Source organism: Cucurbita pepo, chromosome 16, assembly GCF_057944985.1.
Source record: "Cucurbita pepo subsp. pepo isolate OVF chromosome 16, ASM5794498v1, whole genome shotgun sequence".
NCBI classification, from domain to species: Eukaryota; Viridiplantae; Streptophyta; class Magnoliopsida; order Cucurbitales; family Cucurbitaceae; genus Cucurbita; species Cucurbita pepo.
This window is the reverse complement of record NC_141813.1, coordinates 4896662-4968750: the sequence shown is the minus strand read 5'-3', so window position 1 is coordinate 4968750 and position 72089 is coordinate 4896662. Positions and strand designations below refer to the sequence as shown.

The window sequence follows — 72089 nt, the reverse complement described above, 5'->3', positions numbered from 1 at the left end:
AAAATCCATGTTTTGAGTTTGTGGAATTTTGAGTTTCAAAATTTGGTTTAACCAAACATGCATGTTTGCCAAATAAACCCCACAAACTTGAGTGGAATTTTGAGTGTCAAAATTTGGTTAACTCAAACTTGCATGCTTGCCACATAATCCCACAAATTTGAGCGGAATTTTTAGTGTCAAAATTTGATAATATCAAATTTGCATGAACATGCAAATATGACTCACCGGATTCCACAATCCCGTTCTAAGGCCGGAGAATAGTACGGAAGACACTAGTGGTGGTTCAAAACCGTTCGTGAGGAAAAAGGTATTTGAACTCCAAAAGGTTAGTATTCAAACTCCAAAAGGGAAGACACTAGCTAATTTACTATAATTGATGTACTTAGAGTGCCTAAGATCCAAATTGCATACGTGTTATAATAAAACCATCAAAATGAACCTAAACTGACAACATAATTTATGAACAAAAGAAACAAAAGATTTTTAAAAAGAAAGAAAACCCAAAAAGTAGCAAGTTCCCTCAAACACTGCAAATGGATAGCCATTCACCACGTGAAAAACACAAAAAAAAAAAAAGGAAGAAAGAGAGTGCCAATGAAGGAGTAGGGAAGCAAATGGAGAAAAAGAAATATAAGGGAGATGGAGGGCTTTGGAGGCATCAAAGGTAGATTATGGTGGGCAAAAATATCTCTAGATGTACTAAATTTTGTCACGTAGCATACATTGGCTAACAAAATAAGCAAGCGTCGGAAATCTATCAATGTCTTTCGATGCTTGTCAATTTAGTTGACCTTGTCCATAAAATTTTGTGCTTTCAGAGAGATATTTCTTCTAACCATGGTAAACCAAATATTGATTCTCATCTTTACTGCATTTCCATTTATCGCCAAACAAATTATCGAAAGATTTAGAGTATGAGTATTGTAGTTTACTAATTCTCGCAAAGTTCCTGACCGACGCGGTGTGTGCTAAATTATGAACAATGAGTATTCCTGACCTTTGGTATATATGATGTTACATGCTGCTAAAGAAATTAGTAGACGGATCGTAATTGATTGAGATTGAGTCTTACGTACGAGTCCTAAAATTTTAAATAACCATATTGAAGTAACCTAAGCGAGAGGTAGTTGAAATACCTTATTAACTTACAAATGATCCAAGTAAAAGAAACTAGGAATTAATGGAGAATAAAACTTAAGAACAACTACGAAGAGAAGTAATAAACTTGTGAATGACAAGTTAGCTATTTATTGAGTAAATTAATTACTTATCAAGATTATTTTAACTTTTTTGGCCAAATTAGAAGTTGCAGGCCAATCGAGGATGAGACCAGCAGGCTCGAGACAACAAGGAATCCTTATCTGAGTCTGTTTAAGTACATGTGCTTTCGTTGTTGAAAACTTACTTTGATTATTTTGTGTTGTAAAATATACTTGATTCACATGTTTTACTTGTCATGTATGAAATTTTTTGTTTTATGACCGATTTTCAAAGCAAAATATGTTAGTGGTAACTAATGTGAATCGAGCTGTCGATGAACAGGTGTTATAGAAGCATTGCTCGAGAACTCTGCGGAAACAGCGAGGATCGTCCCAAGGCATCCAGTCGTGTCTTCGTCAAGGTAAGAAGCGCTGCTCGAGAACTATGAGGTCACAGAAGGTGTCGTCCCAAGGAATCCAGTCGTCTGTTTATTTTAAATTTCTACATTTCTTTTTAGTTGTTTGTTGATGGTCGGTCGAGGTAAAAAGCTGTAACACCCAAAAAAAAATGAAGCAAAGCCACCCATGAAGACCGAAATGATCCAATAAAGAAATTAAGAGGATTAAGCAAGGAAAGTGGTCTTAAGCAAGTCATTTCTATACCCTAATGAGTAACGGTAAGGACTAAGGCATTTGGAGAAGTATTGAGTGAAAGCGTAAGCGAAAAGGACGAAAAGGTCACTTTCCAATTTTTAAGGAAATTTTCGGATATTTAATTCCTTATCTAGAGGGAATTTCAGGATGCTCCTTAAAAATGACCAACAAGAGATGAAAAATTTTTTAGGAAAATTATGAATTTTTCGGAAAAAATAATAATAAAATATTCTGAAAGTGGCAAATTACCAAATTACCCTGATAATATGGATAATTACGAAAGTGTCATTCTGCTGAAAATAAAAACCTCTGCATGTGACCATCTGCACAAAGTCCTTTAAATCTCAAAATCGTGTCGTTGGATTTTTCCCAAATTTGTATACAATCTAGAACGTTCAAAGATCATCAAATCCAACAGTTGGAATTCAAACTCGAAGTTGGTAGCTCGCTGATCGGAGAGGATATTTTCGACGAATTATCTAGAAAAATCCAAATCACGACGATTTTGGAGCTTTCAATGTCGGTGGAAGCCTCCCCAGTCAACCAAGAATTTCATTCTCAAACGATCACTGCACCATACCAATTAAGGCTTTGCATAACCTTAATTTTCCAACATCAACACATTTTGTCAACATGTCTGTTGGATTCTTTGCGCCCTCTATCTTCTCCAAACACATATCGCCTTCTTCCACTAACCTGCGAGTGAAGTGGTATCGTCTTCTAATGTATTTTGTCCTTGAATGATAGACTAGGTTTTTCACCAACTGTATGGCATTCTGACTATCTGTATAAAGGATCTTCTTGCACTGTTTCCTACCTAATTCTTCTAGATAGTCTGTCATCCATATCATCTCCTTTCCAGCTTCAGCTATTGCCACGTACTCTGCTTCAGTAGATGAAAGAGCAATACATTTCTGAAGCTTGGACATCCAACTCACTGTTGTTCCATCTATAGTGTAGATATATCCAGATGTGCTCTTGCTAGAGTCTACATCTCCACTCAGATCAGCATCCACAAAATCTTGCAAAACTACTTTGCCATTGCCATAACAAAGTGAAGTATTGGATGTACCTCTCAGATATCTCAGAAGCCACTTCACAGCTTCCCAATGTTCTTTCCCTGGATTTTCCATGTACTTGCTAACAACTCCCACTGTATGTGTTATGTCAGGTCTAGTGCAGACCATAGCATACATCAAACTCCCAACTGCAGAAGCGTACGGAACTAATGCCATGTGCTCACGTTCCTCAACTGTCTTGGGAGATTGCCCCTTTGACAGTTTAATATGATTTTCCAAGGGGGTAGTCCTGGGTTTAGCATCATTCATCTTGAATTTGTACAACACCTTCTCAATGTACTGCTCTTGGGATAGATTTAATGTGCCAGCAGATCTATCTCGAGAAATCCTCATCCCAAGAATCTGCTTCGCTGCGCCTAAATCTTTCATCTCAAATACTGAAGACAAGCTTGCCTTCAAGTGTTTATCTCCCTCATACTTGATCCAGCAATTAGTATATCATCAACATACAGGAGTAGAAACACATAAGAATCAGTGTATTCTTTGAGGTAGCAACACTGATCCTTTTCACTCCTGTGGAAACCACTCTTTCACATGAAGGAGTCAAACTTCTTGTACCATTGTCTCAGTGCTTGTTTCAGTCCATACAAGCTCTTATTGAGCTTACACACCATGTGCTCCTTGCCTGGAGCTGCAAACCCTTCTAGTTGTTGCATATAGATCTCCTCATCTAGATCTCCATGTAAAAACGCCGTTTTTACATTCATTTGCTCAAGGTGCAAATTCTCCGATGCAACAATACTCGGCAGAATTTGGATAGTAGTTAATTTCACAACTGGAGAAAAGATCTCAGCATAATCAATGCCTTTTCTTTGTGAATATCCTTTAACTACTAACCGAGCTTTAAACCTTCTTCTGCCATCTGGTTCAACCTTGATTTTGAACACTCATTTGTTCAACAGAGCTCTCTTTCCTGTAGGCAACTCAGTCAGCACCCACGTATTATTCCTTTCAAGTGAGCTCATCTCATCATCCATGGCTTGCTCCCACTTGGTTGAACCTTCCACTTGTAGGGCCTCATCAAAGAACTCTGGTTCTCCTTCGTCAGTCAGCAACAGATAATGTAATGAGGTTGAATATCTATCTGGTGCTCTGATAGTTCTGGATGATCTCCTCAACACCTGCTCAGGTGCAACTTGCTCCACGTCTGGTTCTTCAGCAATAGGATCAGGAGTTTCTTGAGCTTCTGTTGTACCATCACTGCATGAATTTTCCTGTCACTCAAGTTCAACTCCCACTTGCTTCGTAGTCTCAGAGTTTATCTTCTCTTTGTCCTTGTACATGACATTTTCATTAAAGGTCACATCACAGTGTCTTAGGATTTTCATATTTTTCTCATCCCAAAACCTGTACCCGAACATGTCAGAGCCATAGCCTATGAAGTAGCATTTCACAGCCTTAGCATCAAGCTTATCTCTCTTCTCTGGATCAACATGAACATACGCAGTACAACTAAAGGCTCTCAAGTGAGAGTACTTGAGTTCTTTTCCTGTCCATACTTCTTCGGGCAATTTGAACTTCAAGGGTACTGACGGCCCTCTATTAATCAAATATGCTGCTGTGTTCACAGCATCAGCCCAGAATGTCTTTGGCAGTCCAGAATGAATCCTCATGCTTCTTGCTCGCTCATTCAATGTTCTGTTCATCCTTTCTGCAATACCATTTTGTCTTGCCTTACCGGGAATTGTTCTTATTAATCTAATTCCCTCAGCTACACAAAATGTTATAAACTCTGATTTGTTGTACTCTCCTCCATTGTCAGACCTCAGGCATTTGATCTTCAAGCCGGTCTGATTTTCAACTTCAGTTTTCCACTTCTTGAAGGTGGTAAACACATCGGACTTGTGTTTCAGAAAGTAAACTCATACCTTCTTGCTGAAGTCATCGATGAAGGTGACATAGTACCTTGATCCACCAAGTGATGAAACTGGAGATGGTCCCCAGACGTCTGTATGGATCATTTCCAACCGCACTTTCTTCGGTTCTCTAGCAGCCTTTGTGAAACTAACTCGTTTCTATTTGCCCATAACGCAGCTCTCACAAAGACCCATATCAACAGATTTTAAGCCTTCTAAAGCTTCTTTCGCAGTCAGCATCTTCATTCCTTTGACGCTCATATGTCCAAGTCTATTGTGCCATAGACTTGAATTGGAAGCACTCTCAGCAGCAACAGTCATGTTTATACACTCTACAGTGGTGTATAAGGTTCCGAATTTTTTGCCACGTGCAACAACCATGGCGCCCTTCACAATCTTCCACGAACTCTTTCCAAACTCTGCTGCATAGCCTGTGCTATCCAACTGACCAATAGAGATCAGGTTCTTCTTGAGACCAGGAGTGTATCTGACATCTTGTAATGTCCACTGATTTCCTACTGGAGTTTGTATGGAGACATCTCCCTTTCCTTCAATCTCCAAGGTTTTGTTGTCGGCAAGATACACCTTCCCGAAATTTCCTGATTTGAAATTTTAAAACAATTCCTTACTTGGAGACGAATGGAACGATGCACCTGAATCCAAAATCCAGGATTCAGCTGGGCTGTCCACACTAAGGATTAAAACGTCCTCAGCATCTTCTGTTGTATATATAGAATCATCATCATCTTCAGATTTATGATTCTGCTTCTTCTTCAGTTTTGTACAATCTGTCCGAAAGTGTCCTTTTCCCCCACAGCTCCAACACGTTACGTTGGGTTTGTTTGGAGATTTTCCCCGGTTCTTTGATTTTGAACGCCCATGTTTGTTTGAGCTCTTTGATTTGCTTCTTCCCCTTCGATCAACACTGAGAGCATTGCCTAATGAATCTCCAGTTTCCCGTTTGCGAATACTTTCGCTGAGAACTACATCTCGAATTTCACCAAACTTTAGTTTATCAGATCCTCGGGAACTGCTGATTGCGACAACAACAGTATCCCATGACTCGGGTAAGAATGACATCAAAATCAACGCTTTAATTTCATCTTCGTCTTCCACCGAACTTAGTTGACTTATGATCATATTGAATTCATTTATATGATCAGCAACACGTCCACCTTCAGACATCTGTAGATTGAACAATCTACGCATCAAATACACCTTGTTCATAGCCGACGATTTTTCGTACATATTCGATAGCGCCTTCATCAGATCTAACGTTGTCTTCTCCTTGATGATGTTAAACGCCACGTTTCTGGATAGCGTCAACCGGATCATCCCTTAGGCTTGTCGATCCCTGAGCTTCCACTGTTCCGTGGTCATGGTATCCGGCTTCACCCCCAACAGAGGTTCGTGAAGATCTTTCTGGTACAGATAATCTTCAATCTGCATCTTCCAGAAACCGAAATCGGATCCATCGAACTTCTCAATTCCAATCTTTGAACTTTCCATCTTCACAGATCATGGTGAATTTCGCCTAGCTCTGATACCAGTTGTTAGGATCTCACAACAACGCACACACTCGATCTAGATGAACACAAAGAATGGGATAGTGAAAATTGCAAGGAGAACTTTGGCTAAAAGGATTTTTTTTTTTTTTTATTGATGACTTCAGGTATGTACAACAAGAGAGAGTTTAGAGAATAGAAAGTACATTTTCAAAGCTCTACCGAACGAGATATATATATGGTTTAGTTTACTATATATAGCTTTACAAGATTTAGCCATCTACGATATATAGCTATTTACCATATATATCTTTGCCGGATATAGCTTTACCATATATAGCTTTACTATATATAACTTTACCAAATATAGTTTTACCGGATATAACCGTTGACCAAGCTATAAATAAGGAGCAGGCTCCATAACCTAACATGGGCTCACTAGCTAGTTCGCACACCGCTGGGCCACTTTTCTTGTCCGGTGAGCATACTCTGGGAGCTCCTTAGGCCGGACACCCGTTAGAACTAGTAACCGTCATGACAGCGCTATGCAAGGCATAACGATTGTTGTCCTGCCATTGAATGTACGCGACTGTACCCTCGTGATGGTATAAGGGTATCCCCCCAAATGCATGAGCACACATAATGCATGAGGTCCCAATTATTTCTACCTTTGTCATTAACAAATATAACCCCACTGTCCTATTTCATGCTTAACATGTCATTTTCTCATTTTAAGTCTATGTAACATACATAATCCTATCGGAGTTATATTTCGAGTAATTTACCGTATTTCATGTCATACATTACATGCTGTTTACATTCAAATATTTCATACAATCATGCCCTAATCATTCAAGAACATCATAAACGTCATAAGCACTATATATCACATCAGATTAAACAGCATACATTCACGTTCACAAGATTACGTACTTAAGCACATCAGTCTAGCATACAATTTAATGACACGTGTGAATCCACGGGCACGTGCCAACATATAACAAATAACGCGTAACCTACGACGGGTGAGCCACTTACCAGGTAGGCCTTAGCCGAACTACTCCATAAAATATAAAAATAAGCTCCTAGCTCCTCGTAAACATCCTACGCTTCTGTTGGTGGTTGGTTCCTATTGGATCATTCGACACCTTCGTTAGTATTTCACAAACATAATTAATTTCCAACTTGATGTTGTGAAATACAACCTTAAAATGATCTATTTTACCTCAAACGGGGTCGAAACTAAGTCTCCAAGAGGGTCAGAACGGTGAGAAACGGGTCGAAAATATGTTTCCCGAGCTAAATAAGCCATTGGAGCTGAGAAGCCACTGCCGAGCCGATTAAGTCACCGGAGCCGAGGGGTGTCGTGTTCTAGACGTGCCACTTGGCACGACTAGAGGGCAACGCGTGTACAGTAATCTCAGGACGATGCGCGGGTTTTTGGGTTTATCGCGAGTGGTGGGCTGGCCTAGGCTGAAGGAAAACGTGTAGGTGGGCTGGGGTGTGAGCGTCGGGTGTCGGACTGGGCTTGCGGGTCTCCGATCGATTGGGCTTTTGCTCTCGAGTCGTGGCTGGTGAGTTAGGCCATAACTGGGCTTTCTGGTTTGGACTGAGGCGACTGGGCCGCGAAAGTGTCGCTGGCTGCAGTTTAGACAGAAGTGGATTGGGCTCGATTCGAGTCGCGGGAGTCCAGCCTTCGGGTCAGACTTCGTCTCCTTCGCCGGGTTACTCACCGATTTTCTGGCGACCTCTCTCTCATCTCGATAACGTCGTTTTGACGTCATTTTTCCCTCATTTTTTCTCCATTTTCGAATCTCCTTCTCCCCTTAATTCTGTTTTTGGTATGTGTTTGGTTCGTAAAGGCCTAATACTCCAAGATCTGAGAGGATTTGGAAATCCGACGCTCTGTCTCCCTTGCCTAACGGTGTACAACGTGTTGGATTCGTCTAAATCTACCTCTAGTTTGTGTAAAAGTCTGTGGGATTATTGTGAGGCTCAGTACTTCAATTGAGATAATGAGAAATCATTTCGCCTTTTTAGTTGGAACTTTATACGGTTCGCGAAAAAAGATAGCGAAAAAAATTATTCCTAGAGTCGAGACTAAAAGGAATGTATAAACCATAAGCCCATGGATCCATACATCTCAATCGGAAAAGAATCAATAGAAAAAGAAAGAATCGGAATTGATCGATATATTTCTCGAAACAAACGAAAAGGAAACGATCTTAAAGTAAATTTCTTGGAACTTTAGGTGGTGTACAACGTGTAGGATTGGTCTAAATCTACCCCTGGTGTGTGTGTAAAAGTCTCTAGGATTATTTTCGTTGCGTAAAATGGAGGTTTTGACGTTTTTCTAGTTGTTCACTTTTTTTCTTCTCTGCAGGTATCTTTGGGGTTGCTGAAGGTCGGGTTTTGTTTCCGTGGTGACGCAGACATCGGCCGCCCTTTGTGGGTCGTGTGCGAATGAAAACTTCGGGGAACTTCCGTTTTTTTTTTTTTATCTGATCCGTTACATAAATGGTGTAGAATTGCTCCCGAATTTGGAAGAAATTCTAGAGTACGAGACCCAAAATCTAAATGCTTATTGCCTACTATTGGGAGCTCGATTCTGGTTCCAAACTATTGCCTAAACTTTCAACTTTAAAGGGGAAGCTTAAACCGAAATTGAGAGCTTGAGAATCACTATGATTTATAGATTGAACTTTCTAGATAATCCGTAAAAACTATCTACACCGGTCAGAGGACACAGATTTTTATCCCTTTTTATTCATGGTTCTTATAACCAACTACTCTATTTTTCTATTAAACAATATCGTCACAGCATACATGACATTACTACTATGCATGAAAAAATTCATTTACAACATTTCATAAACGGTGCTATGGACTTAAATGTTCATAATGAACTCAATAAAACAATATTGTTATGAACAACATAGTGGAAAATAGATAACATTAGTTTAAATAAAAATAAAAGAATGCCCTCATCTAATCTAAGGATCAATAAAAATAACATGAATGCAACTACCCTAACTTTGGTTCCTTGGCCTTCAATGCAATGTTGTCATCCGTAAATGGGTATCTTACATTTACTTTAAAATAAGAATAGCATGTGGTTTGAGTACTTTAATAAATACTCAGTAAGTAATCCCACTGTTAGCATCGGAATATGAATCACATGTAATATAGTGGGACCTATCCTTTCATAAATACATTGTGGCGTGGGCTTGGGCTTTGCTTTTCAATCCGAGGAGAGTTAAATATGTTGTACTTCCTTACACACGACCCATGAATGTGTACATTAACCACCAGGTGGATTGGTATAAGAGTATTCTATAGGTCTACCTCGTCGAGCTTGTGCACACTCACACTACCAAATACCATGAAGGCAAAAGACCCGCATAATATCATAAAGAACATAAATATTGTAAGGTATGTGTTTGTACTGATCATAATGGGGAAGTATCTCGATGCACCTCCCATATAAAATGCATGAGATCCCTAACATTAAAACACGACATAACGTTCCTATGAAACATACATACTTGATTCTTGTCATATTGTTCATGATTGACAATACATAGGCATAGGGTGTACTAAACATAATATAGAAGTATCTCGATGCACGTGGTATACAAAATGCATGAGGTCCCATAACATGAAAGCATGACATATATTCATTGCGCGAGTCATACCTCCAATCTATTCCTAGCATAGTATTTCTGTGAGAGATAAATACTTGATTCATTTCATATTTTTAATAATTAACAATACATAAAATTGTAATGTCTCATAGTCATAGAGTGTACGTATTAACATAGTTTACGTGAAATGATACATGAAGGATCATGCACCAAATAACATCAAACCATAACATTGTTCTGACATAACATAATCCTACAATAGTGTATATGATATCATAGCGTAACTTGCATGCAACATATCGTATATCATAGCATATACATAACATAGTATATGTCATACAATCATAAAACACGACATGTGCAGGGGCCACACGTAGCTATGTTCATTCCCTGTCATCATCCCCACCGTCTATTTCATTCTCCATTTCCACGAAATCCTCTATTTATTTGTGTGGGGATTAGGGTAAGGGATTCATCGCAAAGAAGTGGCCGGGATCGGATTCCCCATGGAGAATTTTAGTGGGTTTTGAATCCAAGAGTTAGTCTTAGAGGAAAAGGCCCAGAGTGTTGAAGATGAAAGGCGAAGAATCTTTAAAGGAACAATGACTTTTTATGGGCCATGAAACAGTGGCATCCTGATGTCTATATTTAGTTTCAGAAACCTTAGAAATACATTTCTTATTTCTATTGTAAAATGGTAAAAGGTAGAGAAAAAAAAAAAATATTGAAGCAATAGAAAAGTATTTTCAAATAGATAGAGTGTTCTTTGTCTCCTTCTATCATTAGTGTGTGTGAAATTTATTTCACAAATTTGTGAGTTTTCTTTAACAAATTAGTATCAAGCTAATGGCGAATGTCACGGGTCAAATGCTGCTACCGCGACAATCGAAAACAAAATACGAGAATTGGAGCATTCATATGAAAGCTCTTCTCGGTTCTCAAGATGCATGGGAGGTGGTCGAAGAAGGGTTAGAAGAACCAAAAGAGGTGTGATCAAAGGATAAGGGGGCACTGTACATGTTGTTCTGAGTCGTTGACGAGTCGGGCTTTGAGAAGTTTGCCAGTGCAACTACTTCAAAAGAAGCGTGGGACACTTCTGGAAAAATGTTCAAAGGAATCGACCGAGTCAAGCAAGTGCGTCTCCAAACTCTTCGTGGGAAGTTGGAGAACATGAAGTTAAAGGAGTCAGAAAATGTATCTGACTACATCATGCATGTACAGACTGTGGTAAACCAACTCAACCGAAATGGAGAAATGTTAGCCGAGCCGCGGGTTTTGGAGAAGATTTTAAGGTCATTAACCAACAACTTTGAGAATGTTGTATGCGCGATAGAAGAGTCAAATGACCTAGCGACGTTCATAGTCGACGAGCTAGCCGGTTCTCTCGAGGCACACGAGCAACGTAAGAAGAAGAAGTAGGAAACACTCGATCAAGCACTTCAAACCAAGGCGTCAATCAAAGATGAAAAGATACTCTACTCTCAAAATTTTGAAGGTAGAGGTTGTGGCCGTGAAAGTAGTAAAAATGGTCATGGTGATCAAGGCAACAGTCATGAAGGATACTATAAGAAGAAGGGATAGTCGAGCCAAGCAAATTGGCATGGAAGAGGACGCAGTCGAGGAAGAGGTGGCCGATCAATTTACTCCAACATTCAGTGCTACAAATGTCACAAATATGGTCACTTTGCAAACAATTGTAATTCCGACAAATGTTACAATTGTGGCAGAGGGGCATTTTGCAAAAGATTCTCGAGTCGATAAAAAGGTGGAAGAAACAATCAACCTAGCCTTGGATGACGCAACAAACGAAGGTCTTCTCTTGATGGCTCAAAATGAAGATTGGAAAGCGAAAGAACACGATGCAGAAAAATACGATGACGGTAGTTATGAGGTGGTGGAATCCATTGGAAATGAGGGGATATGCAGCGGATTTGGCAAAATCACGATATCGGAGACGAGAAAATCGAAGAAGGAATCTGGATTGAACACGCGATCGGCGAACGAGCCAAAGAAACTTCTAGATCATCAGAAGGAGAACAGAGATTTAGAGCAACAACCAAAATTTGTCGTGGATAAATCTGTGGAGAAGTCTCAGTTGCAGACGTTTAAATCGTCGAACGAGAAGCCTTTTGAAGGAGAAAGTAGACATTGAAAAAGAAAAGAAAGCTTTTAGAAATGGAGATTGAAAGGTTAGAGAATGGGAAGGTAATTTCTGCTGATGAATTGTGGGTACAAAACTGGAGGTGAAGCGTGGCACCATGCGGATCGGGTCGAACAGCCTTTGAGTCAAACTGGATTAGACGTGGGCGTGGGTCGGAAGAGCTATCGCGTGTCGCGCATATCGAGTGGAGCCGCGTCACTTTACAATGCGCTTGACGCGTTATTCCACCCAATCGTCAACACGTGTCCCTCAGGCTGTCTGACGCTGTTGAACCTATAACCTTCACGTTATTAGCATGACAATCTAACCAACTGAGCTAATTGTACATTATAGATCGTTGTCGTTATCTTTTAAAGTTCGTAGTGTTTTAACTCGTATCATGAAAAGATATTATTAAAGATTAATGAAATTGGCCCATGCAGATGTCAAACTTGCGACCTTCGCGTTATTAGCACGACGCTCTAACCAACTGAGCTAATAGGCCATAGGTTTTATGCACATTGTAAATCAATAGCTCCTAATTTAGTCAATCGAGTTTAGGTTACATAATTTTATAAATAATAAAATTAAAACTTCAAGTCATTATCTTTAAAGTTCGTAGTGTTGTAACCCCGTATCATGAAAAGATATTATTAAGAATTAATAAAATTTGGCCTATGTAATTGTCGAACCTACAACCTTCACGTTATTAGCACAACAACCTAACGAACTGAGCTGATAGGTCATAGGTTTTATGTACATTATAGATCATTAGCTCCTAATCCAGTCAATCGAGTTTCGTTTGCATAACTTTATGCTTAATAAACTTAAAAAAGTCATTATCTTTTAAAGTTCGTAGTGTTTTAGCTCGTATCATGAAAATATATTATTAAAAATTAATAAAATTGGCCCATTCAAACCTGCGACCTTCGTGTTATTAGCGCGATGCTCTAACTAACTGAGCTTTATGCACATTGTAGATCAATAGCTCCTAATTTAGTCAATCGGGTTTAGGTTACATAATTTAATGCATAATAAAATTAAAACTTCAAGTCATTATCTTTAAAGTTCGTAGTGTTGTAACCCCATATCATGAAAAGATATTATTAAGAATTAATAAAATTTGGCCTATATAATTATCGAACCTACAACCTTTACATTATTAGCACAACAACCTAACCAACTAAGCTAATAGGCACATTGTAGATCAGTAGCTCCTCATCCAATCAATCGAGTTTCTCTTACATAATTTTATGCATAATAAACTTAAAACTATCAGTGATTATCTTTTAAATCTAGTATCATTAAATATATCATTATTGAATATTAATGAAATTGACCATACAAGTGTCAAACTAGCTCCTAATCTAGCCAATCGAGTTTAGGTTACATAATTTAATGCATAATAAAACTTAAAACTCTCTAAATTTAAGTTATTATGAAATTAGCCCATCCAACTTTCGTGTTATTAACATGACGTTCTAACCAACTAAGCTAATAGGCCACAAGTTTTATGCTCATTGAAGAGTAGTAACCCCTAAACTAGTCAATCGAGTTTAAGTTACATAATTTTATGCATAATAAATTTAAAACTTTAGGTCATTATCTTTTAAAGTTTGTAGTGCTTTAACCCCGTATCATTATAGATATCATTGAGAATTAATGAAATTGACCCGTCCAAGTGGCAAACCTGCACCCTTCGCACTTAATTAGTGCGACGTTCTAACAAACTTAGCTAATGGGCCAAAGGTTTTATGCAAATTGCAAATCCATAGCTCCTAATCAAGCCAATTGAGTTTATGTTACATAATTTTATGCATAATAAAAGTTCAAAACTTTCCAATTTTAAGACATTATCTTTAAAGTTCGTAGTGTTGTAACCCTGTATCATGAAAATATATTATTAAGAGAATTAATGGTATTGTCCCACTGTAAAAGGGAGGTCCATCACTTCATTTTACAAGCCCACTTGAATTGTTTAAAGTCAGTCGAAGAATACATTTTTTGACGGCTCTAGGTCAATATTTTGGCTGATCCGGCTTGGGTTTGATACGCTCGACCCTTTCTTCTTTCAATTTTTCAAAAGCTTAAATTAGTATGGCTACGTTTTGGATAGTTAATTTTTTAGAATCGAGGTTATATTATTAATGCACAGGTAGGTTTAGTTAGTTTATATACTTCTGAGTAAGTTTAAATTATTTTATGCAAAAGTAGTTGAGTTAATTTCCATAGTAGAATTTTAATTTATGATTGTTGGACTTCTTAGGAAAAATTAAAATTTAGAGGCCAGCATTAAGCTAACGTCAAATGGTCGTAGTAGCTTCGGCTTAGGCTAACCAAGTAAGTGGTCTTACCATCATTTGGTTATAATTGTGTGTTGTATGGTGACATGTGCTTGTGGCTTTGCACATTGTAATAGCCCAAGTCCATCGCTAGCAGATATTGTCTTCTTTGGGTTTTCGGGATAGCCTTACGCTTTTAAAACACATAGAGAAATTTTTACACCCTTATAATATAAAGAATGTTCCCCTCTCCCGCTATTGTGGGAGCTCACAATCCACCCTCTTTATATAGAGGTATCAAGTTGGCTTAAGGGCTCATCTTGTTATCTTTTTTTTGTCTCTGATTAGCCTCCTATAATCGATATGATCACTATTATAAAACAAGTCTTGAAACCTTGTTAAATATCTGATTCATAAAAATTAATTAAGCTATGGGAAATTAGTGAGCCCAACAACATCACTCTAACTCACACAACTATATCGGACTCTAAGAAAACCTTTTAACCTTGCCTTCTTGGTTCATATGCTTGAGGGAACCCTTGTTTCTACATGTATGTATAACTATCTGGATCAGCTCTTAATGTTCAATATATCGTCGTGTGGGCCCATTCTTTCCTCTTAATGACTAGAGCTATTGCTCTCTAAAAAAAATGTTAAGGAGTGTGAAGTCCTGACTTAGTAGCTCATGTGTCTATGGCTCGGTTTACCTTAACCAAGTTGTCCTGGCCATAATCTAAAAAAATTCAAGTAGATTCAAGGCTCAGATCTCGTGTTGGAATTAATGTTGGAATAACTTAGATATAACATTCAACCTTCATTCAAACCTTCCTAATTTCTTCCCAGTGATTTAGTTTCTTCCTTTAAGTAGATCATGACTTGATTGGTCTATATGTATTACTTTATCTTTTAAGTCATAAACTCTAAATCTTGCTAAAGTATCCAATCATTGACCACTTTGCTCATACAACCTCAAAGCTTCCTCTTACTATTTGTGCATAAACATCTCAAAAAAAAAAAAAAAATGTTATTTCCTCGCATAATAAATGTTCTTATATGTAATAAAACTTGAGATACTTGAGAATAGTTTCGTATACACATCTTGTCATTTGGTATTCATAACAAACCTTGATTCTTATAAAAGGTTTTTAGGGGTTGTTTCGTCATTTTTCTTAGAGTTCATACCTCAAACACGTTCGAATTTCCTCATGTTATCTTGCATACTTACCCTTAAGGTCATAAATTGGTCTCTTAAAAAGTTTATTTAACAATTGAGATCTTTTGAAATCTTTAAAACATTTTAGAATTCTTATAGGGGTATGTTGGTCATTTACCACCCCAAATCTTGGTTAAATCTGGACATATTCCAATGGCCTTGTAACTTTGTATGAAATCTTTGAATCATGACATATTGAAATAGCCTTCTAAGTATGTTATAGAAGAGACACAACTCATCCAATCCAACGAACAAATTTAAAATGGAGATCAGTTGCCCACTAATCAGAGAGAATATGTCTGGCATAAATTTTATAAAATTCAATCTCAAATTCACGACAATCTGGAAGTTTTTAACATCGATTTAAGCTCTCTCTATAAAGCCTGAAGTAGGAGCTTTCGTTTAGAGAAAGAATCAAGCTAAGTCGAGCCTTCAACTGTGAGTTGTTATAGCCTCTGAGATTTTGGGTTTCTTACTCTCGGATTTCTTCCAAATTTAAGAGCCATAGTCAACCATTTTCCTTCAAACGTGCTTTTGCACCTTCTAAATGAGACTATCCACAAGTTTGGTGATGAAATAAAGTGTTGAAGGTGCCTCAAACACAACTTCTCAATTTGGTCCGTCTTTAAAGGAAGATAGTTGATGCTCGAAAATTAAATACGAGCCTACATGCAAAATTGTCAAGAAACCTATCATGTTCGATTTTCGAACCTCCAAGGAATATTTCTGTAGAAGACCACGAAGGTTAACAAGACTCAGAGCAAGTCCATTTGAAGAAAAAAAAATTCGTTTAAAATTTGGGAGTAAGGATCGAAGTCTTACTTACAGCCCATTTTCTTCAAAATTGAGCCTTTCTTTAGCTTTAAAAGATTAAGTTGAGCGCTTTTAATGAAGAAATCGGGAGTTAATACGTCTTAGATAAGGTTGCCTAAGGAAACAAAATTCTGCTTTCTTGAATAAGTTGCAGACGACGGAGGATCAAATTCCAAAATTAAGACCATTTAAAACTTGTTACAGGTGTGGAAAACCAGACCATTTCAAACGAGATTGTGAGGTGAAAGTGGTGTGTCATCGTTGCGGAAAGCCAGCCATATTAAACCAAATTGCCGAGTCAAGATGCAGAAATCAAAAGCAAATGTGGTACATGGAAATAAAAGTTCTCCAGATCCAATTTGGGAATATTGCTTAACCACTGAGGTTCTTGACCAGCCAACAAACGTTACTTCAGCCGTATATCAAGATGATGTCTCTACAGGTGATCAAAATTCTAATTCCACTACTTACGCTTCTGAGTTTGATTCTCTCCAAATTTCGCATCTGGACTCTCTCTTTTTCTCCGATATCAATTCTATTGCCCCTGATGACCCTTCTGTTTACTCCACGGCCTTGGATTTGAGATTTGACGAAAATGAAGTTGTCGAGCTAACGTTTGACGATCCTGACGGTCTTTACCTCCCCTCTGAGGCTGACGATTTCCTCATCTTGGAGAATTTGGATCAAACTACCAATTCGCAGGATTCGGCTACTGATGCTCCGCCCCAGCCTGACCCAGAAATAGCTGCACTGCTTGATGATGATGATTTATCACAATTTGGCTTTGATGTCGAGGACTTGAAGGAGGATTTCGTAGTTCAGGCAAATTTATGTGAAGAAGGGGAGGATGGTTCAATGGATAATAAGTTTGGTGTGGCTAAGGATTCTGAGAATGCGACAGGAAGTCAGAATATTGTTAATAACAAATCTTTTGGCGACGACATTTTTGAGGATGCAGATGTTGACCATGTGGAAGATAATGTTGATAAGCCACGAACTCGGCAGCTTTTGGTTGATCGATTTGACACCCTATTAAGTCAGGACTATGCATCTAGTGACAATGGTGATCGTGCTTATGATGAGCATGATGGTTGGGTAGCAGAAGAAGATGAATCCCTTGCTCAGAAGCTCAAGCATGCCCTTGGTGATCATAGTAAGGATGCCTTGGACCTTGACCAAGGATATAAAGCTCCTGCAAATATATTGAGTGGTAAAAAAGGATCAGAAGATCAAGAGCTTTTGCAGTCTGCCAGTGATGTAATTCACCGGTGTATGGAGTATGCTGAGTCTGCACAAGTTGAGATGAATTATTACTCTTTGTCATTAGAATTGGAGCAATCAAAAGCTCAGATTCAATCATTGGAGGGTCATATCGACTTGAAACCTAGTCATGTAGATGCTCTGTATATTTTGGGTGGACTTTACGTGGACTCAAATGGTGAAGGAGCTTTTATAGTTGTTGAAGCCTCAAAGTTTAAGACCATTGGAGAGAAGACTGTTTTGAGACTAGAACTGTCAAATGCTCTCAAAATTAGATCTTTTCAGAAGATTACCCGATTGAATCGCTGTGATGTGGAACTTATTAAGAAGGAAATCATTGAACATGATGTGTCAATGTCTTATTCAGGTGGTGGCGTGCCTAAGAAGTCCATACGCAAGCCTAGCTGGAAGAAATTCTTCGTACATTATTTTGTTCGAGAGAAAGTGTTAACGCAGGATGTTGAATTGCAGGAAATACATACTAATGAGCAAGTTGGAGACATTTACTAAGACACTTGCCAAAGTGAAGTTTGAAGTTTTTCGTAAAGGCTCTCGAAGTTATTGAGAAATAAGCTTGCACTAAGTGAGGCTGTCACAATTTAGTGCAACTTATTTTAGTTTGAATTAGTTATGGAATATATAATATTCGTAATCTTGAAGAATATATTAGTTAGGAAATATATCTTAGATATTCGTAATCCGTTGAATTTGAATAGTAGTATATTTTATTTTATTATCAGGATTTAGTTAGTTTATATTTTCTTTGTAGATATTATTTAGTATCTTGTATCCTATTTAAAGGTTGTGAATATCAATGAAGATTGAACATTTCGATCCCAATTCTTTTTCTAATTCTTAAATCGGTATTCTTTCGTTGAGTAATAATATTTTCATATCTATGCACACTTTTGAGTGGTAGATATTGCGTCAAAACAAACACCATAAACGGGATTTGGGGGAAGAGGAGACTCAAAAACGGAAGAAAAAGAAGGAAAAAGAACGTCGAAATGACGTGATTTAGGAGAGAGAGAGAGTCACCGAAAAATTCTCTGGTAATCAGGGTGAGGGAGACGAAGTCCGACCCGAGATCCGACTCACGACCCAAAACCCACAGGCAACCCTAACCGAGGTGAGGGGTGGAGAAGATGAAGTCCACCGGTCGGACCCAAACTCAAATACTCACAACCTGATAGCCAAGCAACCCCATTCCTAGTTTGCTCCAGTAACCTAAAATACAAAGCTTCGGCCCAACAATGCAATAAGATACCCACTAGCAACCAGTCCAGTAGTCTAGTTCCTCTGTGCTTGGCCCAAAAATCCATGATTCACTACACAAACCTGTGTGCCCACATGAACATTCAAGACCCGTGCCTCGACCCACTTCGCGACCTGCTCATGTGTCAATGTCCCTTAACGATAGGGTCACTACTGCATACACCCGCCTCTTCGGCTCAGCTTCTCGGAATTCTAGGCTAAAAAATGACATATTTGGCTTGATTTGACATTTTTGACACCAACCTTTACGTTTTTTACCTTTCTGCAGCTGATTTTTTTTAATATAGGTAATTATCAGTCAGTTAATAGAGGGCCTAGTGGACAGTTTCTCTAAATCCGAAGATGATGGACGGTTATGTCAAGGACGCTAGTGTATTCCAGTAATGGAGGAATTAAGAGCCTATGTATTCCAGCAGTGGGGGAATTAAGGAACGAGATATTGACAGAGGTTCACAATGTATTCCAGATGTGGGGGAATTAACGAACGAGATATTGACAGAGGCTCACAACTCATCATTTGCAATGCACTCAGGTAGTACAGAAAATCAGAGTGTCCTTGAACAATACTAACTTTTGTAGAAACTTGGAAAATCAGGTCGTGGCCATTTTAAATCTCTAGTGAGTTCAATTGATTTCAATAATGATAAGATTGTATTTTTATTTTACCTTTATTTGAGTTGTCAGAAGTGGGATTTGAACGCACATCCTCTAATTCCGCATTGATTAGAGAGGGGAATGAAGTATAACTTATAAGAGTCTTTAAACATCTCTCCCGTAGGCGTGATCTAAAATGATTCTGACGGCAATATATAACGGGAAAAAATGGACAATATTTTTTAGCGGTTGCAAAAGGGAATGAAACATTCCTTATAAGGATGTGGAAACCTAACCTCTCCCTAGTAGACTCGTTTTAAAATTGTTCGGTTGATGGTGATACGTAATGGACAAAATCGGACAATATTTGTTAGTGGATGGATTGTGAGATTGAACATAGGTTGGAGAGGGGAAGAAACATCCCTCATAAGGATGTGGAAACCACTCCCTAATAGATGCGTTTTAAAACCGTGAAGTTGATAATAATACATAACGAGCCAAGGCTGAATATATTTACTGATGGTGGGCTTGACCTATTACAAATGATTAGCTGGAATAGCTCAGTTGGGTAGAGCGTGTGGGCTTTCACAACAAAGTCGAAGGTTCTGCTAATATGAATGAATTCATTCCTTAAGGTTGTGGAAAACATCGTTTGAATAGAAATTTTGAATCAATTTAATAAAAGAATAGCACTTTATAAAAGAAAACCTTCAATTTAATAAAAGAATAGCACTTTATAAAAGAAAACCTTCAATTTAATAAAAGAATAGCACTTCATAAAAGACAACCTTTCTAAGTAAGTTGTCTAAAGTGGGATTTCAACCCACGCATTCTCACAAGGACCAAAACTTGACTCCTAACTCCTTCGACCACTCAACCATCCTAATTCTTTATTGTGAAACTTAACATTGGTTGAAGAGAGGAATGAAGCATTCCTTATAAGGGTGTGGAAACCTCTCCCTAAAAGACGCGTTTTAAAACTTTTAAACTTACGACGATACGTAACAACTGGAGAGGGGAATCAAACATTTCCTATAAGGTTGTGAATATCTCTTCCTAGTAGATATATTTTAAAATCGTGAGGCTGATGGTGATACTTAATTAGCCAAAGTAGACAATATCGGAAAGAGGTGGGCTTGGTTTGTAACAAATTGTATTAGAGTTTGCTGGGAACACAAGGGGGTTCCCACCTCGGTTGGGGAGGGGATGAAACATTTCTTATAAACAGGTGAAAATCTCTTACTATTAGACGTGTTTTAAAATCGTGAGGTTGACGACGATATGGAATGAGTCATAGTAGACAATATCTAGGCTAATATTCATAATTTGTTGGAATAGTTTAGCTGGTTAAAGCGTATGATTGTTAACGTTAAGGTTGTAGGTTCATCTCTCTTTTTAGCAATGGGAATGAATCATTCCATTTTAGTATATGGAAAAATTTAACGACAAATTTAACCCTCCAACCAAAGTTGACAATATCATATAATTATGTAGGTTCGTGATTCCTAACATTGTTACATAGTCTTAATCTTGCATTCTTAATAATAATATTGTGTCTTTTTAGGGGTAGCTTCAATACAAAAACATAATGTAAAAAATATTTTCGCATAAAGCAGTTACATCATGCATATTCTAGTGACTCTATGTCCCTAGAAAACTAGGGTCGTTACATATAATCTACACCTAAACTTTCTATAACCTAGAGAAAAACCCGTGGCAACTCGCTCGATCAAGGATTCGATTACCGCCTACAAGTAGGTTACTTATTTAGTTGCACTAGATATTACTTTTCCTTTTTGGGTGATCACTAATTGTTAGTTAAGGTCATAGAGGAGGGTTGTCCCGAGCCGTCAGTTCTAGGTGTACAAGTTGTTGTCCTTAGTGTTCGAATCTTGTTCCAATTTTTATCAAATTTTTTCTTTGTCACGTCAGTTCTATGTGTTACGAGTTGTTGTCCTTAGTTTTCGAATCTCGTTCCAATTCTTATGAAATTTTGTCTTTTTCAGGACGTGTCATGAATAATGATTTGAAGTCTTGAAAATTGAGTTATTATAGTTGTGCTTTGAAGTCTTTAAAATTGAGTTATTACAATTGTGCCCTATTTAGCTTATCCAAGCTATTCCCGACCATTGGTGCCTTGCAGTTTAACTCTTCTAAGCATACCAGAAATTAGGTAATTTAGTTATGCTCTTACCATTTCCCCTACTATGGATTCAAGTTGCAATAGGTGAGTTGGCGAATATGTAATATATGACTATATAGCTCCTTGAAGATCAGATGACTTGCAACTTGAGATGATGGAGGGTTATGTCAAGGACGCCTATATATTCTAACAATTGAGGAATTAAGCAACGAGATATTGATGGAGGCTCACACCTCACCATTTGTCCTTGAGATTCAGGCGGAAGGGTAAACTTGAAGAACTCCAACTATCTTAGATGCTTGGAAAATTATGTTGTGACAATTTTAAATCTCCAGTGAGTTCAATTGATTTCAATAATGATATGCTATAGTATTTTTATTTTATCTTTATTTGAGTTGTCAAAAGTGGGATTTGAACCCATGCGCTCTAATCCCGCATTGGTTTGAGAGGAGAATGAAGAATATCTTGTGTCTGTAAACATCTCTCTAGTAGCGTGTTTTAAAACTGTGATTCTGACGACGATTTGTTACCGGAAAAAATGGACAATATTTTTTAGCGGCTGGAAATGGGAACAAAGCATTCCTTAATAGAGTGTGGAAACCTCTCTCTAGTAGACTCGTTTTAGAATTGTGAGGCTGATGACGATACGTAATGGACAAAAGCAAACAATATTTGCTAGCGGTGGGTTTTGGCTATTACAAAAGCTATTAGAGTTAGTCGCCAAGCGGTGTGCCAAAGAGGACGTTGGTCCTCCAAGGAGGGTGGATTGTGAGATCCAATATTTGTTGGAGATGGGATGAAACATTCCTTATAAGGGTGTGGTGGGCTTAAGCTATTACAAATAATTAGCTGGTATAGCTCAGTTGGTATAGCTAGTGACGGTTGCAAGTGTCCTACCTTTTGATTGTGTTCTATTTGCTTTATTATGTTATGACTTGTTGTCATGATGAGATATATAATGTTATGGAATATCATATTGACACGTTATGCCATTGAGGAACGTGACATGATATGAATGTATGGTACTACATTGTACACTACCTTATTCATAGTTATATGCCATTATTTTAAACTATTGGGATCTCATTCATATTATATGTTCACGTGTATCGAAATACCTCCCCGTCATGATTAGTACGGACACGTACCTTACGACATTTATGTTCACAATGATGTTATGATACGATATTGTATACACCACAATACTATGTGCACTCCCTTCCGTCCATGGTATACCAACAACGTGAGTGTATGCTAGTTGAAGCCCAAGTCAATGGGTATGTATGCGAGCTCGCCTGGGAGCAAATGTGTGTGTATGTAAGGAATATGAGACCAAGGCCATGAAATGATGTTTTATGATAACCATGATTTCATGTGTTTGCATTACCCTCTACTAGTAGTGGGGTTACTTCATGAGTATTTCATAAAATACTCAAGACATGCGCTGCTCTTATTTTTTAGGTAAAGGCAAGGCACCTCTGCACAAATGACGATGTCAAGATGACGACCATGGGATCCAAAGTACCCAACACTATCGAGATAGAGGGGTAGGATCCAATGTACAAAGACGGTTAACACCATGAGAAAGAAGGAGAAGAAACTGGATGTAGACAACAAGTTTTGATACGCAGGAATGAAGAAAGGAAAATGCGTGGAAACGAGTGGAGAAGACGAAGTCCACCTGCTCGGACCCAAACTAGAATACCAGCAACCTCATACCCAGTTTGGTCTAGTAACCAGATACCAAATACAACAACCAGATACCCACCAACAACCAGCCCAGTAGTCTAGTTTCTATGTGCTTTGCCCGAAAACCCATATTAAAACCCAAATACACAGAACACAGCCCAACCCACGGATCCACTACACAGACCTGTGCGCCCACATGAACATTCAAGACCCGCACCTCGAACCAGTTTGCAACCTGCTCATATGTCAATGTCCCTCAGCGACAAGGTCACTGTTGCATACACTTGCTCCTTCGGCTCGGCATCTCGGAGTCCTAGGCTAAAAAATGGTGTATTAGGCTCAATTTGACATTTTGACACGGACCTTTACGTTTTTTGCCATTCTGAAGCTTATTTTTACTCTTAATAGAAATATTTAAGGATAGTATAACGTCTTATTTTTGAAGTTCAAGTTAAATTAGATTATAAATGTAAATTACTAACGAAGCGAGATGGACGTTTTAATAGGAAACAACTCCCAACAACACTTGGAGTAACTTCGAGAGACAAAATTCAAACATACTTGAGTTTAGAGAAAATGTTGGCCAAGACCAACCAAGTAAGTGGCCTTACTATCGGCTAAGTCGGACGACTTGATTTATCTATGACTACATATGCCCAGTGGTCCTTACACATGTCATTTATTCTTTATATTTTATGAGGTGGTGACTATGACTATGTTATTTGATGATGCTATATGATGTTATATTATGTTATATGATGATGTTACATGATGACGTTGTATCATGATGATATGATGATGATGATGCATGATAACATGACGATGTAAGATGGAAGATTATAAGATTGATTAATATGACATTATTCTGTATTAAGACGTGGTGCATATATTAAATGACATGATGCACTATGAGATTGAGTTTTTTTAAGATACAACCCTAGCTAATGTTAATGATGATGAACGTATGAAGGCCAAGGCATGCATATTACTTAGAGTAATATGTGAAGTGTATATAGGGTTGTGTCATAAAGATGTTCTAAAGATGAAAAACCCTAGGGACCTCATGCATTTTGTGTGTACATATACATCAAGTTACTTCCCATTTATGATGATGAGTACGGATGCGTACACTACGATGATGATCATCATCATGCCTTGCATGACACTCAAGGGTCTGCTGACCCCCAGACGTCGCTATAGACAGTAAGCTCGACTATGACGGGTTCAAAGGGTGCGAACCGTCTTAAGAACCATGCTCGCACGTGTGAGTCATGTGTAGGGAAGTACTACACATCCAATTTTTTCTGGACTGGAGGCCACCCCTATGATATTTGTAACAATAGGTTTCTAAGATCATTAGTTGCATGTGTTTGCATTCCCTAGCCTCAATAGTGGGTCACTTATGAGTATTTCTTAAAATACTAAGCCTTGTGCTACTTCTATTTAAGGTAAGGGCAAGACACCCCTATACAACTGATACATCACAAATAGAGATAATGACACGTGTATAGAATAGTAGTATTCTATTTTCCTAGGCATAGGTTAGTATAGGGCAATTTTACTTTGATGTTTTAATTGTTTTAGTTCCTATTTATTTATGTTGTTTTAAAGATGCTTTCGAATGAGTAAGTCCATTACAATATTTTAAGATGAAGTTTGTGTTTTAAGATGAAGCTTAAATGTTTAATTTCGTATAAGAGCATAGGATACGATGATGGTAGCAACTTTAGGCTAATAGAAATCTAGGGTTGTTACCGTTGGTACAAAGCTCTAGGTTATAGATTCGGTAGACTTACCTACGAGATAGGCTTGGCACGTTCCATGGTTTCACCATCGATGTCCCGTCACCGTCAAGTATGTCTTGTATAAGATAAGAAAAAGAAATGCCTTTAATTGCATGTGCTTTTTTGTTTACTATTATTGATGTAATTTAGTATGAAATATGTTAACTCTAATTATATGATTTATGGTAGCATTATGTTCCACCTAGTTGTATTTTTATGAATATGTCATGTTTGCTAAATTATATGTTTTGATTATATGTGATATGATGCAATTTATGTTAGCGAGATATAGACTTAAGAAAAATTATATATTGGTTTTAGAATCATGCCACATAAGGACACTGAAGAGGACGACGAGGAAGGAGACGACCTTGTATTAGAGGTAGAGGAAGAGGTGGAGGTGAAGATAGCCCACCTCGTGAAGGTTTAGAGACTAGGACGGACGCACCCTTAAGTTGTGCTACCTCAGGCTGCGCACCTCCAGTAGCACCGATATCTGAAATAAATCCCACTACAAGCCAGATGTGAGAATCGTTTCAAGCTATACGATGATGCCCACTCAACAAGCCAATAGGGTATGGAAAGGGGAATGAAGCCAACAAGCCAATAGATCATCCTAACTGCTTATTGTTATAAGTAAGAATTACTATTTCCATTGGATTGATGCTTAGGGTGTGATGCCTTTTAGAGAACCAAAAGTAAAACAACTAGAACTTATTTTTGAACGTGGACAATATCATACTATTATGAAGGTTCGTGATTTCTAATCATCAAGCATTCTCGATGACATTTCATGGGTAATATTATCTATCCTTTTCTATTGAATCAAAACCCTTTAAGTGCTTGAATTCAAATTATGGAATACATTTTGTTTTAATTTATAAACAAACGAAACAAAAATATATTTAAAAAGAGAGAAAACCCAAAAAGTAGCAAGTTTCCTCAAACACCGAAAATGAATAGCCATTCACCACGAGAAACACACACAAAATGGAAGAAAGAGGGTGCCAATGAAGGAGTAGGGAAGCAAATGGGGAAGAAGAAATATAAGGGAGATGGGGGCTTCGGAGGCTTCAAAGGTAGATTATGGCGGGCAAAAATATCTCTAGATGCACTAAATTTTGTCACGTAGCATACATTGGCTAACAAAATAAGCAAGCATCGGAAAACCTATCAATTTCTTTCGATGCTTGTAAATTTAGTTGACCTTGTCCATAAAATTTTGTGCTTTCAGAGAGATATTCCTTCTAACCATGGTAAACAAAATATTGATTCTCATCTTTACTGCATTTCCATTTATCGCAAAAGAAATTATCGGAAGAATTCCTGACCGACGCGGTGTGTGCTAAGTTAGGAACAATGAGTATTCCTGACCTTTGGTATATATGATGTTACATGCTGCTAAAGAAATTAGTAGACGGACTGTAATTTATTGAGAGTGAGTCTTACATACAAGTTCTAAAATTCTAAATAACCATATAGAAGTAACCTAAGCGAGAGGTAGTTGAAATACCTTATTAACTTACAAATGATCCAAGTAAAAGAAACTAGGAATTAATGGAGAATAAAACTTAAGAACAACTACGAAGAGAAGTAATAAACTTGTGAATGACAAGTTAGCTATTTATTGAGTAAATTAATTACTTATCAAGATTATTTTAACTTTTTTGGCCAAATAAGAAGTTGCAGGCCAATCGAGGACGAGACCAGCAGGCTCGAGACAACAAGGAATCCTTTTATGAGTCTGTTTTAAGTACATGTGCTTTTGTTGTTGAAAACATACTTTGATTATTTTGTGTTGTAAAATATACTTGATTCACATGTTTTACTTGTCATGTATGAAATTTTTTGTTTTATGACCGATTTTCGAAGCAAAATATCTATGTTAGTGGTAACTCATGTGAATCAAGCAGTCGATGAACAGGTGTTATAGAAGCATTGCTCGAGAACTATGGGGTAACAGCGGGGATCGTCCCAAGGCATCCAGTCGTGTCTGTTTATTTTGAATTTCTACATTTAGTTTTTAATTGTTTGCTGACTATTGGTCAAGGTAAGAAGCGCTGCTCGAGAACTATGAGGTCACAGAGGGTGTCGTTCCAAGGAATTTAGTCGTCTATTTATTTTAAATTTCTACATTTCTTTTTTACTTGTTTGTTGGTGGTCGGTTTGAGGTAAGAAGCTGCAACACCCCAAAAATGAAGCAAAGCCACCCATGTAAGTCTGAAAGGATCCAATAAAGAAATTAAGAGGATTAAGCAAGGAAAAGGGTCTTAAGCAAGTCATTTCTATACCCTAATGAGTTACTGTAAGGAATAAGGCCTTTGGAGAAGTATTGGGAATGAAAGCGTAAGCGAAAAGGACAAAAAGGTCACTTTCCAATTTTCAAGGAAATTTGAGGATATTTAATTCCTTATCTAGAGGAAATTTCAAGATGCTCATGGACGAAAAATGACCAACAAGAGATAAAAATTTTGGGAAAATTATGAATTTTTCGAAAAAAATAATAATAAAATATTCTGAAAGTGGCAAATTACAATATTACCCTGATGATAAGGATAATTACGAAAGTGCCATTGTGCTGAAAATAAAAACCTCTGCATGTGACCATCTGCACAAAGTCCTTCCAATCTCAAAATCGTGTCGTTTGATTTTTCCCAAATTTGGATACAATCTAGAACGTTCAAAGATCATCAAATCCAACAGTCGGAATTCAAACTCGAAGTTGGTAGCTCGCTGATCGGAGAGGATATTTCCGATGAATTATCCAAAAAATTCCAAATCACGACGATTCTGGAGCTCTCAATGTCGGTGGAAGCTTCCCCTATAAAGTCTGAAGTTGGGGCAAAGTTTTAAGATAAGAATCGAGTGATGAGAATTCCTAAAACTCGAGTTTGAAGCTCTTAGATTATGGGTTTTTCTTTTTCGAATTTCTTCCAAATTCGAGGGCTATGGTTAATCATTTTCCTTCCTACCAACTCCTACATATTACATATGGGATTTACAACAAGTTTCGTGAAGGAATCAGGCACTAAAAAGTTTTATAATCAGCTGCCCAACAAAAGGTTTCTAGATATACTCCGGCGAGAAACATGTTTTCCGATGAACTTTGGAAGGTTATAACTTGTGCTATAGACAACAAAAAGTTATGAACTTAGTCTCTACTTCTTGCTTGAAACTTCATCTAAAGGTTTCGTGGAGAAATTGAATCCATTGTATGTCTATATATAGCTGTAAAAAGGTAAAACAAGAGGGGTCTGATAAGAAAAAATCGAGATTTTTCTAGCTACCAATGAAGAAGATAAAGTCCAAAGTCAAAGGTCAAACTTTGACAAATAAAAGTCAAAGATAGGTATATGTTTACCTTCCCTCTGTTTTCTCAATTTTAACCTCCTTCCAGACCGGTTCTGAAGAAAATCTTTATGGTTCCAGAAACTAGACAAACTAAGGAGTCTGTGGAAGGAAATTTGAGATAATTCGGATACTAGAAGCTCAAGAACGAAAATCCCAAATGTCGACGACGAGGTAAGTAGTGACCTTGGACGTTTTGTTAAAAAATACTTGTAGGAATCCATTGGATTTTCCATATGAACGCTAAAATAAGTATGAATTTAGGATATATGAAAGAAAAACAAAAAGAATTGTGAGTTAAGGACCTGAACTGATCAAAATGCTCAAGATTTAAGTAACGTTAAAATAACCCACTAAATGAACTCCTAGGATGACTTATGAAAATTTGAAAGCTATTGGAAAACGTTAAGTAGCAAAACCAAGAATTATGGGTAAAATGACCAAAATGCCCCTAGGACGACTTATGAAAATCCAAGGTCTATACGTGCTCCAAATGGTTTCGTACTTCTTATAAGGTCTATTATGAAGGACATGAAGATATGTTTGAGGTTTCAAGTTGATTGGAGCAAGTTTGGAACCTAAACCAAGTTAGGACCCAAGAAACACCTAAAGGAAACACCACAAGAATCAAGACTCTTCTAGAACCCTCTAAAGAATTCCCTAGGAATCTATGAACTTCTAGAACAACTCATGCTAAGATGGATTCATATGGTTACAAATGCAAGTTACAACTTATGCCTCAAGGAATTACAAACTTTAGAAACTTACAAGATTGAGAACCAAGAACAATACCACACAAGCTTTACAACTACCCAAGTAAGAAGATGCAAGGTACCACTCAAGGATAAGGGACCAAGGTCCTCAGACACAAAAAGTCTAATCATGTCCAAAGTGACCTATAATATCCCACCAAGCAATGCCTTTTGAGGCCCAAGATTTCTTCTTCTAGATGGGATGCTCTGCACCACGTTTCCTTTGCAGAATATCATGATTGGCCTCATTTCTCTCACCTAGAAGAGATGCCCTGCACCATGTTACGTTTACCTAAAAGATTTGTAGAATGCCATGTTCATGTATGCACCAACCACATGACCTTTATGGTTTATCATGGGGAGTAGTCTAGGGCCATGATGGAACAAGAAGATAGTAAGTTACCCTGGCCAAGAATCAAAAACTCCTAAGACCTTCCACGGTACAACGTGCTCATGACATAGACTACGCTGCTTGAAACGCATGAAGCCTTGAGCGTACGGTTTCAGACTGTATCATAGGGAAAGCCCTTGATGCAGGTTTCAGACTGTATCAGAAGTGGTATTTGAACCCACACCATGGGGCCTTAGACCACTCGGCCATCATAACCATTTATTTTGAGATTTAACATTGGTTGGAGAGGGGAATGAAGTATTCCTTATAAGGATGTGGAAAGCTCTCCCTAATAGACGCGTTTGAAAATTTGTAGACATACAACGATAAGTAAAAGAAAAAAAAAAAAAAAACAATATCTGCTAGCAATTGGAGAGGGGAACAAAGCATTTTCTTTAAGGTTGTGGATACCTCATCCTAGTAGACATATTTTAAAATCATGAGGCTGATGGTGATATGTAATTAGCCAAAGTAGACAATATCTGATAGAGGTGAGCTTGGTTTGTAACAAATTGTATTAGAGCTATTCATCGGGTGGTGTGCCAACAAGATTACTGGGAACACAAGGGGGTGGATTGTAAAATCCCACATCGGTTGGGGAGGGGATGAAACATTTCTTATAAGCATGTGGAAATCTCTCACTATTAGACACGTTTTAAAACCGTGCGGTTGACGACGATATGTAACTAGCCAAAGTAGACAATATCTAGGCTAATACTCATAATTTGTTGGAATAGTTTAGTTGGTTAGAGCGTATGATTGTTAACGATAAGGTTGGGGAGGATCAAGCTCTCTTTTTAGCAATGGTAATGAATCATTCCATTTTAGTATGTGGAAAAATTTAACCCTTCAACTAAAGTGGACAATGTCATATAATTATGGAGGTTGGTTATTCCTAACATTGTTACATAGTCTTAATTTAGCATCCTTGATAATAATGTTGAGTTCTTTTTAGGGGTACCTTCCATACAAAAACATAATGAAAAAAATATTTTCGCATAAAGTAGTTGCATCATGCATATTCTAGTGACTCTAGGTCCCTAGAAAACTAGGGTCGTTACATATAATCTACACCTGAACTTTCCATTACATAGAGAAAAACCTGTGGCAACTTGCTCGACCAAGGATTCGATTACCGCCTACAAGTAGGTTACTTATTTAGTTGCACTATATATTACTTTTCCTTTTTGGGGAATCACTAATGGTTAGTTAAGGTCACAAAGTAGGGTCGTCTCGAGCCATCAGTTCCATGTGTTACGAGTTGTTGTCCTTAGTTTTCGAATCTCGTTCCAATTTTTATCATTTTTTTTCTTTGTCACGTCAGTTCTATGTGTTACCAGTAGTTGTCCTTATTTTTCGAATCTCATAACAATTTTTATCAATTTTTTATGAAAAATGATTTGAAGCCTTGAAAATTAGTTATTATAGTTGTGCTTTGAAATTTTTAAAATTGAGTTATTATCGTTGTGCCCTATTTAGCTTATCTAAGCTATTCCAGCCATTGCTGCCATGCAATTTAACTCTTCTAAGCATACTAGAAATTAGGTAATTTAGTTATGCTCTTACCATTTCCCTTACTATGATTCAAGTTGCAATAGGTGAGTTGGCGAATATGCAATATATGACTATATGATATATATGACTCATGAAAGATCAGATGACTTGCCACTTGAGAATAGTGGGCGAATATCTAACAAGAAGACCAAAACTTACGAAAGAAAAAAAAAATACAAAAACAAAAGCTTGGACGAAGTAGTTAATTTCTTTCATTGGAGGGTTTTTTCTTCAACTAAACTTGGATGGTTAGGTTGAGGATTAGGGTTGCCTAATCAATTTGGTATCAGAGCCTATTCGAGAATTGATTTTATCTTTTATTTATTCGTTTATGTTTTTCTTTTCTTCAAATTTGTCCATTTATTTCTTTCTGCCATTTCCATCCTTTTCATCCTCCTTTGCATCTATGTGACCTTGTTCTTATTTTCTTTTTGAAGATCATATTTAGACGTTGCAAAAAAAAAAAAAAAAAAAAAAAAAAAAGAAATCCTCATCATATTTGTTCATTATAAATGGTCCTTACCATTGATTTTAGACCATTTATATCTTTATTTCAAGATCAAATAATCTGCTATTCACCTTCTTCTTATTCCATCTAAATCTAGAATAGTTGTGTTTGATATTTTTTTTTTCCTCGTCATTTAGACTTGAAGATAACTTCTAAATTTTTCAGTATTTTATACGACCGAAAGTTAGTTGTTCTCAAATCTACACCACCATTCTCTTTGAAATTCTTTTTTCTTTAATTCAATCCAAAAATATATTTGTGCCATTCTTTCTTTGTTTTTATTTTGCTGTTATTTCATAATTAACTTATCTTGATTTCATTGAATAGCTTGCTATTATAAGACTTGTTTTATATGTATTAGCCTACCTTGATCATAATTTAGTCACTTTCCCAAATAGCTTACCTTTGTGTGTAATAAACAAAGTGTCCGTGAGTGTAAAATTAGTGAGTTGTGTATGTGAGATCCTAAACATATTTAACTATTGTTTGTACAATCATGAACCAAGACGAAGAAAATGGAGGGGAGATCAATGAAGCTAGGTGGAGAGAAGCACAATTAGAACTATTACTCGTTTAAATCAAGTTATTAGTACATCGACAAACAGGATGGAGTGAATTGAAATAGCCTTAGGTAATCTTCAAGGGAAGGAGTACTCTCGAATGAAGAAGTTGAAAATGAAGAAGATGACAATGTCACTCTTTTAGCGGGACATAGTCCTAGGGGTGGGAGATGAAGAGTCAGAAGAAGGGGTAGAGAAATTTTAACACCAAAAAGAATTGAGAGGCCATATAGAAGATGAATAGAAAAGAGCTTTCAAGACTAAGGTTGGATTGTATGAATGACTTGTTATGCCTTCTGGGTTAACTAATGCTCCTAGTACATTTATGCGCTTAATGAATCACGTTTTGAGAGAATATTTAGGAAAGCATGTTGTTTTACATTTTGATGATATTTTAATTTATTCAAAGACTTTGTATGTGCATATGAAGCATGTTAAGTAAGTTTTGATTATGCCTAGGAAAGAGAAACTTTATGCTAGTTTTAATAAGGGTAGTTTTTGCATGGAAAAAGTTCACTTTCTTGGCTTCATAGTTGGTAAAAATGGAGTACAAGTAACTTATTGCTCTGAAGCTGAAGGAATCCTTAATTTGAAGGAAAAGAGACCGTAGATAGGATTTTGAAACTTACCCCTAATTTGAGCCCAAAACGGATTTTCTGCAATTGGGCTTGTTCTTGAGGTTATTTCCCATGGTTGTCTTCTATGGAAACATTCCTTGGAGGTACAATTGGGATCGTCCTTGCTTGACGTATTCTCGTGTATCCTCGGATTTAAATTTTGAGTTTTCCTTGAAGCTCTTCAATGACGAATTGGATTGGGGGAATGATTTCTAGGCACTTTCAGCATTGTAAGAACAAGTTTGAATCCAAATGGTGTAGAATTGCTCTCGAATTTGGAAGAAATTTGAGAGTAGGAGACCCAAAATCTAAACGCTTATTGCCTACTATTTGGAGCTCGATTCTTTTTCCAAATTATTGCCTAAATGCTTATGAATAACATAGTGGAAAATAGATAACATTAGTTTAAATAAAAATAAAGCAATGCCCTGATCAAACCTAAGGATCATTAAAAATAACATGAATGCAACTGCCCTAAATTTGGTTCCTTGGCCTTCAACGCAACGTTGTCATCCGTAAATGGGTATCTTACCTTTACTTTAACATAAGAGTAACATGTGGTTTGAGTACTTTAATAAATACTCAGTAAGTAATCCCACTATTAGGGTCGGAATATGAATTACGTGTAATATAGTGGGACCTATCCTTTCATAAATACATTGTGGCATGGGCTTGGGCTTTTCTTTTCAGTCCGAGCACAGTTGAATATGTTGTACTTCCCTACACACGACCCATGAATATGCACATTGACCACCAGGTGGGGTGGTATAAGAGTACTCTGTGGGTCTGCCTCATCGAGCTTGTGCACACTCACACTACCAAATACCATAAAGGGAAAAGACCCGCATAATATCATCAGGAACATAAATATTGTAAGGTATGTCTGTACTAATCATAATGGGGAAGTATCCCAATGCACCTCCTATATAAAATACATGAGATCCCTAACATTAAAACACGACATAACGTTCCTATGAGACATACATACTTGATTCTTGTCATATTGTTCATGATTAACAATACATAGGCATAGGGTGTACTAAACATAATATAGAAGTATCTCGATGCACGTGTTATACAAAATGCATGAGGTCCCATAACATTAAAGAATGACATATATTCATGGCGCTAGTCATACCTCCAATCTATTCCTAGCATAGTGTTCCTATGAGATATAAATACTTGATTCATTTCATATTTTTAATAATTAACAATACATGTTTTTCTAATGTCTCATAGTCTTAGAATAGTGTATATGATATCATAGCGTAACTTGTACGCAACATATCGTATATCATAGCATATACATAACATAGTATATGTCATACAATCATACAAAACGACATGTGCAGGGGCCACATGTAGCGATGTCCATTCCCTGTCATCATCCCCACCATCTATTTCATTCTCCATTTCTCAGAAACTCTGTATTTATTTATTTGGTGATCAGAGTAAGGGATTCATCGCAACGAAGCGGCAGGGATCGGATTCCCCATGGAGAATTTTAGTGGGTTTTAAATCCAAGAGTCAGCCTCAGAGGAAAAGGCCAAGAGTGTTGGAGATGAAAGGCCAAGAATGTTATAGGAACAATTACTTTTTATGCGTTAGGAAACCGTGGCATCTTGATGTCTATATTTAGTTTTAGAGAAACGGTGGCATCTTGATGTCTATATTTAGTTTTAGAAGACCTTGTAAATACATTTGTTATTACTGTCGTAAAACAGTAAAGCAGGGAATGAGAAAAAAAAGAAAAGAAACAGAGAAGCAATAAAGGATTATTTTTTTGAGATAAACAGAGCGTGTTCTTTGTCTCCTTCTATGTTAGTGTGTGTGAAATTTATTTCACAAATTTATGAGTTTTCTTTAATAAATTTGTATCAAGCCAATGGCGAATGTGACGGGTCAAATGCCACTACTGCGACTAACGAAGACAAACTACGAGAATTGGAGCATTCATATGAAAGCTTTTCTCGGTTCTCAAGATGCATGAGAGGTGGTCGAAGAAGGGTTAGAAGAACCAAAAGATATCGCGGGTTATATAGCGACACGAAACAAGGCGTTAAAAGAGGTGCGATCAAAGGATAAGGGGGCACAATACAAGTTGTTCTGAGTCGTTGACGAATCGGGCTTTGAGAAGCTTGCCAGTGCAACTACTTCAAAAGAAGTGTGGGACACTTTAGGAAAAGTGTTCAAAGGAATTGACCGAGTCAAGCAAGTGCGTCTCCAAACTCTTCGTGGCAAGTAGGAGAGCATGAAGATGAAGAAGTCAGAAGGTGTATCTGACTACATCACGCATGTACAAATTGTGGTAAACCAACTCAACCGAAATGAAGAAATGTTAACCGAGATGCAGGTTTTGGAATAGATTTTGAGGTCATTAACCAACAACTTTGAGAATGTTGTATGTGCGATAGAAGAGTTAAAGAACCTAGCGACGTTCACAGTCGATGAGCTAGCCGGTTCTCTCGAGGCACACGAGCAACGTAAGAAGAAAAAGGAGGAAACACTCAATCAAGCACTTCAAACCAAGGCATGAATCAAAGATGAAAAGGTACTCTACTCTCAAAATTTTGAAGGTATAGGTTTTGGCCGTGAAAGTAGTAAAAATGGTCATGGTGGTCAAGGCAGCAGTCATGAAGGATACTATAAGAAGAAGGGACAGTTTTGCAAAGTAAATTCGCGTGGAAGAGGACGTAGTCGAGAAAGAGGCGGTCTATCAATTTACTCCAACATTCAGTGCTACAAATGTCACAAATATGGTCACTATGCGAACGATGTAACTCCGAAAAATGTTACAATTGTGGCAGAGGGGCAATTTGCAAAAGATTGTCGAGCCGATAAAAAGGTGGAAGAAACAATCAACCTAGCCTTGGATGACGCAACAAATGAAGGTCTTCTCTTGATGGCTCAAAATGAAGATCTGAAAGCGAAATAACACGACGGAGCAAAATATGATGGCGGTAGTTGTGAGGTGGTGGAAGCCGTTGGAAATGAGGGGATACGTAGCAGATTTGGCAAAATTGCGATATCGGAGACGAGAAAATCGAAGAAGGAATCTGGATTGAACACGCGATCGGCGAACGAGCCAAAGAAACTTCCAGATCATCAGAAGGAGAACAGAGATTTAGAGCAACAACCAAATTCTGCTGTGGATAAATCTGTGGAGAAGTCTCAGTTGCAGACGTTGAAATCGCTAAACGAGCACCTTTTGAAGGACAATGTAGAGATTGGGAAAGAAAAGAAAGCTTTTAGAAAAATGGAGATTGAAAGGTTAGAGAAGGAAGTGGCGGAGCTGAGTGAGAGTTCTTTCTGTCTCAAATAGGAGAAGGAAGAGAATGGGAAGGTAATTTCTGAGCTTGTGAAGAGAATTGAAGAAGGTGTGGAGAAAGAGAGGTCAGCTACTGATGAGTCAGGGGTTCAAAACCAGAGGTGCGCGCTAGGAAGTGAAATTCTTTACATTGAAGCGTGGCACCATGCGGATTGGGTCAAACATCCTTCGAGTCAAACTGGGTTAGATGTGGGCGTGGGTCGGAAGAGCTACCGCGTGTCACATATCGAGTGGAGACGCGTCATTTTACAACGTGCCTGACGCATTATTCCACCTAATCGTTAATACGTGTCCCTCAGGCTGTCTGACATGCGGCTAGCCGGCTGTCTGACGCGCTTTCCCTCCCGCAAGTCGACATGTGGCTTGCAGGAAATTTTTCTCTTCTGACAGTCGCAATACTGAATTTGGCCTTCAAAGTCAGTTCATTTACCTCCTTCTTGTTCCTAAAAGAACTCTCAGAAATCCTCGAATTTCATCCTTCATAGAAGAACATATGAAATGGAAATCCTCGAATTTCATCCTTCATAAAAGAACATATCGAATGGCTCAGATCTAAAGAAAAATTATGAAAGTCATTTACCTCCTTCTTGTTCCTGAAAGGACTCTCAGAAATCCACGAGTTTCATCCTTCATAGAAGAACATATCGAACGGCTCAGATCTAAAGAAAAAGATGTGAAAGTCATTTACCTTCTTCTTGTTCCTAAAAGGACTCTCAGAAATCCACGAGTTTCATCCTTCATAGAAGAACATATCGAACGGCTCAGATCTAAAGAAAAAGATGTGAAAGTCATTTACCTCCTTCTTATTCCTGAAAGGACTCTCAGAAATCCACGAGTTTCATCCTTCATAGAAGAACATATCGAATGGCTCAGATCTAAAGAAAAATTGTGAAAGTCATTTACCTCGCAGGTCACGTCGGTTTAAAGTTCGTAGTGTTGTAACCCCGTATCATGAAAAGATATTATTAAGAATTAATGAAATTTTGCCCATGTGATTGTCGAACCTACAACCTTCACGTTATTAACACGACAATTAACCAACTGAGCTAATAGGGCATAGGTTTTATGCACATTATAGATCGTTGGCTCCTAAACCAGTCAATCGAGTTTCGTTTATATAAATTTATGCATAATAAAATTTAAAAAAAAGTTCGCAGTGTTTTAACTCGAATCATGAAAAGTTATTATTAAAAATTAATGAAATTGGCCCATGCAGGTGTCGAACCTACGACCTTCGCGTTATTAGCATAATGCTTTAACCAACTGAGCTAATAGGCCATAAGATTTATACATGTTGTAGATCGATAGTTCCTAATTTAGTCAATCGAGTTTAGGTTACATAATTTTATGCATAATAAACTTAAAACCATAAGTCAATATCTTTAAAGTTCGTAATGTTGTAACCTCGTATCATGAAAAGATATTATTAAGAAAAAATGAAATTGACCCATGCAAGTGTCAAACGAATGACCTTTACATTATTAGCATGACGTTCTAATCAACTGAGCTAATAGGCCATAGGCTTTATGCACATTGTAGATCAGTAGATCCTCATTCAGTCAATCGAGTTTCGCTTACATAATTTTATGCCTAATAAACTTAAAACTATAAGTGATTATCTTTTAAATCTAGTATCATTAAATATATCATTATTGAGAATTAATGAAATTGGCCCATGCAGGTATTATCTTCTTTTGATTTTCGGGATTACCTTACGCTTTTAAAACGCATAGAGAAATTTTCCCTCTTCAAGTGTTGTGGGATCTCACAATCCACCCTCTTTATATAGAGGTATCAAGTTAGCTTAAGGGCTCATCTTGTTATCTTTTTTGTCTCTGATTAGCCTCCTAATCGATATGAACACTATTATAAAACAAATCTAGAAACCTTGTTCAATATCTGATTCATAAAAATTACTCATCGAATCCAACGACCAAATTTAAAATGGAGATCAGTTGCCCACTAATAAGAGAGAATATATTTGGCATCAATTTCATAAAATTCAATCTCAAATTCACGACAATCTAGAAGTTTTTAACGTCAATTTAAGCTCTCTCTATAAATCCTGAAGTAGGAGCTTTCATTTGGAGCAAGAATCGAGCTAAGTCGAACCTTCAATTGTGAGTTGTTATAGCCTCTGATATTTTGGGTTTCTTACTCCCGGATTTCTTCCAAATTTGAGAGCCATAGCCAATCATTTTCCTTCAAACCTGCTTTCGCATCTCCTAAGTGGGACTATCCAAAAGTTTGGTGATGAAATAAAGTGTTGAAGGTGCCTCAAACACAACTTCTCAATTTGGTCCGTCTTTAAAGGGAGATGGTTGATGCTCGAAAATTAAATACGAGCCTACATGCAAATTTGTCAAGAAACCTATCATGTTCGATTTTCGAACCTCCAAGGAATATTTCCGTAGAAGACCACGAAGGTTAACAATACTCAAAGCAAGTCCAATTGATTTTCGTTTAAAATTTGGGAGTAAGGATCGAAGTCTTACTTACAATCCATTTTCTTCAAAATTGACCCTTCTTTAGCTTTAGAAGATTAAGTTGAGTGTTTTTAATGAAGAAATCGGGAGTTAATACGTCTTAGATAAGGTTGCCTAAGGAAACAAAATTCTGCTTTCTTGAATAAGTTGAAGACGGAGGATCAAATTCCAAAATTAAGACCACGCGCTTTAAGACATCACCATCTTTATGCTTCATAAAGAAATCGAGGGGAGAAATGCTCAAGGCGAAGACCATGGGATAATCTCCTAATGTATCATTACTTTCATATTTGAATGATAGACCATGGGACCATAGATGTTCATAAAATTTGTGTCTTATAAATTTCTAAAATTAAAAAAATAGATGATATTTTTATACACTTTCAATTTTATATCGTATAGATCCCTAAAAAGTATATAATATGTTAAATTAATTACTTTAATAAATAGTTGAGTTTTATAACTACCAAGATTTGAACTAGACCATGGGACTACAAATTTGTAAAGATTTGTGTTTAAAAAGAATAATAGTATCTTATTTGTTTCTTATAGATCTCTTGAAAATGATTTGTGTCTTTATTTTTAGTTATGTATTTGATAGGGTTTCAATGCAATAAAATTAATTAAATTATTAGATCATTTGTACAATTATTCAACCATTCTTCTTCACTCATTTTCATCCTACTTTAATAGAGTTCACAGAACCGTTATTTTGAAACAAATTGAACGTTAAAAAAAGATACTTATTTAATATGTTTTTCCCATCCATATTTTTTAAAAGTTTATTTGAATATTCTAGGTAACATTATCGAAGTAAAAAAAATCAAATTATTTATGTTTACTCTATTTTTATAAAAAGAAGACAATAATGAAACCCATGTGCTACGTATTAACTTATCAATGACTATTTAGATCTAAACAGTTACTTAGTGTTGTCATTCTCAACTTGTTAATACAATCTCTAATAAATACAAAGTTAATAGTGAGAAAAGAAAAAACAACTCGCATTCCAAGGACATGTAAATAAAATATAGATTGTCAATTATAAGTTGTTTTCGAGTACTCTTTATTAACTCCAATTTGGAGTGGAAGGGTTGGATGGAAACTCAGCCTTACGTTCTTTCTTGACATATTTTTTTTAGGATTGCACAATATCTCACATTTATATTAAAACAAATAATATAAAACAGATAATAGGAGAGAGAAAATAAAAAAAGAATGTGTTAGATATTTATATTGTTGACTTCGACTATGAATACAAAAAAATTCACAAAATACATCTTTAAAATGGTAGATATGGTTCTATTTACTATACGTATTTTTACTATGTATAACAATCTACCGTATATAATGATTTACATTCATTACTATACATTAGATGTTTGTTATATACGTCCATTAAGAATAAATGTCATTTACCTATAGTCTTACTATGTGTAGACCGTCATTAAGTTATAAATACGCAACGGACTTCTGAGTGAACAAAACTTTCATATAAGTCTTTTAATAAAAAGGAAGTTTTGATTTAAGTTCTCCCCTAATGAATTTAAAAAGTAATTTTAATTGAATTCAAATGTGCTCGTAAGGAAATAAATTTAAACAAAGAAAGTAGTGACAACATTAGAAAAAACAATACGTGACTACCCTACTTTTCCATTAAAAAATAAGGTTACTACATGTATGTCTTAACTATTAAGTAGGTCCGTCCATCTAAAAATATTGAGGTACATAGATTCTTGGGTCTAACAGGGTAGTATCTACGTTTCATGCGAGATTTTGCTAAATATAGTTTCACCACTCATGCACCAGACTATGAAGGGTGTTCCATTTGTGTGGGCTGACATTTGAAGCGACCTTCCAAGGTTTGAAGCACAGATTAGTTTCGATGCCAGTATTTACAGTTTTAAAGATTTAGGAGGTTATATTGTTTGTAGTGATGCCTCCAAGAAAGGGTTCGAGTGTATGTGGATACAACAATGGAAGGTCATAGCCCATACATCTCGTTAGTTAAAAGGACATGCATCTCGTCAGTTATATTGGAATTGATCATAATGATTAGCTAAGTTATTAGTAGGTCCTAAGCATGTTATATTAATTGCTATAGGTAAGAGTTAGACGTTGGATTGTTGTTTCGAGGTGTCTACCAAATTGTTAATGACTTTGGCCAAGACCAACCAAGTAAGTGACCTTATTGTTTGAGTTAGGCTATTGTTTGATCTATGAGGGTGCATGTCATGTGGCTTATAATTGTACCATAAATATGTGTTATGTTTATGTTATGAGATGTTTATGTATCTTTGTATTGGTATGAGACGTACGTCACGTATGCAGGTAAACCTATTACACCATTTTTATGAATGAACTGAAACGTCATGAATGAAATGTATATCTTACATGTAAAGTTTGTGATGAATTGTGAGATGTCATGCATACATGTTACATAAATGAACTCTGTTATGAAAGGAAAAAGAAATGAATGATATTAAATGTTATGTTATGAAATGTAAATTATGGAACGTTATGCATGTTTGTATATCATATGCATTGGGATACTTTTTCATTATTATATGTTAGTACGGGCGCGTACGTTTGATATTTATGTTCGCCGTGTTATCATGCTAGCATTTTTTTTCTGTGGCATGTGGTGACGTATAATGTGTTGTGCCCGACCAAGTCAAGCCCAGGGGTACGATACGAGCCCACCCTGTGGGCCCATGCGCATGGACGTAGGCCGTGTATGAAGAAGTATCATGCATCCAATCCTTCCCGAAACTATAAGAGCCCAAGGCTATGTTATGTTTATAAAAGATAGGTCTCACTCATATATTGCATGTGTTTACGTATCAAACTCTAATAGTTGGGTCACTTACTGAGTATTTTATAAAATACTCAAGCCACGCACTAACTTAATCTCTCTGGTAAAGGTAAAGATCCTATGAACTTATGAAGGTGAACGTTGGGCAGGCCATGGAAGTCATAATAGACAATAATAAGACAGTTGAATGTTTTGAATGTTGAATTTTAAATTAGTACATGATAAGACATATTGGATTTCAGTCAATTTTGTTAGGTGTTTGTGTGAAGCTTGATTTTCCTTTAAATCGGTTGAATTTCATGTTTTGAATTGATTATATAAGTCCATGACCTTATTTTAAAAATGTCTATTATGAATTTTCACATTTATGATTTAAGCAGGCATGAGTTGACGTCACTAATTAGCTTAAGAAACTTAGGGGTGTTACATTTTATGTTATGATATGAATGAAATATATGTTATGAATCTACGTTGCGATATGAATGATATATAATGCTTGAACCTTCACATATTACACCACACGTATTATTGTTAACATGTTCACGTTTGCCTATGAGACATTGACAAACCATGCATATTACCATAAAATATTTGTTGAGTATACGTATGTATGTCTCATAGGAATGCTATGTCATGAAAAATAAAATGGATGTATGATTTGCATCATAACTATGTATCATGATTCGAAACTATAGGATCTCATTCATTTCACATGTCACATGCATCGAGAGACTTTCTCGTTATGATTATGTACACTATGATATTATGCATGCTCCTTCCCCTTTGTGGTTTCTGGCAACGTGAGTGTTTGCGAGCCTGCCATCAGACCCATGAGGTATGTATACGAGCTCACTTAATGGGTCCATGTGCGCATGTGTGTTTCGTGTATAGAAAAGTACTACACATCAAACCTTACTCGAACTTGAAGTAGAGAATAAGGTCATGATGTGTGATGTCCCACATTGGTTGGGGAGGAGAACAAATCACCCTTTATAAACGTGTGGAAACCTTCCCCTAGCAGAAGCGTTTGAAAGTCTTGAGGGGAAGCCCGAAAGGGAAAGCCTGAAGAGGACAATATCTGCTAGTGGTGGATCTGGGTCGTAATATCATTGCTTCATTTAAGGGTGTAATGCCTCTAAGAATTTGACCTAGATTTAGAATTTGAATCTAACTCGTAATGGTCTAGATATTATTTGAATCTAGATTTAGAATTTGAATCAACCACCCGAATTTAGAGTATTTAAAGTAGTTTTCACATAGCAAATTACTAAAACAACTTTGGTTGTTCTCACAAAGGTTTGTTCCACAAAAGTAATAAGGATGGGACATTTTCATCCACTAACTTAGATCATTATTTAATAAGGTTGAGAACAACCATTTTCCTATGCGTGCAAGAACTCAAATTTGTTTACATGATTATTAAACAATGAAAAGTCATTACTATCTGCCAACCATATTCATGTTTCATTACCCCATCGATTACAAAGCCATGTTCCCTTTTCTTACCAGAAAACCTTGAATGAAGCAGGCCCTAATTTGCTCTCAAAGTCACACCAAAACAATGTCGTTCGAAAAAAATTCTCCTTAAAGTCCCAATAGAATTGGATTCCTGGATTGACGACATGCACACCTAAGTCCATAGCAAATCTAAAATTTTAGGTTAGATACACCAAAACTAAGATAAATATATACATATAAATTTTAAGAAGTATACGAAAATAAAAACATTAAAATACGAAAATAAAACCATTAAAAACCTAATAAATATTATGTAAAAATTAAATCTTCCTCTTTTGATTTGCAATGAGTATGAAGAGGTGGATTTGGAGGATGGTTCCAAATCACACCTTCCCACTTTTGTCAATGAAATGAAAGATGGTTCCAAATCAACACTTCCCACTTTGTCAATGGAAGTTAAGAATTGCATGCCTTAAAAAGGAAAGCCAGTTAAGAATCGAGTAAGGAAGGCAAGGTTTTTGGAATAGGGTCGAGCCGCAGACGCACACCTAGCAGCTCTGGCAGCTTCGCACGCGTACACAGGGTGGGTCGGCTTGCACGTGTACGAAATTGGCTCGTTTCCGTCAATTCCCGCAGCTCGACTTGGCGGCTTAGTTGGCCGGCTCGGCAACTAGGCTTAGCGGCAAGGTATCACTATAATAAATCGATTCCAAGGTTTTTGGCCCTTCCGAAGCTGTTTCTGCCCTTAGTTTTACCATCCGAGGTCAGTATGGTTCCTAAACGTTAAAGACAGATTAGGTCGGGGGTTTACTTTGATAAATAGCATGAGGTTTAGCTAGGGTATGTTATGAAAGGTTCCTAAGTTTTTATGTGGTTATCATAGGACGTATTTAACCGCTGGGATTAGCTTGTTGTTAGTGACTTCAACCAAGACCATCGAGGTAAGTGACCTTACTGGTTGAGTTAGCTTACTACGTGTTGTATGATGGTGCGTGCCCTGTGGCCCCTGCATGCACCATATTTATGTGATATGATTATGTGATGTATAGATTGTGTTGACTGTAGATTGTGTATGTTATGTGATGTATGAATTATGTTGACTGTTGACTGTTGACTGTTTATGTTATGTGAAGTTGAATGAGATGTTAGTATTATATGCAATGAATATGTTGATCGATGTCATAGATACACGTTGAATTATCAAGTCATGTCATGAGATGTTTATGCAACGGGAGTGTACTTTCATGTTATGTAGTATGCCATGTAATGTAGGTCATGTGAGATGCCATGTGATGTAAGAAACATAAATGCGATGTTAACACTGCTTATGTAATGCCATGTTAGATATGTTAAGGGACCTCATGCATATATGTATGTCACGTGCATCGAGATTCTTCCCCTTTATGATACGAAAGAATGAATTACGATATTTATGTTCGCCATGATATCATGCGGGCCCTTCTCTGTTTTGTGGTGTCCGGCGAAGTGCAACACGTTGTGCCCGACCAAGTCAGGCCTAGGGGGTACGTATATGAGCTCGCCTGGTGGGTCCATGTACGCGTACATGGGCCATGTGTGAAGGAGTACCACACATCCAACCCTACCCGGAATAGAAAAGCGCCCAAGGCTATGAAAAGTTTATGAAAAGTTAGGTCCCGCTCATATGTTGCATGTGTTTGCATTCCTGACCCCAACAGTGGGGTGACTTACTGAGTATTTCATAAAATACTCAAGCTACGTGCTACCTACATTTTTCAGTTAAATGCAAGGCGCCATAGAAGTTGGAGATGAGATATTTTTAGGAGTTTACCTTTATTGGACTGTTTTAAGTTATAGCATTGAGTATTGTTTTATTTAGATTTATTTTTAAATTCAGTTATTAAAGGTTTATTTTTGGAGATAGGTTGTTTTGGATTTATGAATGTTTACAAAAGAGTTTGTTTTGTTTCTAAGGTTATTTATGATGAGCTTCCGCTTAATGAATTATGTATGCATGGGTGACGTCACTAATTAGGTTAAAGAAAATTAGGGGCGTTACACTCTATTAACTCCAATTTGGCATCAAAGGGTTGGATGGAAACTCAACCTTACCTACGTGTTCTTTTTTTGGCATATTTTTTTAGAACCCCACGATAACTCACATTTACATAAAAACAAAAAATAGGAGAGAGAAAATGAGGAATTAAGGAGATATTGATGGAGGCTCATAACTCACGATTTGCTATGCACCCAGGCGGTATAGAAAATCACAGTGTCCTTGAGATTCGGGCGTAAGGGTAAACTTGAATAACTTTATTAGATGCTTGGAAAATCATGTCGTGACAATTTTAAATCTCCAAGGAGTTCAACTGATTTCTATAATGATATGCTATTGTATTTTAATTTTACCTTTATTTGAGTTGTCAGAAGTGGGATTCGAACCCACGCCCTCTTATCTCGCATTGGTTTGAGAGGAGAATGAATAACTTATAAGTGTCCGTAAACATCTCTCTAGTAGCGTGTTTTAAAACTGTTATTCTGACGACGATTTGTTACGGGCAAAAATGGACAATATTTTTTAGCGGCTGGAAATGGAAACGAAGCATTCCTTAGAAGAGTGTGGAAACCTCTCCCTAGTAGATTCGTTTTAGATTTGTGAGGTGATGACGATACGTAATGGGCAAAAGCGGACAATATTTGCTAGCGGTGGGTTTGGGCTATTACAAAAGCTATCAAAGTTAGTCACCAAGTGGTGTGCCAGCTAGGATGCTGGGCCCTAAAGGAGGGTGGATTATGAGATCCAACATTGGTTGGAGAGGGGATGAAACATTCCTTATAAGGGTGTGGTGGGCTTGAGCTATTACAAATAATTAGCTGGAATAGCTCTGTTGGTTAGAGTGTGTGACTGTTAACCACAAGGTCGGAGGCTCAAACCCTCCTTCTAGTGATGGGAATGAGTCATTCCTTATGATTGTGGAAATTTTTACCTACTCTAAATTAACTGAAGCTGGCACTATAATTTATGAACAATGTCGCCAAGAAAAACATACGAGAAAATAATAGGAAACCCCAGATGTACTTAGCATTCGAAGTATAATTTAGTAACTTCGGTTAAGTGCCTTCACTACTATTTGGTTTATATGAATTGTCAAGTGTCATACCTTTTCATTGTAATATTTGCTTATTATGTTATGACTTGTGTAATGATGAGATATATAATGTTATGGAATATCATATTGACACGTTATGCCATTGAGGAATGTGACATCATATGAAAGTCACTACTTTATTCATAGTTATATGCCATTATTTTAAACTATTGGGATTTGCTTATTATGTTATGACTTGTGTAATGAGGAGATATATAATGTTATGGAATATCATATTGACACGTTATGCCATTGAGGAATGTGACATCATATGAAAGTCACTACTTTATTCATAGTTATATGCCATTATTTTAAACTATTGGGATCACATTTATATTATATGTTCACATGTACCGAAATACCTCCCAGTCATGATTAGTACGAACACGTACCTGACGACATTTATGTTCACAATGATGTTATGATACGATATTGTATACACCACAATACTATGTACACTCCCTTCCCTCCATGATATACCAACAGCGTGAGTGTATGCTAGTTGAAACCCAGGTCAATGGGTAGGTATGCGAGCTTGCCTGGGAGCAAATGTGTGTGTATATAAGTCGTGAGTAGAGAAGTACTGCACATCAAATTCTACCCGGACAGGAATATGAGACCAAGGCCATGAAATGATGTTTTATGATAACCATGATTTCACGTGTTTGCATTACCCTATACTAGTAGTGGAGTTACTTAATCAATATTTCTTAAAATACTCAATACATGCGTTGCTCTTATTTTTTAGGTAAAGGCAAGGCACCTCTACACAAATGACGATGTCGAGATGACGACCATGGGATCCAATGTACACAACACAAGCAAGATAGAGGGGTAGGATCGAACGTACAAAGACGGTTAACACCATGAGAAAGAAGGAGAAGAAACAAGATGTAGACAACGAGTTTTGATACGGAGGAATGAAGAAAGGAAAATGCGTGGAAACGAGTGGGGAAGACGAAGTCCACCTGCTAGGACCTAAACTCGAATACCCGCAACTTCATTCCAGTCAAGCAACCCAATACCTAGTTTGGCCTAGTAACCAGATACCCAACACAACAACCAGATACCCACTAACAAGCAGTCCAGTAGTCGTGTTCCTCTGTGCTTTGCCCAAAAACCCACATTCAAGCCCAAACACATAGAACACAGTCCAACCCACGGATCCACTACACAGACCTGAACACCCACATGAACATTCGAGACCCGCGCCTCGAACCACTTCGAAACCTGCTCATATATCAATGTCCTTTAGCGACAGAGTCACTGTTGCATACACCGGCTCCTTCGGCTCGGCATCTCGGAGTCCTAGGCTCAAACATTGAGTATTAGGCTCGGTTTGACATTTTGACAGCGTCCTTTACATTTTTTGCCCTTCCGAAGCTTATTTTTACTGTAATAGAAATATTTAAGGTCAGTATAACGTCTTATTTTTTAAGTTCAAGTTAAATTAGATTAGAAATGTAAATTACTAATGAAGCGAGATGGACGTTTTAATAGGAAACAACTCCTGACGACACTTGGAGTAACTTCGAGAGACAAAATTCAAATATACTTGAGGTTAGGGAAAATGTCGACCAAGACAAACCAAGTAAGTGGCCTTACTATCGGCTAAGTCGAACAACTTGATTTATCTATGACGACACATGCCCAGTGGTCCTTGCACGTGTCATTTATACTTTATATTTTATGAGGTGATGACTATGACTATGTTATTTGATGATGCTATATGATGTTATATTATGTTATATGATGATGTTACATGATGACGTTGTATCATGATGATATGATGATGCTGATGCATGATAACATGACGATGTAAGATGGAAGATTATAAGATTGATTAATATGACATTATTCCGTATGAAGACGTGGTGCATGTATTAAATGTCATGATGCACTATGAGACTGAGTTTTTTTAAGATAACACTAGCCAATGTTAAAGATGATGAATGTATGAAGGCCAAGACATGCATATTAATTAGAGTAATATGTGAAGTGTATATGGGTTGTGTCATAAAAATGTTCTAAAGATGAAAAACCATAGGGACCTCATGCATTTTGTGTGTACATATACATCAAGTTACTTCTCATTTATGATGATGGGTACAGATGCATACACTACGATGATGATCATCATCATGCCTTGCATGACACTCAGGGGTCTGCAGACGTCCCTACAGACAGTTAGCTCCACTATGATGGGTCCAGAGGGTGCGAACCGTCTGGAGATCCATGCTCGCACGTGTGAGTCGTGTGTAAGGAAGTACTACACATCAAATTTTTTCTGGACTGGAGGCCACCCCTATTATATTTTTAACAATAGGTTCCTAAGATCATTAGTTGCATGTGTTTGCATTCACTAGCCTCAATAGTGGGTCACTTATGAGTATTTCTTAAAATACTCAAGCTTTGTGCTACTTCTATTTCAGGTAAGGGCAAGACACCCCTATACAGCTGACGACGACATCACAAATAGAGATAATGACACATGCATATAATCGTAGTATTTTTTTTCCAGGCATAGGTTAGTATAGGGTATTTTTACTTTATGTTGTTTTAAAGATGCTTTCGAATGAGTAATTCCATGACAGTATTTTAAGATGAAGTTTAAATGTTTAATTGCATATAAGAGCATAGGATATGATGACTGCAACAACTTTAGGCTAATAGAAATTTAAGGGTGTTACCATTGGTAACAAAGCTCTAGGTTATAGATTAAGTAGACTTGTTTACGAGATAGGCTTGGCACGTTCCATGGTTTCACCATCAATGTCCCGTCACCGTCAGGTATGTCTTGTATAAGATAAGATAAAGAAATGCCTTTAATTGCATGTACTTTTTTTGTTTACTAATATTGAATGTAATTTAGTATCAAATATGTTGAGCTCTAATTATATGATTTATGGTAGTATTATGTTCCACCTAGTTGTATTTTTATGAATATGTCATGTTTGCTAAATTATATGTTGTGATTATATGTGATATGGTGCAATTTATGTTAGCGAGATATAGACTTAAGAAAAGTTGTATATTGGTTTTAGAATCATGCCACATAAGGACACTGAAGAGGACGACGAGGAAGGAGACGACCTTATATTAGAGGTAGAGGAAGAGGTGGAGGTGAAGATAGCCCACCTCATAAAGGTCTAGTGACTAGGACGGATGCACCTTAAGTTGTGCTACCTCTGGTTGCGCACCTTTAGTAGCACCAGTATCTGAAATAAATCCCACTACAAGCCTGATGTGAGAATCGTTTCAGGCAATTTGATGATGCCCACTCAACAAGCCAATAAGGTGTGGAAAGGGGAATGAAGCCAACAAGCCAATAGGTCATCCTAACTTCTTATTGTTATAAGTAAGAATTACTATTTCCATTGGTGTGTTGGGTAGGGTGTGATGCCTTTTAGGGAACCAAAAGTAAAACAACTAGAACTTATTTTTTAACGTGGACAATATCATACTATTATGGAGGTTTGTGATTTCCAATCATCAAGAATTCTGGATGAGATTTCATGGGAAATTTTATCTATCCTTTTCTATTGAATCAAAACAAGTTATAATGTTTTAGTAATTTTCCTTTTCTATTAAATCAAAACCTTTCTAGTGAATTATAATTTTTTAGTTCATTTTCGGGGTATCTTTGAGTTTTCTAACATTGTTACTTAGTCTTACTCAAGCATTCTCGATGACATTTCATAGGTAATATTATCATCCAACCTTTTCTGTTGGATCAAAACCCTTGAATTTAGTTATAATGTTTTAGTAATTTTTAGGGGTAGCTTCGGGTCGTTTAAATAAGTTGAGCCGAATTGTTTTTAGGTATCCCTTTTAAGGTGTTCGAAGTATATTGACAGTAGCTATATCGATCTCTAAGTGTTAAACCTAAATTTATGCTTACTTTTTGTTTGGGCATACCCCAAATGTGTTGGGTTTTATGTCCTAAAATTCATAGTTTGTAAACAAAAACATATTCTGTTTTCAATGAAGTTATTATTGATGTTTATTTAGTAAAGATTGTTATTGAATAAAGTTAATGTTATGATCATTAATCCAAATTCAATAAACTAAAAACACTCTGGCTATAGTATGATTACTTGAACTATATGTAGAGACATAAGAGTGGGTCAAGTGCAAGTATATAGTCAAAATGATCTATAGTACAAGGATAATGCTGAGTACCTTATTCTGGAGCACTATGGATGGCCCACTTTTGTATATGATATAAACAATGTGATCACTAAATTGTACATGTGGAAACATGTGAGTGAGGGCGTCGTATGCAATGAGTATTGCATAAGATCGGACCATGAAGAAAACCACTCTCACTTTATAATGCCATTTACTGTTGCGACTGATTTTTTCATTCGATGACCTAGGTAACTCGATCTTAATCCTGAGCTAACTACGAACTCCTTTTTATTCGAAATTATCCTTAGATTTGCATGGGTGAGAGTTGCCCGAGTTCGCCGACACAATAAGCCTCCCATTTTAGGGGTAAGACTGGGTGAATACCTGAGGACATAGGGTGTACGATGGAATTCACTCGTACCCACTTTTAGGGATAGTAGAGAGGTTGTTCCCTTAAGCACTGACTCCAGGTCTTGAACAAGGGGCCCCACCCTCTCATTGGCCTGAGAGGGATTCGGTTTACTGGTTGGACCACAAACCAATTGTTCATTAGAGGATCAGTGAGACATAAGGAACAAACAGTAACTTCAGGGGTAAAATGGTAAATTGACCCAGCTCTAGTTACGAACAACCAGTGAAGGATCGACTTACTAATCATTGTTATATCAAATGGACAGAAATATATCTATAGTGAGGGGAGTGCAACTACTAGGCTATAGTGGAGTGTCCTAGTAGTTGATGAATGTTGGTTAACAAGGTTAATGAGTTTAACCGGTTAATCTCGGATCATTTGAGCCCATGATCTGTAGGTCCATTAGGTCCCTCTACTAGCTCATATCGGACTAAACCTTAGAATAGTGTGACGAGTCAGTTCAAAGTGTTCAAATTCAAATTAGGGAATACACGCTCAATATATACGATATATTTAACCTCATTTTGTTTTAATTATGAATTGAACAAAAAGAGAGAATTGGAGATATTTCAATAAGATTTAAATATTTTAATTCTAATAGTGATTGATAATCAATATGTGGTGGAATTGATTGGGATTGGCATTTTATTTAATGTTAAATATTAATTAAAATTTCTAATTAATCATTTATATTATTTTAATTTGAAATTAATTATTTAAATTAATTGTTGAATTAAAATAAAAAAAGTCAAAATGTTTATTCACCTAATGGAAAAATCCATGTTTGAGTTTGTGGAATATTGAGAATCAATATATGGTTTAACCAAACTTGCATGTTTGCCATATAATCCGACAAATTTGAGTGGAATGTTGAGTTTCAAAAAACTCAACATTTGGTTTGCACAAATTTGAGTGGAATGTTGAGCCAAACATGTATGTTTGCTAAATAAACCCCACAAACTTGAATGGAATTTTGAGTGTCAAAATTTGGTTAACTCAAACTTGCATGCTTGCCACATAATCCGACAAATTTGAGCGAAATTTTTAGTGTCAAAATTTGGTAATCTCAAATTTGCATGAACATACAAATATGACTCACCGGATTCCACAATCCCGTTCTAAGGCTGGAGAATAGTAGGGAAGACACTAGCGGTGGTTCAAAACCGTTCGTGAGGAAAAAGGAATTTGAACTCCAAAAGGTTAGTATTCAAACTCATTGAGTTTTAATGCTTTTGAACATGCTAACTAATTCACTATAATTGATGTACTTAGCGTGCCTAAGATCCAAATTGCATACGTGTTATAGTAAAACCATCAAAATGAACCTAAACGGACAACAAAATTTATGAACGAAGGAAACAAAAAGATTTTTAAAAAGTGAGAAAACCCAAAAAGTAGCAAGTTCCCTCAAACACCGCAAATGGATAGCCATTCACCACGTGAAAAACACAAAAAAATGGAAGAAAGAGGGTGCCAATGAAGGAGTAGGGAAGCAAATGGGGAAGAAGAAATATAAGGGAGATGGGGGCTTTGGAGGCTTCAAAGGTAGATTATGGCGGGGAAAAAAATCTCTAGATGTACTAAATTTGTCACGTAGCATACATTGGCTAACAAAATAAGCAAGCGTCGGAAATCTATCAATGTCTTTCGATGCTTGTCAATTTAGTTGACCTTGTCCATAAAATTTTGTGCTTTCAGAGAGATATTTCTTCTAACCATGGTAAACCAAATATTGATTCTCATCTTTACTGCAGTTCCATTTAGCGCCAAACAAATTATCGAAAGATTTAGAATGAGTATTGTAGTTTACTAATTCCCGCAGAGTTCCTGACCAACGCGGTGTGTGCTAAATTATGAACAATGAGTATTCCTGACCTTTGGTATATATGATGTTACATGCTGCTACAGAAATTAGTAGACGGACCGTAATTGATTGAGATTGAGTCTTAACGTACGAGTACTAAAATTCTAAGTAACCATATTGAAGTAACCTAAGCGAGAGGTAGTTGAAATACCATACTAACTTACAAATGATCCAAGTAAAAGAAACTAGGAATTAATGGAGAATAAAACTTAAGAACAACTACAATGATAAGTAATAAACTTGTGAATGACAAGTTAGCAATTTATTGAGTAAATTAATTATTTATCAAGATTATTTTAACTTTTCTGGTCAAATTAGAAGTTGCAGGCAAATCGAGGACGAGACCAGCAGGCTCGAGACAACAAGGAATCGTTATCTGAGTCTGTTTTAAGTACATGTGCTTTTGTTGTTGAAAACTTACTTTGATTATTTTGTGTTGTAAAATATACTTGATTCACATGTTTTACTTGTCATGTATGAAATTTTTTGTTTTATGACCGATTTTAAAAGCAAAATATCTATGTTAGTGGTAACTCATGTGGATCGAGCTGTATGAACAGGTGTTATAGAAGCATTGCTCGAGAACTATGCGGTAACAGCGGGGATCTTCCCAAGGCATCCAGTCGTGTCTTGGTCAAGGTAAGAAGCGCTGCTCGAGAACTATGAGGTCACAGAAGGTGTCGTCCCAAGGAATCCAGTCGTCTGTTTATTTTAAATTTCTACATTTCTTTTTAGTTGTTTGTTGATGGTCGGTCGAGGTAAGAAGCTGTAACACCCCAAAAAAAAAATGAAGCAAAGCCACCCATGTAAGATCGAAAGGATCCAATAAAGAAATTAAGAGGATTAAGCAAGGAAAGTGGTCTTAAGCAAGTCATTTCTAGGACTAAGGCATTTGGAGAAGTATTGGGAATGAAAGCCTAAGCGAAAAGGACGAAAATGTCACTTTCCAATTTTTAAGGAAATTTTCAAATATTTAATTCCTTATCTAGAGGGAATTTCAGGATGCTCAAGTACCGAAAAATGACAAACAAGAGATGAAATATTTAGGAAAATTATGAATTTTTTGGGAAAAATAATAATAAAAAATATTCTCAAAGTGGCAAATTACCAAATCACTCTTATAATATGGATAAATACGAAAGTGTCATTCTGCTGAAAATAAAAACCTCTGCATGTGACCATTTGCACAAAGTCCTTCGAATCTCAAAATCGTGTCATTGGATTTTCCCCAAATTTGTATACAATCTAGAACGTTAAAATATCATCAAATCCAACAGTCGGAATTCACACTCAAAGTTGGTAGCTCGCTGATCGGAGAGGATATTTCCGACGAATTATCTAGAAATTTCTAAATCACGACGATTTTGGAGCTCTCAATGTCGGTGAAAGCTTCCCCAAGTCTGAAGTTGGGGCAAAGTTTTAAGACAAGAATCGAGTAATGAGAATTTCTAAAACTCGAGTTTGAAGCTCTTAGATTATGGGTTTTTCTTTCTCAGATTTCTTCCAAATTCAAGGGCTTTGGTTAATCATTTTCCTTCCTACCAACTCCTACATATTTCATATGGGATTTACAACAAGTTTCGTGAAGGAATCAGGCACTGAAAAGTTTTATAATCGGCTGGCCAACAAAAGGTTTCTAGATATACTCCAGCGAGAAACATGTTTTTCAACGAACTTTATTAGGTTATAACTTGTGCTACAGACCACGAAAAGGTATGAACTTGGTCTCTACTTCTTGCTTGAAACTTCATCTAAAGGTTTCGTGTTGAAATTAAATCCATCAGATGTCTATATATAGCTGTAAAAAGGTAAAACCAGAGGGGTCTGATAAGAAAAAATCGAGATTTTTCTAGCTACCAAGGAAGAAGATGAAGTCCAAAGTCAAAGGTCAAACTTTGACCAATAAAAGTCAAAGATAGGTATATGTTGACCTTCCCTCGGTTTTCTCAATTTTAACCTCCTTCCTGACCCGTTCTCACAAAAATCTTTATGGTTCCAGAAACTAGACAAAATAAGGAGTCTGTAGAGGGAAATTTGAGATAATTCAGATACTGGAAGCTCAAGAACGAAAATCCCAAATGTCGACGACGAGGTAAGTAGTGACCTTGGACGTTTTGTTAAAAAATACTTGTAGGAATCCATTGGATTTTCCATATGAACCCTAAAACAAGTATGAATTTAGGATATATGAAAGAAAAACAAAAAGAACTGTGAGTTAAGGCCCTGAATTGATCAAAATGCTCAGGATTTAAGTAACGTTAAAATAACCCATTAAATGAACTCCTAGGACGACTTATGAAAATTTGAAAGCCATTGGAACATGTTAAGTAGCAAAACCAAGAATTATGGGTAAAATGACCAAAATGCCCCTAGGATGAGTTATGAAAATCCAAGGTCTATACGTGCTCCAAATGGTTTCGTACTTCTTATAAGGTCTATTACGAAGGACATGAAGATATGTTGGAGGTTCAAGTTGATTGGAGCAAGTTTGGATCCTAAACAAAGTTAGGACCCAAGAAACACCTACAGGAAACACCATAAGAATCAAGACTCTTCTAGAACCCTCTAAAGAATTCCCTAGGAATCTATGACCTTCTAGAACAACTCATGCTAAGATGGGTTCATATGGTCAATGCAAGTTACAACTTATGCCTCAAGGAATTACGAACCTTAGAAACTTACAAGATTGAGAACCAAGAACAATACCACAAAATCTTTACAACTACCCAAGTAAGAAGAATGCAAGGTACCACTCAAGGATAAGGGTCCAAGGTCCTCAGACACAAAAGCTCTAATCATGTCCAAAGTGACCTATGACCCACACCAATCGATGCTTTTTGAGGCCCAAGATTTCTTCTTCTAGGTGGGATGCCCTGTGTCACAATCTGCAATATGATTGTGACCCGAGTGAGTCATCGAGGACGATGACTAAGTTAAGTGGGGGAGAATGTCACAACCATACTATGAAGAGAGTAGGTTGTGACCCTCACGCCATGACAAGCAAAGTGGCGTCCCTCAAGAGACACCCATCCGGCCATATGCAGGCCAATATAGAAGAGTGCCATGATGCGATCGAGGACGATGATGCATCATCCAACACACCACCACGCAAAGTGAGCATTGAAGACAAGTTGAGACATAAGCAAGACAGAGACATCAGAATAGACATGAAGGACAAGATAGGCTTGTTAAAGGGCCGAGTAGGGCCCCGGGCCTTAACCTCAAAAGTCAGGGTTTCGGAAGGAATTTGGGCATGCGGTTTGGGAGTTAAGTCCGTCAATATGAAATATGAATGCTTGCCAAGTTTGGTGTCAATCGGACATCGGACGGAAAATGCATGACAACTCACCAAAATCATGTCTACATCTGGTAGAATGAAAATGGCTCAAAATGTACCATAGGGGTACCATGGTGTTAACTCTCCACCACCCCTGGGCCCTGTGGCCTAAGTGAGCTATCCTGTGGCACATACGTGTGTAACAGTGTGGGCGAGCGTGCCGAGACGAGTGTCTCGGGCGACTTCCTTTGAAATGGGTTTTTGAAGGACAGTACCGGACGGCACGGGTGTGCCAGTACTGCGACCTAGCCTGCATGTTGGAGGTTTCTATTATTAAATAAAAGCTATGGTCCTCCTTAAATTTAGTTAAGTTGTTTTCACCTTTCAAAGTTCTGAATTCACGCTAATGGAAGAGCGTAAATTTGGCAGGCCATTTTTGGCTAACTTTGGGCGAAGTTTTAGCCGACTCTTTCTATTTTTGTAATTATGTTTGTTATTTAAATGATTCAACAGATGAGAAATAAAACATCAGGTCTTCAGTAAATTCTCTCCCTCTCTCTTTTTACTTTCCGCTATTATTTCTTCGAAGGAACTTTCTTCGGTCGTTTGTTTTTCGTTGACGTTTTGCCAGAGTCAACCAACCCGGGATGTCTGGGAGATTCTAGGGAGAGGCGGTAATGATGGCCGTCTATCTCCTCAATCGGTCTCCAACCCAAAGCCTCGACGGGAATACGCCATATGAGGCCTGGTACAACAAAAAGCCAGCTGTACATCATCTCCGCGTGTTCGGCTGCATCGCATACATGAAGGTAACGCGTCCCCACCTCGCCAAGCTCGATCCCAGGGGGCTAAAGGTCATCTTCATCGGCTATGAACCTGGGAGCAAGGCGTACAGACTTTATGATCCTGTAGGGGGGCGAGCTCACGTATCTCGCGACGTCATCTTCGATGAAGACACCTTCTAGCAGTGGAACGACGTGATAGAGGCAGACCACAACCCAAATCAATTCACAGTGGAGTACCTCATCACCGAGCCGGAAGAAGGAGGAGCCCAGCATTAGGAACCGTCACCGTCGCTAGAGGTGAACCCCCTGAACCAGTGGAGTTCGCAACACCACAAACTGTGGATTCGACGCTGGATGCCGATCACGATGATGATCTAGTGGCCAGGTATCGGAGGATGGACGACCTAGTGGGAGGAGGTGAACCACCTGGACTGGCAGCGCGCGAGCTCAAAGAAGTGGCCGAACTACATGCCATCAGTGCAGATGAACCGAACACCTTGGCCGAAGTAGAAAGGAACCCGTGCTGGCTGAAGGCAATGCAGGAGGAGATGACATCCATCACCGAGAACCAGACGTGGAGTCTAGAGGATATGCCTCTGGGACACCGAGCCATAGGGCTCAAATGGGTCTTCAAACTGAAGCGCAACGAAAAAGGAGAAGTTGTGAAGCACAAGGCCCGTCTGGTGGCGAAGGGCTACATCCAGAAGCAAGGAGTGGACTTTGAAGAGGTATTTGCGCGGGTGGCAAGGTTAGAATTCGTCCGTCTTTTGCTGGAAATTGCAGCACATTGCTCTTGGGAGGTTCACCATATTGACGTGAAGTCTACTTTCCTTAATGGAGAGCTGAAGGAGACCGTCTACGTCCGATAATCACCTGGCTTCCTGGACAACGACAACCCCGGTAAGGTACTGCGCCTGCACAAGGCACTCTACGGGCTTCGACAAGCCCCATGAGACTAGAACGCGAAGTTCGACAGTTCCCTACTATCACTGAAGTTCAAGCGCTATGGCTCTGAGCATGGCATGTACACGCACGGCCAAGGAAAGCAGCGACTGATCGTGGGAGTGTACGTCGATGACCTCATAATCACTAGAGGCGACATGGAAGTCCTCGAAAGGTTCAAGAAGGAGATGTCAAAGAACTTCGAGATAAGCGATCTCGGCGTGCTCAGCTACAACCTCGGCATTGAAGTGCAACAGAATTCTGCCGGCATCTCCATCTGCCAAAGTGGGTAAGCGAAGAAGCTGTTGGACACAACTGGGTTTGCGAAAAGTAACCCTACAAGGACGCCAATGAAGGCCCGACTCCAACTAAGGAAGGCCGGCACTATGACGACAGTTGACTCTACCAATTACCGCAGCATTGTCGGAGTCTGCGCTATTTGGTAAACACTCGTTCTGATCTTGCTTATTCTATTGGATATGTGAGTAGGTTTATGGAAGCACCTAGGGAGGAGCATCTAGTGGTTATCAAGTGCATCCTGCGCTATGTAGCTGGAACCAGAGGCTGGGGTGTAAGATAATGTGCACGGAGAGGAAAGGAGAAACTCAAGTTGGTCAGCTACAGTGATAGTGACATGGTCGGTGATGTTGATGATCGTAAGGGCACCAGCGGAATGATCTACTTTCTCTCAGGTGGCGCGATCTGCTGGCAATCAACAAAATAGAAGGTAGTTGCTTTGTCTTCCAGCGAAGCAGAATACATCGCCGCTTCGATGGCAGCAACTCAAGGGGTCTGGCTTGCGTGACTAATGGAAGAACTCATCGGGAGAGAAAGCAAGCCACCAATGGTATACGTGGACAGTAAAGCTACGATCTCCCTGATAAAAAATCCAGTTTTGCACGACCGGAGCAAGCACATAGAAATCAGATTCAACTACATTCGAGAATGTGCAGATCGAGGGCTCATCAAGATTGATTTCATCCGAATAGAGGAACAACTTGGAGACATTTTCACCAAGTCCCTGGCGCGGGTAAAATTTGAAGAACTACCCTCAAAGATCGGAGTTCAAATAATAAGGTAGATATAGCACAGCTTTTACGATGAGATTATTAAATAAAAGCTATGGTCCTCCTTAAATTAGTTAAGTTGTTTTCACCTTTCAAAGTTATGAATTCACACTAATGGAAGAGTGTAAATTTGGCCGGCCATTTTTGGCAGCCCACTCTTTCTATTTTTGTAATTATGTTTGTTATTTAAAGAATTCAACTGTTGAGAAATAAAACATCAGGTCTTCAGCAAATTCTCTTCTTCTCTCTTTTTACTTTCCGCTATTATTTCTTCGAAGGAACTTTCTTCGGCCGTTTATTTTTCGTCGATGTTTTGCCAGAGGCAACAGCTACATACACCCACTATCCGATACGGTATCCGTGAATGACTCGTCATGGGCACGGGAGGGCCTATACCTTGATAGAACCTGGATGGATGGATGTTCAGGAAGTCCCAATGAGATGAACGACACGCGGGCCCATTCTTGATGGCATGACCGAGCGAGTTATGATGGTCAACGACACTCCAAGACTCGGGATGGTGTCAAGACATATGGACCCTGTCAATGGGGATCGAGATTGCAAGATGAGATGCGACGTTGCATTGAGAGACCTTGGCCCGAGCAGAGCCAAGGTCGACCTAAATAACTTGGCCTAGCGTAGAGGCAAGTCGGATGTGTCGCAGATGATTGAACATGCATGCGCAGGCGGCGTGTGTTGTTGAACAAGCTTGGATTCCGCACAAGCGATGTTCGATTGGCGAAGACAAACCTCGCCTAAGGTCCGACAAAGCCACAAAGCCGAGGAAAAAAGTATATATGGGGCTTAATTTCCCTCAAGACTAGTCGTGAGTGTGTCAAGATCACGACGCCGCATGGTAAAAAATGTAAGACCGTGACACCCTTCACCATATTAACTTTGCAGAATATCATGATTGGCCTCATTTCTCTCACCTAGAAGAGATGCCCTGCACCATGTTACGGGTACCCAAAATATTTGCAGGATGCCATGTTCATGTATGCACCAACCACATGACCTTTATGGTTCATCTTGGGGAGTAGTCTAGGGCCATGATGGAACAAGAAGATAGTAAGTTACCCTGGCCAAGAATTAAAAAATCCTAAGACGTCCCACGGTACAACGTGCTCATGACTTAGACTACGCTGCTTGGAACGCATGAAGCCTTGAGCGTAGGGTTTCAGACTGTATCATAGGGAAAGCCCTTGATGCAGGATTAGACTAGTTCTCTTGAAACTTAAGAAGTCTTGGATGTTGGTTTTCAAACTATGCGGCTTGGAATGCATGAAGCCTTGGGCATAGGTTAGCAGACGGTATCGTCGGGCAAGCCCTAAGATGCAGGTTAAGACTACGTCGCTTGGAACTCATGAAGCCATGAACCTAGCTTAAGACTGTATCGCTTGGAACGCATGAAGTCTTGGAGACAGGATTGTTAGGTGCATAGCTAGTCCCGTAAATCCTAGGGGGAGTGTCTTGGAGAACGAATCAAGAACAGAACAAGAACAAAGAAAGTATCATGAACAAGAGAAAGGTCAAGGTTTAGAACATGGATCAAGATCCAAGTTCTAAGGACGAACCAAGAACCATGTACTAAGGCCCTTTAAGGATAACGAACGTTTCATAATCCAGGGACCAAGGTCTTCAGGATAATCAAGATAAAAACCCCAAGTGAAGAAAAAGAACTGGAGAACTTAAATACTTACAACAATAACAAAAACAAGAACAAGACAACAACAAAGAATGTGGTACCCTAGAATATTAAGGACACGATTAAGAGCCTACAAGTAGGCTACTTACAGAGTCTTTGTCTCATTCTTTATTCTCCATTTTTTTAGGTAATAAGGAGTTGGTCGAGGTCGAGAGCGGACTCTGAAGCAGGTGCCATAGACAAACCTCACTCGTTGTCCTCAACCCTTTTGTTTTAAAATGTTTTGTGCCCATTCCTTATTTTGTGTTTTAACTAGTATGTTGTGTTTTAAATACGTATGCATAAACTTTATTTTGATATTATGTAAATAGAATTTTATAAATTTCTTTGTTTATTTCAAAAAAAATTTATCCGTCTTTTAGAACCATCGCGACAGCCCGATCCTTATAGAGTGGTATTAGCGCCCAAGGTTTCTCTATGGCCTAGCTTAGGAGGACTTCCTACCAAGACCAAGTAAGTATGCCTTTAAACACTTAACTTTAAGTATGCCTAGAACATTAAGTTATTGGATGCATGATCATATGGTTACTATTTAAGATAAGACTTAAGATAACTTAAAGACCTCCAAGATAAGAGGGTTGGACTTTTAATTTTGGTGACTTATTCCGATGAAACAATATTATTTACTTGTATTGATTTTCACCACAAACCATTAATTTTATCCATTTGAATATGAGACTTATTTAAATATTGTATATTTTTTTGTTTATCATTTATTCAGTTTTTTAATATTCACAACCATTAAAAAAATCCTATTAGTTTCATAATATAATGTTTTATACATATTTAAATTTAATTAACATACAAATTATCCATGAATATTCTATTTGATGCTCTTAAAATACATATAAATTTGAAAGTTTAGAGTTTTATAGATGGAATAATGTTTAAAAATTTTCAATTTATCAAATAGCTTTTAAGTTCAAACACCTATTCAATAAAAAATCAAAAGTGGAGAGATTAAACTAGCAATTTGACAGAGTGAGAATATAAGATTACATATGATTTTTAGTGTTTGTAATGGTTTCTAAAATCACTCTAAAATATTGTTTTTAGTGTTTGTAATGGTTTCTAAAATCACTCTAAAGATTAATACTTGTGTGTGTTTTGTATGTCTACTCAAAGTACAATTTATTAAGTTAAACACTTGTGATAAGGACTCTGAATTATGTATTAAGAACAAGTATCAAAGAAACCAAGAATGAACAAAAGAAAACTTACCCTAGTAGTAGTTAATTTAAAGTTGTTGGAAGTGGGATTTGAATCGAAGCCCTCTCAAGAGGACCAAAACTTAAGTTTGGTGCATTAGTCCACTCAGTCACCCTAACTATTTATTATAAAATCTAACATTGATTGGAGAGGGGAATGAAGAATTCCTTATAAGGATGTGGAAAGCTCTCCCTAATAGACGCGTTTTAAAACTTTTAGACATGCAACGATACGTAACAGGCAAAAACAAACAATATCAGCTAGCAACTAGAGAGGGGAACCAAGCATTTCCTTTATGGTTGTGGATACCTCATCCTAGTAGACATACTTTAAAATCGTGAGACTGATGGTGATACATAATTAGCCAATGTAGACAATATCTGATAGAGGGGAGCTTGGTTTGTAACAAATTGTATTAGAGCTAGTCATCGAGTGGTGTGCCAACGAGGTTGTTGGGAACACAATGGGGTGGATTGTGAAATCCCACATCGGTTGGGGAGGGGGTGAAACATTTCTTATAAGCATGTGAAAATCTCTCACTATTAGACGCGTTTTAAAATCGTGAGGTTGACGACGATATGTAACGAGCCAACATAGACAATATCTAAGCTAATACTCATAATTTGTTGGAATAGTTCAGTTGGTTAGAGCGTATGATTGTTAATGATAAGGTTGGGGAGGTTCAAGCTCTCTTTTTATCATTGGGAACGAATCATTCCATTTTTGTACGTGGAAAAATTTAACCCTTCAACCAAAGTGGACAATGTCATATAATTACAGAGGTTCGTGATTCCTAACATTGTTACATAGTCTTAATCTAGCATCCTTAATAATAATGTTGAGTTCTTCTTAGGGGTACCTTCGATACAAAAACATAATGTAAAAATTATTTTCGCATAAAGTAGTTACATCATGCATATTCTAGTGACTCTCGGCCGCTAGAAAACAAGGGTCGTTACATATAATCTACACCTGAACTTTCTATAACCTAGAAAAAAACCGTGGCAACTCGCTCGATCAAGGATTCGATTACCGCCTACAAGTAGGTTACTTATTTAGTTGCACTATATATTACTTTTCCTTTTTGGGGGATCACTAATGATTAGTTAAGGTCACAGAGGAGGGTTGTCTCGAACCGTCAGTTCTCTGTGTTACGAGTTGTTATCCTTAGTTTTCGAATCTCGTTCCAATTTTTATAAAATTTTTTATTTGTCACGTCAGTTCTATGTGTTACGAGTTGTTGTCCTTAGTTTTCGAATCTCGTTCCAATTTTTATCAAATTTTATTTGTCAGTACGTGTCATGAAAAATGATTTGAAGTATTAAAAATTGAGTTATTATAGTTTTGCTTTGAAGTTTTTAAAATTGAGTTATTAAAGTTGTGCCCTATTTAGCTTATCTAAGCTATTCCCCGCCATTGGTGCCACGACAGTTTAACTCTTCTAAGCATACCGGAAATCAGGTAATTTAGTTGTGCTCTTACCATTTCCTCTACTATCGATTCAAGTTGCAATAGGTGAGTTGACGAATATGCAATATATGACTATATGACATATATGACTCCTGAAAGATCAGATGACTTGCCACTCGAGAATAGTTGGCAAATATCTAACAAGAAGACGAAAAAAAAAAACAAAAAAACAAAAACAAAAGCGACGAATTAGTTAATTTCTTTGATTTAAGGGTTTTTGCTTCAACCAAACTTGGATAGTTGGGTTGAGAATTAGGGTTGCCTAGTCAATTTGGTATCAGAGCCTAGGTTGCACCTATGTGACCTACTCTAGAATTGATTTTATCTAGTTTATTTGTTATGCTATTGTTTTCCCTTTCTTTAAATCTGTCCATTTATTTTCTTGCGGCCATTTCTATCCTATTCGTCATATTTTGACCTTGTTCTCATTTTCTTTTTGAGGATCATATTTAGACCCTGAAAAACAAAACAAAAAAAAAAAAATTCTTATCATATTTGTTCATAATAAATGATCATTACCATTTATTTTAGACCATTTATAAAGATTAAATATATTTCAATTCACATTCTTTCTTATTCCATCTAAATCTAGAACATTTGTGTTTGATATTTTTTTTTCTCGTCATTTAGACTTGAAGATAAATTCGAGATTCTCTTATTTTATAAAAAAAGAAAAGTTAGGTTGTTCTCAAATCTTCACCACCATTCTCTTTGGAATTCTTTTTTTTCAATGTGCAATTTCATCCAAAAAAATATATTTGTCCCTTCTTTCTTTGTTTATTTTTTGTTTTTATTTTGTTGTTATTTCATAATTAACTTATCTTGATTTCATTGAATAGCTTGTTATTAATTGCTTTATCCATGTATTAGCCTACCTTGATCATAATTTAGTCACTTTCACAAATAGCCTACCTTTGTGTGTAATAAACACGAGTGTCCCTGAGTATAAAATTAGTGAGTTGTGTATGTGAGATCCTAAACATATTTAACTATTTTTTGTACAATCATGAACCAAGATGAAAGAAATGGAGGAGAGATCAATAAAGCTAGGTGGAGAGAAGCACAAGTCAGAACTATTACTCGTTTTAATCAAGTTGTTAGTACATCGACAAACCAGATGGAGTGAATTGAAATAGCCTTAGGTAATCATCAAGGAAGGGAAGTACTCTTGAATGGAGGAGTTGAAAATGAAGAAGATGACAATGTCACTCTTTTAGCGGGACATAGTCCTAGGGGTGGGAGAGAAAGAGTCCAACAAAAACTATGAAAAACCAATTGAAATGTGGGAGGAATTGAAGACATTAATGAGAAAAATTTACATTCTGAAGCATTATTCTCGAGTACCCAAGAAAAAACTCTAGATTCTGAAACAAGGATCCAAAAGTAATGAAGAATATTACATGGAATGGAGGCCCTTATGAATAGAACATGCATTGATAAAGACGAAGAGGATACAATGGCTAGATTCCTCGGTGGGATGAACTAAAAACTTGCTCACCAAGTGGATAGGCAAGCGTACTTTGATATGCAAGAATTGTTACACCTTGCTGGCAAAATCGAAGGGCAACTAGCCTGGGAGAAGGAGAACTCCAAGAGGTATGCTATTTTTAAGTCTATTACTTACAACGCTTGGAAAAAAATGCAAATATTGAAAGGATAAATTTCAAGGTTAGAGGCAAGTATGAGATTGAAAAAAAGAACAAAGATGAGACATCCAAGGGTAAAGAGGAAGTGGAGGAATACAAGGAGGTCATATTAGTCGTGATTGTCCTAACAATTGAGTCATGATCATAAAGAATGGACAAATTGTCACACATAGTGAGAAAAGTGACCAACATGAGCTAGTTAAGAAGAAATCCAAGAGAATGAGGAGGAATGGAAAGCTTCAAAACAGTGAAAAGAATAATGAAATTGAAAAAAAAAATGAAAGAAAGTGAGTTGTTTGGCCAGAATCGGAGAGGTTAGAAGGGCAATGTTTTCACAAAAACCATCTTTATACTTATGTACAAGTAAGGATGTTTGGTCTCTAATGATACATTTTTTATTTGCTTTCTATGTTCAATCTCTTTTACAAGAATTTGAGAATGTGTTCCAAGATGAAGTACCTAAAGGACTACCTCCCATTAGAGATCTTGAACAATAAATAGATTTCATTCCCGGGGCAGTCATTCCTAATAGGCTAGCTGATAGAGCAAACCCAACTGAGACTAAAGAAATTCAGAGGCAAGTTGGGGAGCTCATAGAGAAGGGCTATATACGAGAGAGTTTGAGTCCATGTTCTGTACCAGTCTTATTGATGCCAAAGAAAGATGGAACGTGGCACATGTGCGTGGATTCTTGAGCCATCAACAAAATCACTGTAAAGTATCGACATCCTATTCCTAGGCTAGACCATATGCTTGATGAATTGCATGGTTCATATCTATTTACAAAGATTGATTTGAAATCTGGATATCATTAAATTAGAAGGCATATAAGAGATGAATGGAAAAGAGCTTTCAAAACTAAGGTTTGATTGTATGAATGACCTGTTATGCCTTCTAGGTTAACTAATGCTCCTAGTACATTTACGTGCTTAATGAATCACGTTATGAGAGAATATTTAGAAAAGCATGTTGTTGTACATTTTGATTATATTTGAATTTATTCACAGACTTTGTATGAGCATCTGAAGTAAGTTTTGATTATGCTTAAGAAAGAGAAACTTTATGCTAATTTTATTAAGTGTAGTTTTGCCGGGAAAAAGTTAACTTTCTTGGCTTCACAGTTGGCAAGAATTGAGTAGAAGTAACTTCTTGCTCTGAAGTTGAAGGAATCCTTAATTTGAAGGAAAAGAGACCGTAGATATAAATTTGAAACTTACCCCTAAGTTGAGCCCAAAACGGATTTTCTTAAATTGGGCTTGTTCTTGAGGTTATTAATCTTCGTTGTCTTCTATGGAAACATTTCTTGGAGGTGCGATTAGGATCGTCCTTGCTTGACGTATTCTCATGTATCCTCGGATTGAAATTTTGATTTTTCCTTTATGCTCTTCAATGGCGAATTGGATTGGGGGAATGATTTCTAGGCACTTTCAGCATTGTAAGAACAAGTTTGAACAGAAATTGTAATGACCCTAAATTTGACCTATTTAATGTAAGGTCATTACTATATCTTAAAATGTGGAATTTACATTAAATGGGCCCTTATCATAAATGCGACTAACTGTAACGACCTTAAATTTTACCTATTTAATCTAAGGCTATTACTATATCTTGAAATGCGGAATTTACATTAAATGGGCCCTTATCATAAATGCGACTACACCAGTCTTTTATTACCTCGTGAAAAACGATTACAAGGGAAAGAAAGGAAAGAAAAACAACACTGAAACAATTGTCTTATACTACCCTATGGTTTATTATGCGATTACAATTCAACCTATTCTAACCTATACTAATGATGCAAACTGAATTCAACCTATACTAACCTATACTACAAAAATTGAAAACAACTACCCTATGCATGTGCCATGGTCCCGGGGTGTACGATGCCGCCGTCGATCTCACATGGGTGCCTTGCCTTTATTTGAAAAGTAAAGTAGCACAAGGCTTGAGTATTTCTAGAATACTCAGTAAGTGACCCCCTATCGGGGTTATGCAACAATCACGTGCAAAGAGATGATGGGACCTATATTTCATTCCGTTTTCCCTACGGTGTTGTTCTAATGGGTAAATTTGGACGTGTACCATATACTCTACACACAGCCCATACGTGCGAGTATGGGCTCACCAGCTAGTTCGCACACTGCTGGGCCACTTTCCTTGTCCGGTGAGCATACTCTGGGAGCTCCTTAGGCCGCACACCCGTTAGAACTAGTAATCGTCATGACAGCGCTATGCAAGGCATAATGATTGTTGTCCTGCCATTGGATGTACGCGTCCGTACCCTCGTGAGGGGATAGGGGTATCCCCCCAAATGCATGAGCACACATAATGCATGAGGTCCCCATTACTTCTACCTTTGTCATTAACAAATATAACCCCACTGTCCTGTTTCATGCTTAACATGTCATTTTCTCATTTTAAGTCTACATAACATACATAATCCTATCGGAGTTATATTTCGAGCAATTTACCGTATTTCATCTCATACATTACATGGTGTTTACATTCAAATATTTCATACAATCATGCCATAATCATTCAAGAACATCATAAACGTCATAAGCACTACATATCACATCAAACTAAACACCATACATTCACGCTCACAAGATTACGTACTTAAGCACATCAGTCTAGCATACAATTTAATGACACGTGCGAATCCACGGGCACGTGCCAACATATAACAAATAACGCGTAACCTACGACGGGTGAGACACTTACCTGGTAGGCCTTAGCCGAAGTACTCCCTAAAATATAAACGTAAGATCCTAGCTCCTCGTAAACGTCCTACAGTTCTGTTGGTGGTTGGTTCCTATTGGATCATTCGACACCTTCGTTAGTATTTCACAAACTTAATTAATTTCCAACTTGAATTTGTGAAATACAACCTTAAAATGATCTATTTTACCTCAAACGGGGTCGAAAGTAAGTCTCTAGGAGGGTCGAAACGGTGAGAAACGGGTCAGAAATAAGTTTTCCGAGTCGAATAAGCCGCTGGAGCTGAGAAGCCACCGCCGAGCCGATTAAGTCGCCGGAGCCGAGGGGTGTCGTGCTGTAGACATGCCACTTGGCACAACCAGAGGGCAACGCGTGTACGGTGGTCTCAGGACGAGGCGTGGGTTTTCGGGTTGATCGCAAGTGATGGGCTGGCCTAGGCTGAAGGAAAATGTGTAGGTGGGCTGGGGTGTGAGTTTCGGGTGTCGGACTGGGCTTGCGGGTCTTGGGTCGATTGGGCTTTTCCTCTCGAGTTGTGGCTGGTGGGTTAGGCCATAACTAGGCTTTCTGGTTTTGACTGAGGCGACTGGGCCGCGGTTTAAACAAAAGTGGATTGGGCTCGGTTCGGGTCACGGGAGTCCGGCCTTCGGGTCAGACTTCGTCTCCTTCGCCCGGTTACTCACCGATTTTCTAGCGACCTCTCTCTCACCTCGGTAACGTCGTTTTGACGTTCTTTTCCCTCCTTTTTCTCAGTTTCTGAATCACCATGGCCTAATACTCCCAGATCTGAGAGGGTTTGGAAATTCGACGCTCTGTCTCCCTTGCCCTAAGGTGTACAACGTGTAGGATTCATCTAAATCTACCTCTGGTGTGTAAAAGTCTATGGGATTATTGTGAGGCTCAGTACTTCAATTGAGATAATGATAAATCATTTCGCCTTTTTAGTTGGAACTTCAGACGGTTCGTGAAAAAAGATAGCGAAAAAAATTATTCCTAGAGTCGAGACGAAAAGGAATGTATAAACCATAAGTCCATGGATCCATACATCTCAATCGGAAAAGAATCAATATAAAAAGAAAGAATTGGAATTGATCGATATATTTCTCGAAACAAATGAAAAGGAAACGATCTTAAAGTAAATTTCTTGGAACTTTAGGCAGTGTACAACGTGTAGGATTTGTCTAAATCTACCCCTGGTGTGTGTAAAAGTCTCTGGGATTACTTTTGTTTCGTAAAACGGAGGTTTTGACGTCTTTCTAGTTTTTCACTTTTTTTCTTCTCTGCAGGTATCTTCGGGGTGGCTGAAGGTCGGGTTTGGTTTCCGTGGTTACCCAGACGTCGGCCGCCCTTTGTGAGTCGTGTGCGAACTAAAACTTCGGCAAACTTCCATTTTTTTTTTTTTATCTGATTCGTTACAGAAATGGTGGAGTTTACATGAAATGATACATGAAGGATCATGCACCAAATAACATCAAACCATAACATTGTTCTATGACATAACATAATCCTACAATAGTGTATATGATATCATAGCGTAACTTGCATGCAACATATCGTATATCATAGCATATACATAACATAGTATATGTCATACAATCATAAAACACGACATGTGCAGGGGCCACAAGTAGCGATGTCCATTCCCTGTCATCATCCCCACCATCTATTTCATTCTCCATTTCCACGAAATCCTCTATTTATTTGTGTGGGGATCAGGGTAAGGGATTCATCGCAAGGAAGTGGCAGGGATCGAATTCCCCATGGAGAATTTGAGTGGGTTTTGAATCCAAGAGTCAGTCGAGGAAAAGGCCTAGAGTGTTGAAGATGAAAGGCCAAGAATCTTTAAAGTAACAATGACTTTTATGGGGCACGAAATAGTGTCATCATGATGTCTATATTTAGTTTTAGAAGACCTTATAAATACATTTGTGATTTCTATTGTAAAATGGTAAAGCGGAGAGAAAAAAAAAAGAAACAGAGAAGCAATAGAAGAAGTATTTTCAGATAAATAGAGTGTTCTTTGTCTCCTTCTATCATTAATGTGTGTGAGATTTATTTCACAAATTTGTGAGTTTTCTTTAACAAATTGGTATCAAGCCAATGGCGAATGTGACGGGTCAAATGCTGCTACCGCGACTATCGAAGACAAAATACGAGAATTGGAGCATTCATATGAAAGCTCTTCTAGGTTCTCAAGATGCATGGGAGGTGGTCGAAGGAGGGTTAGAAGAACCAAAAGAGGTGCGATCAAAGGATAAGGGGGAACTGTACATGTTGTTCTGAGTCGTTGACGAGTCGGGCTTTGAGAAGTTTTCTAGTGCAACTATTTCAAAAGAAGCGTGGGACACTTTAGGAAAAATGTTCAAAGGAATCGACCGAGTCAAGCAAGTGCGTCTCCAAACTCTCCGTGGCAAGTTGGAGAACATGAAGATGAAGGAGTCAGAAAATTTATCTGACTACATCATGCATGTACAGACTGTGGTAAACCAACTCAACCGAAATGGAGAAATGTTAGCCGAGCCGCGGGTTTTGGAGAAGATTTTAAGGTCATAAACCAACAACTTTGAGAATGTTGTATGAGCAATAGAAGAGTCAAATGACCTAGCGACGTTCATAGTCGACAAGCTAGCCGGTTCTCTCAAGGCACATGAGCAACGTAAGAAGAAGAAGTAGGAAACACTCGATCAAGCACTTCAAACCAAGGCGTTAATCAAAGATGAAAAGGTACTCTACTCTCAAAATTTTGAAGATAGAGGTTGTGGCCGTGAAAGTAGTAAAAATGGTCATGGTGATCAAGGCAACAGTCATGAAGGATACCATAAGAAGAAGGGATAGTCGAGCCAAGAAAATTGGCGTGGAAGAGGACGCAGTCGAGGAAGAGGTGGCCGATCAATTTACTCCAAATGTCACAAATATGGTCACTATGCGAATGATTGTAACTCCGAAAAATGTTACAATTGTGGCAGAGGGGCATTTTGCAAAAGATTCTCGAGTCGATAAAAAGGCGGAAGAAACAATCAACCTAGCCTTTGATGACGCAACAAACGAAGGTCTTCTCTTGATGGCTCAAAATGAAGATCGGAAAGCGAAAGAACTGATGGTGTTAATATAACACATGCGGAAGCAATTTGGATCTTAGGGACTTTTAGAACATGAATTATTGTAAATAACTAGCATGTTCATAAGTATTAAAACTTAATGAGTTTAGATACTAACCTTTTGTAGTTCAAACTCCTTTTTCCTCACGAACCGGTTTCGAACCACCACTAATGTCTTCTCCACTATCCTCCACCCTTAGAACGAGATTGTGGAATCCGGTGAGTGACTAAACTTGGGAGGGATTTTGTATATGTGAAGAGAGTGTTTGTGAGAGGTTTTTCTAAAGGTTTTTCACCAAGAAGAAGAAGACCTTCCATGTACCATGATCACTCTATCTAAAGAGTCATGTTTTCATGTTCATGCAAATTTGAGATCACCAAATTTTGACACTTAAAATTCCACTCAAATGTTTGGGATTATGTGGCAAGCATGCATGTTTGAGTTAACCAAATTATATGGCAAGCATGCATGTTTGAGGGATTTTGTATATGTGGCAAGCATGCATGTTATTTCCTCAAATTTCTTGGTAACACTGAGTGACTTAATAAAACTCTCATCTAAGACTGATATTGCATAAGCATAATACATGTTCTTATATGTAGTAAAACATGAGATACTTGAGAATAGTTTCATATACCCATCTTGTCATTTGGTATTCATAACAAACCTTGATTCTTATAAAAGGTTTTTAGGGGTTGTTTCGTCATTTTTCTTAGAGTTCATACCTCAAACACGTTCTAATTTCCTCATGTGATCTTGCATACTTACCCTTAAGGTCATAAATGGGTCTCTTAAAAAGTTTATTTAACAATTGAGGTCTTTTGGAATCTTGAAAACATTTTAGAATTCTTATAGGGGTATGTTGGTCATTTACCACCCCAAATCTTGGTTAAATCTAGACATATTCCAATGGCCTTGTAACTTTGTATAAAATCTTTGAGTCATGACATATTCAAATGGCCTTTTAAGTATGTTATAGAAGAGACACAACTCATCGAATCCAACTACCAAATTTAAAATGTTGATCTGTTGCCCACTAATCAGAGAGAATATGTCTGGCATAAATTTTATAAAATTCAATCTCAAATTCACGACAATCTGAAAGTTTTTAACGTCGATTTAAGCTCTCTCTATAATGCCTGAAGTAGGAGCTTTCGTTTAGAGAAAGAATCGAGCTAAGTCGAGCCTTTAACTGTAAGTTGTTATAGTCTCTGAGATTTTGGGTTTCTTACTCTCGGATTTCTTCCAAATTTAAGAGCCATAGGCAACCATTTTCCTTCAAACCTGCTTTTGCACCTTCTAAATGAGACTATCCACAAGTTTGGTGATGAAATAAAGTGTTGAATGTGCCTCAAACACAACTTCTCAATTTGGTCCGTCTTTAAAGGAAGATAGTTGATGCTCGAAAATTAAATACGAGCCTACATGCAAATTTGTAAAGAAACCTATCATGTTCGATTTTCAAACCTCCAAGGAATATTTCCGTAGAAGATCACGAAGGTTAACAAGACTTAGAGCAAGTCCATTTGAGAAAATTATTTTCGTTTAAAATTTGGGAGTAAGGATCGAAGTCTTACTTACCGGCCATTTTCTTCAAAATTGAGTCTTTCTTTAGCTTTAGAAGATTAAGTTGAGCGCTTTTAATGAAGAAATCGGGAGTTAATATGTCTTAGATAAGGTTACCTAAGG

General features: G+C 37.6%; 1 protein-coding gene across 1 annotated transcript; it reads left to right on the top strand.

The window, feature by feature from the left end:
- The first annotated feature begins 56439 nt into the window (after positions 1–56439).
- Positions 56440–68656, top strand: LOC147788780 (uncharacterized). Its single transcript, XM_087118752.1, has 5 exons — positions 56440–56648; positions 56744–57077; positions 57540–57775; positions 57976–58057; positions 68588–68656. Exons 1-5 carry the CDS (start codon positions 56440–56442, stop codon positions 68654–68656), a joined length of 930 nt encoding a protein of 309 aa, XP_086974878.1.
- Positions 68657–72089: the final 3433 nt, after the last annotated feature.

Excerpts from the sequence above, each read along its gene's own strand:
- LOC147788780 (XM_087118752.1), top strand. The coding sequence starts at position 56,440 with ATGGCCGTCTATCTCCTCAATCGGTCTCCAACCCAAAGCCTCGACGGG. Across the intron at positions 56,649-56,743 it reads TATGAACCTGGGAGCAAGGC|AGGCAGACCACAACCCAAAT; the intron begins GTACAGACTTTA and ends ACGACGTGATAG. Across the intron at positions 57,776-57,975 it reads ATCTCCATCTGCCAAAGTGG|GTTTATGGAAGCACCTAGGG; the intron begins GTAAGCGAAGAA and ends ATATGTGAGTAG.